This window comes from Zingiber officinale, chromosome 8A (genome assembly GCF_018446385.1).
Source record: "Zingiber officinale cultivar Zhangliang chromosome 8A, Zo_v1.1, whole genome shotgun sequence".
Lineage (NCBI taxonomy): Eukaryota > Viridiplantae > Streptophyta > Magnoliopsida > Zingiberales > Zingiberaceae > Zingiber > Zingiber officinale.
The window spans coordinates 49,694,732-49,765,656 of record NC_056000.1 but is presented as its reverse complement, the minus strand read 5'-3'; the positions used below and the strand labels follow the sequence as shown (position 1 = coordinate 49,765,656).

General features: G+C 38.4%; 6 protein-coding genes across 13 annotated transcripts; 4 read left to right on the top strand and 2 right to left on the bottom strand.

Moving 5' to 3' along the window:
* The first annotated feature begins 25,501 nt into the window (after positions 1-25,501).
* Positions 25,502-31,861, top strand: LOC122008995 (heat shock 70 kDa protein, mitochondrial-like). The gene is made up of 6 exons (XM_042564947.1): positions 25,502-25,657; positions 28,951-29,015; positions 29,104-29,182; positions 29,284-29,850; positions 29,932-30,552; positions 31,106-31,861. The coding sequence occupies exons 1-6, from the start codon at positions 25,580-25,582 to the stop codon at positions 31,721-31,723; spliced, it is 2,028 nt and encodes a 675-aa protein (XP_042420881.1). The 5' UTR covers positions 25,502-25,579; the 3' UTR covers positions 31,724-31,861.
* A 21-nt stretch (positions 31,862-31,882) lies between these two features.
* LOC122008996 (ras-related protein RABA3-like) lies at positions 31,883-33,022 on the bottom strand. The gene is made up of 2 exons (XM_042564948.1): positions 32,591-33,022; positions 31,883-32,487 (listed from the first exon to the last, which is right to left on the bottom strand). Exons 1-2 carry the CDS (start codon positions 32,878-32,880, stop codon positions 32,022-32,024), a joined length of 756 nt encoding a protein of 251 aa, XP_042420882.1. The 5' UTR covers positions 32,881-33,022; the 3' UTR covers positions 31,883-32,021.
* Positions 33,023-33,099: 77 nt separating this feature from the next.
* On the top strand, positions 33,100-34,943 carry LOC122008997 (protein yippee-like At4g27745). 8 transcript variants are annotated; one of them, XM_042564950.1, is made up of 4 exons: positions 33,100-33,330; positions 33,709-33,829; positions 33,958-34,070; positions 34,432-34,943. In XM_042564950.1, the coding sequence occupies exons 2-4, from the start codon at positions 33,718-33,720 to the stop codon at positions 34,657-34,659; spliced, it is 453 nt and encodes a 150-aa protein (XP_042420884.1). In that variant the 5' UTR covers positions 33,100-33,330; positions 33,709-33,717; the 3' UTR covers positions 34,660-34,943. The 8 variants fall into 8 exon arrangements, 7 of the variants coding, with proteins under 7 accessions (XP_042420884.1, XP_042420885.1, XP_042420883.1 ...); XR_006119443.1 differs by lacking the exon at positions 33,100-33,330 and adding an exon at positions 33,352-33,529 and having other exon boundaries at positions 33,900-34,070; XM_042564949.1 differs by lacking the exon at positions 33,100-33,330 and adding an exon at positions 33,364-33,529.
* An 8,444-nt stretch (positions 34,944-43,387) lies between these two features.
* Positions 43,388-45,104, top strand: LOC122011553 (histone-lysine N-methyltransferase ATXR6-like). The gene is made up of 5 exons (XM_042567939.1): positions 43,388-43,652; positions 43,738-44,039; positions 44,239-44,339; positions 44,424-44,636; positions 44,710-45,104. Exons 1-5 carry the CDS (start codon positions 43,400-43,402, stop codon positions 44,867-44,869), a joined length of 1,029 nt encoding a protein of 342 aa, XP_042423873.1. The 5' UTR covers positions 43,388-43,399; the 3' UTR covers positions 44,870-45,104.
* Positions 45,105-46,302: 1,198 nt separating this feature from the next.
* LOC122008994 (heat stress transcription factor B-2b-like) lies at positions 46,303-47,710 on the top strand. Its single transcript, XM_042564946.1, has 2 exons — positions 46,303-46,694; positions 46,781-47,710. The coding sequence occupies exons 1-2, from the start codon at positions 46,416-46,418 to the stop codon at positions 47,552-47,554; spliced, it is 1,053 nt and encodes a 350-aa protein (XP_042420880.1). The 5' UTR covers positions 46,303-46,415; the 3' UTR covers positions 47,555-47,710.
* A 742-nt stretch (positions 47,711-48,452) lies between these two features.
* On the bottom strand, positions 48,453-68,063 carry LOC122008992 (nucleolar protein 10-like). Its single transcript, XM_042564945.1, has 17 exons — positions 67,954-68,063; positions 67,565-67,843; positions 67,281-67,379; positions 60,554-60,645; positions 60,216-60,316; positions 58,911-59,001; positions 58,359-58,417; positions 58,131-58,251; positions 57,983-58,051; positions 57,813-57,865; positions 57,478-57,586; positions 55,881-56,051; positions 55,630-55,788; positions 53,499-53,591; positions 53,235-53,417; positions 49,972-50,186; positions 48,453-49,139 (listed from the first exon to the last, which is right to left on the bottom strand). The coding sequence occupies exons 2-17, from the start codon at positions 67,698-67,700 to the stop codon at positions 48,734-48,736; spliced, it is 2,157 nt and encodes a 718-aa protein (XP_042420879.1). The 5' UTR covers positions 67,701-67,843; positions 67,954-68,063; the 3' UTR covers positions 48,453-48,733.
* Between the last annotated feature and the right edge of the window lie 2,862 nt (positions 68,064-70,925).

Below are 70,925 nucleotides of genomic sequence, written 5' to 3'. Positions count from 1 at the left end.
GCTATTATCACAATAAATTGTGATGATCTTGGGCAAACCAGGAATCACATCTAAGTCCATTAGAAAATTCCTGAGCTATACAGCTTCTTTGGCTGCCTCAGAGGCTACCACATACTCAGCTTCCATGGTTGAGCCCGAGACGCATTTCTGCTTAACACTCCTCCATGCAATGGCTCCACCTCCTAGAGTGAACACATAGCCTGACGTAGACTTACTATTGTCCCTATCTGATTGGAAGTCTGAATCCGTGTAACCCACAGGGAGCAAATCGTCTGCTTAGTGGACTAGCATATAATCTCTAGTCCTTCTCAGGTACTTTAAAATATGCTTCACAGCAGTCCAATGTCTTTATCTAAGATTACTCTGATATCTGCTAACCATGCCCACGGTAAAACAAATATCAGGTCTCGTACACAGCATTGCATACATAAGGCTTCCTACAGCCGAAGCATAAGGAACCGCCTTCATGTCCTCTATCTCCTTTGATGTCTTCGGAGACATATCTTTAGATAAGGCTACTCCATGCCTAAAAGGTAAGAAACCTTTCTTGGAGTTTTGCATGCGAAAACGAGCAAGGATTGTATCTATATATAAAGCTTGGGATAGGCACAACATTCTTTTCTTGCGATCCCTTATAACTTTGATCCCAAGAATGTGTGCACATTCTCCTAAGTCCTTCATATCAAATTGTTTGGACAACCATACCCTTACGTCTGATAATACCTTGACATTGTTGTCAATTAACAAAATATCATCTATGTATAGTACAGGAAATACCACCACGTTTCCGTTACACTTCTTGTATACACAAGACTCATCCGGACACTGAATAAATCCATATGATTGGATTACTTCATTAAACCGGATGTTCCAAGATCTTGAAGCTTGCTTCAGTCCATAAATGGACCGATTGAGATTGCACACTAGATACTCTTTGTCCTTTTCAATGAACCCTTCTGATTACTTCATATGGATATTTTCTTCAAGACTTCCATTAAGGAAAGCTATCAAGACTTCCATATGGATCTTTCCAAGTCGTCCGCCCCCGCATCTGATCCCTCCGCGTCCGCTCACACGACGTCGAGCGTGCACCGTACCATTAAGGCCACTCTGCATCTTCCTACCGAGGATTACCTCGCGGATTCGGATCGGCCCATGGCCCCTGAGCACATGATCGCCATCCGGGGGCCGCTCGTCGAGGTATGGGTGGATGCCCAAGCCCGCGTCGCCGTAATGCCTGCCGGCCTGCTAGCTAACAGCACATGAGGCATGTCACCGCCGTAAGTCTTCTGTCCACTCAAACTTCTTTGTATCGCCCCCCCCCCCCTCATTCGGCATTAAAAAGCTCCTTTTTTTTGTTAGCGATGGGTGGAAGACGTAGCGGTTGCCGCTCGTCTGGCGCTGCTGGAAGATGAGCTGAAGCATCTCAAGCCTTCTGATGAGTCGTCCTCTTCTCAGGGCCCTTCATATGTCGAGCTGCAAAAGGTGCTGGCCAAGACCAAGGAGCAGCTAGAGGCCGAGCGGAAGAAGACAACCGACCAGGCATACATGCTAGACCAGCTTGAAAAGCAGGTCAAAACTTATGACCGCAAGATAGAACTCGCAACCACTCGGAAGAATACCGCTATCGCCGATTTGGAAGCGAAGAATGTGGAGGCCCGCGCCCTGGAATAGCGAGTAAAGGAGTTGGCAGATCTGTTGGACCGCGAAAAGAAGGATCGTTCGGTCGAGGTGGTGGCTCTCAAGGATGAGCTGAAGACCCTGTAGGAGGCCCTCGAGGCCTCTCGCTCTACTCTCAAGGAGTATCAAGAGGCTGAGCCAAGCCAGTTTGTCGTACTGAGACAGAAGTACATTCGCTCGGCTGAGTTTGTTCAGAAGGTGTGCGATCGGCTCGTCCTGGCATTCGAGTTGGCCATCACTACCACTGCGGACCACCTGAAAGCCCAAGGTCACTTGTAGGAGTCCTTTGTCATCCCCGCCCGAGAGCATGCAGCGCTTCTTACCACCATACCGAAGAGCGTTTTTGATTATCTCGAATGAAGTGTCTTTTGTATTTTTGTATTTCTGTCGCTTGGTCAGCCAACTTTTGTTTCAAATGCCACTTTTGATTGCAACTTTTGTTCTGTTAGCTTGTTTTCCCCTGGTTGTCATTAATAACCTTATGGCCCTAGCGGAGTCTATGCCCAAATGCTTCTACTCGCTGGTCCCTTCTGGGATTTAGGATAGTCGCTTGTCTGCCATTAAGTGTCGGGCTTTAATGTTGCCGCATTGCGGCCTTCCGAGCGGAGCGTTTATGGTTGCCGCTTCGACCCTAGAGTTTAACGTCGTCGCTCGACGGTCTTCAGGCCGGGGGGTCTATAGTCACCGGTTCGACTCTAGAGTTTAACATCGCCGCTCGACGGTCTTCAGGTCGGGGGGTTTATAATCGTCGGTTCGACTCTAGAGTTTAACGTCACCGCTTGATGGTCTTCAGGCCGGGGGTTTATAGTCGCCGATTCGACTCTAGAGTTTAACGTCGCCGCTCGACGGTCTTCCGACCGGGGGATTTATAGTCGCCGGTTCGACTCTAGAGTTTAACGTCGCCGCTCGACGGTCTTCAGGCCGTGGGGTTTATAGTCGCTAGTTCGACTCTAGAGTTTAACGTCGCCGCTCGACGATTTTCCGACCGGGGGGTTTATAGTCGCCAGTTCGACTCTAGAGTTTAACATCGCCGCTCGACGATCTTCAGGTCGAGGCGTTTATAGTCGCCGGTTCGACTCTAGAGTTTAACATGGCCGCTCAACGGTCTTCAGGCCGGGGGGTTTATAGTCGCCGGTTCGACTCTAGAGTTTAACGTTGCCGCTCGACGGTCTTCCGACCGGGGGGTTTATAGTCGCTGGTTCGACTCTAGAGTTTAACGTCGCCGCTCGACGGTCTTCAGGCCGAGGGGTTTATAGTCGCCGGTTTGACTCTAGAGTTTAACGTCGCCGCTCGACGATCTTCCGACCGGGGGGTTTATAGTCGCCGGTTCAACTCTAGTGTTTAACGTCGCCGCTCGACGGTCTTCCGACCGGGGGGTTTATAGTTGTCGGTTCAACTCTAGGGTTTAACGTCGTCGCTCGACGGTCTTCAGGCCGGGGGGTTTATAGTCGCTGGTTCGACTCTAGAATTTAACGTCGCCGCTCGACGGTCTTCAGGGAGTTGTGTCGTTCGGCACCAAATGCTCATATCCTTTGTTTTTTTAATTTTTACTCCTGTAGCCAAAGGATACAGACGAACGGAGCATACATGAAATAAATTACATTGGCGCACCTTTTACCCCGCTCAGTACGGCTGGAGGTGGTTTGCGCTCCATGGTCGTTCTAACCGCCGTCCATCCTCATCTTCCAGATAGTATGCACCCGATCGGAGCTTCTCGACGACTCTGAAGGGCCCCGCCCAAGGAGCTTCCATCTTGCTCACATCGCCGACCGGCTTCACCTTCTTCTATACTAGGTCGCCGACCTGGAATGCTCTGGGAATTACACGCCTGTTGTAATTCTGCTTCATTCTTTGCCTGTATGCCATCAGCCGGACGGCTGCTTTAGCTCGTGCTTCGTCAACTAGGTCCAACTCCAGCTGTCTCCGCTCGGCGTTGTCCCCATCATAGTTCTGGACCCAATCGGACTCGACTCCGACCTCGACTGGGACGACCGCCTCGCCCCAGTATACCAAATGGAACGGTGTTACCCCCGTTCCCTCCTTTGGGATTATGCGAATGGCCCATAGCACGCCGGGCAGCTCGTCCACCCATCTTCCTCCCATGTGATCGAGCCGAACCCGAAGCATTCGTAGGATCTCCCGGTTGGCTACTTCGGCTTGACCATTGCTCTGAGGATACGCCACGGAAGTGAAGTGTTGTTCGATGTCGTACCCCTTGCACCATTCTCCTAGCTGCTGACCAACGAACTGCTGCCCGTTATCAGAAATGAGCCAAGCAGGAATGCCAAACCGACAGATTATATGCTGCCAGATGAACTTCTTGACCATCTTCTCGGTTATCTTGGCCAGTGGTTCGGCTTCGACCCACTTGGAGAAATAGTCGACCGCCACCAATAAAAACCTCCGCTGCCCGGTCGCCATAGGGAAAGGTCCTACTATATCTATACCCCACTGGTCGAACGGGCAGAACACAGCAGACGCCTTCATCCTCTCCATTGGCCTATGGGAGAAGTTATGGAACTTCTGACAGGAAAGACAGGTGGCGACGGTCCGAGCGGCGTCTTCTTGTAGAGTTGGCTAGAAGTATCCGGCCAGTAGGATCTTCCTAGCCAACGATCGCCCGTCCGGATGACCTCCGCAAGATCCTTGATGTACTTCCTAGAGAATATATTCTGCGTCTTCCGAGCTGACACACTTCAGCAGCGGACGGGAGAACGCCTTTTTGTAAAGCTGGTCCCCAATGAGTGTGAACCGGTCGGCTCTCCTCCTCAGTAGCTGGGCTTCCTCCCGATTGGACGACGTGGCTTCCGAGTGTAAAAATTCCATTATGGCTGTTCTCCAATCGCTTGGGAATGTGAGGCCTTCCATCCGGTCGATGTGCGCCTCCAAGGACACCTGCTCAATTGGCTGTTGGATGATGATCGGCGATATTGAGCTAGCGAGCTTGGCTAATTCGTCTGCTGACTGGTTCTCGGCTCGGGGGATCTTCTGTATGACAACCTCGATGAAGTTAGTCCTGAGCTTTTCAAAGGCCTCCGCGTAGAGCCGAAGCCTTGCGTTGTTTATCTCGAAGGACCCTGAGAGTTGTTGGGCGGCCAATTGGGAGTCAGAGTATAGTATCACCCGGCGGGCTCCCACATGCCACGCAGTCTGTAGGCCGGCTATGAGGGCCTCATATTCCGTCTCATTATTTGTTGCCCGGTAATCCAGACAGACGGATAGATGCATCCGCTCTTCTTGAGGAGAAAGCAGTAAAATACCGATTCCGCTGCCGAGCCGAGTGGATGACCTGTCCACAAATACTTTCCACGAAACTTCGGGCTCAGGATTGTGTACCTCAGTTACAAAATCTGCCAAGGACTACACCTTAATCGCTGAACGGGCTTGATACTGGATGTCGAATTCACTGAGCTCCGTCGTCCATTTGATGAGCTGCCCGTACGCCTCTGGATTCAGGAGCACTCTTCCCAACGGGCTATTTGTCATAACGATGATCATATGCGCCAAGAAATATGGGTGGAGTCTACGAGCGGCGAGGACTAAAGCGAACGAAAGCTTCTCGAGGTCAGTGTAGTGAGACTCGACATCTTTTAAAATGTGGCTCAGGAAATACACGGGCTGCTCCTCTTCGCTTCCTTTCACCATCGCCGAGCCGACAGCATGCTCGGTGGAGGACAGGTATATACGGAGCGGTTCGCCTATGCTCGGCTTAGCCAGCACAGGTAAAGAATTCAGATACATCTTCAGCTCCTCGAACGCCTGATCGCACTCTTCGTCCCATTGGAATTTTGTAGCTCTTCGCAGGATCTTGAAGAAAGGGAGGCTTCGGTCGGCCGTTCTAGAGATGAATCGCGATAGAGCCGTTATCCGACCGGTAAGACGTTGCACTTCCCTCAGATTTCTGGGGGGTGGCATATCTTGCAGTGCTTTAACCTTGCTAGGGTTCGCCTCGAGACCCCGCTCGGTGACAATGTATCCCAGAAAATGTCCGCCTTTTGCTCCGAACAAACACTTTTTTGGATTCAGCTTGACTCCATACTTCCTTAGTGTTTGGAAGGTTTCCTCTATATCCTTGCAAAGATCTGCCGCTCGGAGTGATTTGATGAGTATATCATCTACGTAGACCTCCAAGTTGCGCCTAATCTGCCCCCGGAACACTTTGTTCATCAGCCGCTGATATGTTGCGCCAGCATTCTTTAGCTCGAACGACATCACGTTGTAACAGTAAGTGCCGTCCGCGATGACGAAACTGACTTTCTCTTGGTCTTCTCGGGCGAGCGACACCTGGTGGTAACCCTGATAGGCATCCAGCAAGCATATTAGCTCGCACCCCACGGTAGAGTCTACTAGTTGGTCGATCCAGGGTAAAGGGTAGAAATCCTTCGGGCATGCCTTGTTTAGGTCCCGGAAGTCGATGCAGACCCTCCATTTGTTGCCCGGCTTGGAGACTAGTACCACATTTGCAAGCCAGCTCGGGAACTGCACTTCCCGTATGTGGTCAACCTCCAGTAGCTTCTCTACTTCCGCTCGAATGATGACATTCTGTTCAGCACTGAAGTCCCTCTTCCTTTGCTTCACCTGCTGGGTGTCCGGTCAGACATGAAGCTCGTGCTGCACTATGCTCGGCGAGACTCCCGGTAGCTCGTGAGTTGACCAAGCAAAGACGTCGCAGTTTTGTTGAAGACATTTGATCAGCTCTTCCTTCTGGCTCGCCTCCAGGTCAGACGCTATAAAAGTCGTGGCCTTCGGTCGTGCAAGGTGGATTTGTACCTCCTCTTTTTCTTCATAAACTAGAGAGGGTGGTTTTTCGGTTATAGCGTTTACCTCAACTCGTGGTACTTTCCGAGCACATCTAGCTTCGGCTCAGACCATTTCTATATAGCACCGCCGGGCTGCCAGCTGGTCTCCTCGGACCTCCCCTACTTGGTCTTCCACTGGGAACTTGATTTTCTGGCAGAAGGTGGAGACGACCGTTCGGAACTCGTTGAGAGCCGGTCGCCCCAAGATCACATTGTACGCAGAGGGAGCGTTGACTACGATGAGGTTAGCAGTCCGCGTTCTTCTGAGTGGCTCCTCTCCCAGCGAGATAGTCAGCTGGACCTGTCCGACTGGCAAAACTTCATTACCGGTGAACCCGTAGAGGGGGGTTGTCATCGGCAGCAACTCGGCTCGGTCGATTTACAATTGGTCAAAGGCCTTCTAGAAGATTATGTTGACCGAGCTGCTTGTATCAATAAAGATGTGGTGAATAGTGTAGTTAGCTATTACCGCTCGGATGATGAGGGTCTCATCATGCGGGACTTCAACTTCCTCGAGGTCCCTAGGCCCAAAGTTGATCTCGGGCCCGTTCGCCCGCTCCTGACTGCAGCCAACCGCATGGATCGTGAGCTGCCTTGCATGCGCCTTCCTTGCCCTGTTGGAGTCACCTTCGATTGGTCCACCAGCGATGATGTTGATTTCTCCTCGGGACGCATTGCTTCTATTCTCTTCCTCCCGAGCAGATGGCCTGGGTGTTGGTTAGTCCTAAGAAAATCGTGCCGGTTCCACTGTACAAAATTTTTTTGTACAAGTGTCGAATCTTTCCTTAAATAACCTATTGTGTTCTTTAGAAGTTAAATTAGGAATCGCAGACGGAACTTAACATCATTGATTCCAAATTTAACTTATCTGTTCTTAATGGTTTAGATTTGAATCGCAAGCGGAACTTAACACTATTGATTCAAATCTACCTAAGTTATTAATTCCATAAATATTAATTTCCAAAATTGGCTTCCAGGACTGCATGGCGAGGCACATGACCTTCTTGGATATGGGAGCAACCACCACCGCCTAGGCAAAGCCTTTTAAGAAAAACTAATATTTATTTTCTTAAATAACTCTAGGTTAACCAAAAAGAATAATCGAATCACAAATTCGAAAAAGAAGAAAACACAAACTCGAAAAAACTATTTCGAAAACTCTAGAATCATATGCCTCTTGTGTTTGGTATTTTCATAAATAACTATACAAAGAAAACTAGTATGATGCGGAAAACAATTACTAGTTATACCTTTCTTTGTAAGCAAAATAACCTCTTGATCTTCTACCATATTCCTCTTCTTATCTCGGACGTTGTGTGGGCAACGATCTTCCGAGACAAGAACCACCAAGCTCCTTCTTCTTCAAGCTAGATTCGGCCACCAAGAATTCTCCATGAGAAGTAGAGGTCCGACCACCACCACCAAGCTCCAAGGGATGAAAGAAACAAAAAAAAAACTTTCTCTTCTTCTTCTCCTAGCTAGAACCGGCCACCATCAAGAGCTCCAAGAGGGGTTGCCGCCGGCCACAAGAAGAAGAGAAGAGGGAGAAGCTAGGGCCGGCCACCAAGGAGGAAAAGAGAGGAGAAGAATAATAGAGTCGTTCACCCATGAAGGCACCTCTACCCCCTCTTTTATAATCCTTGATCTTGGCAAATAAGGAAATTTTAATAAAAACTTCCTTAATTCTTTTGCTATGAAAAAGAAAAACTATTATAATTAAAAATAATTTTCTTCTTTTAATAATAATGGATGGTCACCACAAACTATAAACAAGAAGAGTTTTAATTAATTAAAACTTCCTAATTTGTCTCCAGAAATTTATAAAAATTTCTCCAATAATTTTAATCCCTTCATGATTGGTTAGTAAAAAGGAAATTTTATAAATTAAAATCTTTCTTTTAAACATGTGGATAAAAAGAAAGTTATCTCTAAAAAATTAAAATATCTTTTAATCTACAAATAAGGAAAGATATCAAATCTTTTCTTAATCTTTTGTAGAAACTTATAAAAGAGAATATTTAATTTTTAAACTCTCTTTTAAATCATGAACATGGTTAAAAAGGAAAGTTTTCTCAAAAATAAAAATCTACCTTTCAATCTACAAATAAGGAAAGATTTCAAATCTTTTCTTAATCTTTTGTAGAAAGCTATAAAAGGAAAGATTTAAATTTTAAACTCTCTTTTAAAAACATGATATCCACATAAGAAATAATTTTAATTAAAAATAAATTCCCTTTTAATATGGCCGGCCAATCAAGCTTGGGCTCCAAGCTATGGTCGGTCAATTAACTTGGCTCAACCTTTGGTTCTTGGCCGGCCCTAGCTTGGGTTCCAAGATAGCTTGGCCGGCCACCAAAGAGTGGGTAAGAAGGTGGGTATGTGGTGGATATAAATCTCTATATACAAGAGGCTACGATAGGGACCGAGAGGAGGAATTGGTTTTGGTCTCCCGATGAAATTAAGCATCCCGTGTTCGCCCCGAACACACAACTTAATTCCATCAATAATAATTCATTCCACTAAAAAACTATTATTGAACTACCGCACTAATCCCAAATTACATTTTTGGGCTCCTTCTTATTATGAGTGTGTTAGTGTCCCTGTGTTTAAGATGTCGAATGTCCACTGATTAAGTGAGTTACTGACAACTCATTTAATTAATATCTTAGTCCAAGAGTAGTACCACTCAACCTTATCGTCATGTCGGACTAAATCCACCTGCAGGGTTTAACATGACAATCTTTATGAGCTCCTCTTGGGGGCATTATCAACCTAGATTACTAAGGACACAGTTTCCTTCTATAATCAACAACACACACTATAAGTGATATCATTTCCCAACTTATCAGGCTTATTGATTTATCGAACTAAATCTCACCCATTGATAAATTAAAGAAATAAATATCAAATATATGTGCTTGTTATTATATTAGGATTAAGAGCACACACTTCCATAATAACTAAGGTCTAGTTCTTTTATCAAGTCAGTATAAAAAGAACTTACCTAAAATGGTCCTACTCAATACACTTAGAGTGTACTAGTGTAATCTATTAGTCAAGATAAACTAATACCTAATTACACTACGACTATTCCAATGGTTTGTTCCTTTCCATCTTAGTCGTGAGCTACTGTTTATAATTTATAAAGAACTGATAACACGATCTTCTGTGTGTGACACCACACACTATGTTATCTACAATATAAATTAATTGAACATCTACATTTGGTATATATAAATGTATACACTTGACCAATGTGATTCTTATTTCTAGATAAATGTTTATACCAAAAGCTAGGCTTTTAGTATACATCCTAACAATCTCCCACTTATACTAAAAGACTATGCTGCCATAAATGTTGCACATCTGATTCCCAACCCTTCAACATGCCCATTAAAAGCTCTTGCCTTAAGGACCTTAGTGAAAGGATCTATAGGTCATCACCTGATTCAATCTAGGCGGCAACAACTTCTCCTCGTTTACACGATTTCTTGTATTGGGTGGTACTTGCACTCTATTGTGTTTACTTGCCTTATGGACTCATGGTTTCTTTGAATTTGCTACTGTACCACTATTATTACAATAAATTGTAATAATCTTTGGACAAACTAGAAATCATATCTAAGTCCATATTGAGGTTACTGAGTCATTCAGCTTCTATGACTGCCTCAGAGGCTGCCACTTACTCAGCTTCTATGGTTGAGTCCGAAAAAATACTTTTGTTTATCACTCTTCCATAGTTATGACTTTACCTCCTAAAGTAAACATAAAACCCCAAGATCGACTTACTATTGTCCCTATATAATTGGAGGTTAAAATTCGTGCAACCCACAGGGACCAAATTATCTGCCTTGTAAGCTAGCATATAATCTCAAGTGCCTCTAAGGTACTTCAATATATGCTTTACCACAGTCCATTGTCCTTATTCAGGGTTACTTTGATATCTGCTAACTATGCCCTTGGTAAAACAAATTCTTGATCTCATGCATAGCATACATTAGGCTTCCGACAGCCGAAACATAAGGAACTGCCTTCATTTACTTTATCTCCTTTGATGTCTTCGGAGACATCTCTTTAGATAAAGCTACTCCATACTGAAAAGGTAAGAAACCTTTCTTGGAGTTTTGCATGCTTAAAACGAGCAAGGATTGTATGAAGCTCGAGATAGGCACAACATTCTTTTCTTGCAATCCCTTATGTCTTTGATCCCAAGAATGTGTGCACATTCTCCTAAGTTCTTCATATCGAATTGTTTGGACAACCATACCCTTACTTCCGACAACACTTTGATATTATTTCCAACTACCAAAAATGTCATCTACGTATAGTACAAGAAATACCACCACGTTTCCATCACACTTCTTGTATACACAAAACTCATTCGGTTATAAAATAAATTCATAGGTCTGGATTACTTTATTAAACCGGATGTACCAAGATCTTGGAGCTTTACTTCAGTCCATAGACTGATTGAGCTTACACACAAGATGCTCTTTGCTCTTTGCAATGAATCTTTCTGGTTGCTTTATATAGATGTTTTCTTCAAGACTTCCGTTAAGGAAAAATATCTTGACATCCTAAATCTCATAATCCATATGAGCAACAATAGATAAAGAAATCCGGATAGACTTAAAGAATGGCTACCGGTAAAAGGTTTCCCTTTTTCAACAAGCCTTGCTTTGGAAGTATACACCTTCTTGTTTGTCCTTCCTTTTCTATTGTAGACCTAATTTTTTACCCAATGGTTTTTACACCATTTGGTGATTTTATAAGCTTCCAGACTCTATTAGAATACATTATTCTAATTCTGTATTCTTTGTAAAGATGTGCATCTTTATCTTGGAGTGCTTTGTCATATGTCCGGAGAACAGGTTCATGTCCTCCAAGGATCGAGTCCAAAGACTCTTCCAAAACATGAATCTTTTTAGGTTGCCTAACAACCCTCACACTACGACATGGTACTTTCTGCAATTGTGTATCATTTGTGGTACGTGTTGCAGTTTCTTGTGATATTTCATCTTGTACAGTTGGTATTAGGTTAGACGTGTCCTTTAATTTCCTTAAGAATAGTTTTTACTCATGGGCTTGTGGTTTATAGTATAGTCCTTTTCTAAAATCGAGCATTGGTGCCAACAATGACCTTCCGATTTTAAAAACTACAAACCTCTTTTCGTTTTTCTAGGATAACTCATAAACAAGTAAACTCATGTCCAATTTTCAGTGTCTCTCGTGTGTTAGACCACCCAAATCCGAATATGCTTCAGACTTAGGCTTACGCCCATTCTGTAATTCTGTGGGAGTAGAGAGTTCTGACTTAGAAGGTACTATGTTCACTTCTGTTTCTAGTGTATATCCTTAAAACGAATTTGGTAATAACTCATCATCGATCTAATTATTCCATAAGAGCCTTATACCTTCTTTCTACTACACCATTCTGTTGGTATGTACTAGGTGCAGTTAGTTGGGATTGAATCCTAACTTCTGATAAGTGACTCCTAAACTCTCCTAAGAGGCACTTGTTACTACGATTTCACCGTAGTATCTTGATACTTTTACTTTGACGTTACTCCACATCAGCCTAGTATTCTTTGAACTAATCAAAGCACTTAGACTTGTGGCGAGTCAAGTAAATGTATCCTTATCTCGAATAGTCAGTCTATAAAAGAGACGAAATATTCGAAACATCTTCTTGCCTGGATAGTCAAAGATCTACACAAATCAGAATGAACCAATTCCAACATATCTTTGGCTCTATACCCTTTTAAAGCTTCTTGATTATTTTTCCTTCCAAGTAAGACTCGCAGGTTGGAAAAATTTCCACTACCAATGAACTCAAGAGTTCATTGGTTATTATCCTTTGAATCCTACTCAAGTTAATATAACCTAGCCTTGGATGCCAAAAATATGATTGGTTCATTTCCGAAGGTTACTTTCTCTTAAAGTTAGAAAATGTGTTATTAATCTCCATTTATTGCATCGTGGGAGTTATTGGATTATAAATTGTCAACTAACGTACCAGAACAGATAACTTCCCTATTTTTCTTGATAACAAGTTTGTTATCAAAATAGACAGAATATCTATTCTTTAATAGTTTTGAAATTGAAATGAGACTCTTTCTAAACTTAGTACGTAAAGACAATTTCTAATAATCCATATTTTATTCCTATCAAAGGATAAACATCTCCCACTGCAACAGCTGCTACTTTTACAGCAGTGCCCATGTGGACGGTGATTTATATAGTTGTCGGATTTCCTGGAACCCCTGCAATGAATTGCAGACATAATCAGTGGTTTCTGTATCTACACACCAGGTACTGGTAGATAACACCACTAAATATGTTTCAACAACTAATAAAATACACCGTTATTGTTCTCAGTTTTGTGAAGACAGTCTACCTTAATGTCCAAGTTTTCCAATCATTACAATTGGGACTACTAAGTCTATTCTATAGTATAACAGCTAGGGGATTGACTAACATTTGTAAACCTAAGAATCACAAAATTATTTGGTCAAGACCAACATTTCAAAATCTCCGTGAGTTTTGTATGCCACGTTAATGTGGACGTATACAAATTCTAAAAAAAAGATTTTATCCATTAATTTTATTATCTTGTCAACCTATGACAAATAAAATTAATAGTTGATCTATCTTTGATCAAATATTTGGTCAAGACTCTAAATTTAAAATAATATTGATTCCTCTAACAATACTATTTAAATTTACCAACACCTCAAAACACCGTGAATTTTGCATGCCACGTTAGTGTGGACGTATACAAAATCATTATTTGTAAGAGGAGGGTTTTACCCATTAACTATCTTGTCAACCTAACTTTATGACAAATAAAATTATCTCAAATACCGTTAATTTTGTATGCCACGTTAGTGTGGACGTATACAAAATCAATCATTTGTAAGAGGGATTTTAACCCATTAATTTTATTATCTTGTCACCCTAGTTTTATGACAAATTAATAGTTGGTTTCCTTTTTGTCACACAAGTGATAGCAGTGACTCCGTTGGGTAGGATACTATTAAATGTGTCTAAGTGTATACCATTACTTGATACTAAGTCCATTAAATAGAATTGTGCCCCTTCAGTTGGAGAAGATCATATACATCCTAAATAACTTCCTATAATCATCCATTAAGGAAGTTTGATCTAGTGATCCGCAAACAAACTCATCCGTTGTGGAGGGAGGCACTCAGAGCCAACACGCAAGCTTGTTGCATCACTTACAAACCAGTAATGGAGACCGTGGGATTAATATACTAATCCCTCTCCCACTTAGTTATTTAAGGTGAGTAATTTTAACCTATGCTAGCATATAACACATGCATACACACACATCACAGTAAATAAAAGTAATAAACATGGAAATTAATTTTCCAACTATTATGGCATTTTCATCACTGTCCTCCGTGTGCTCCAACCCTAGCTGCTGCAATCTTTAGCCACCGCCATCGGGTCGAGTTGTCACATCTATCTTGCATCTTATTCCGCTACGCCTCTGGTCCTCCGATAGCACCACGCCTCGCAAGGATACGGTCCGCAACAAATATATAATTTTATATACATCAATCCTATATTCCATAAAGGAATGTACATATATTCTAGATCGAACAAAAAATGTAAAATCCTAATAACTAATACAGCTCCTGCTGTATTTAGTTTTATAATCATGCACACACAATTAAATGCCCTTGACATGTCCAAGGGTCCAATCACACACAATAAAAATATGTCATAATAGTTGGAGCCTGCAACCACAAAGTTAGCACATCCTACTATTATCCTGCCTAAATTATGTATGACATGTGCATAACCTAATTTGAAAACCAAACACACAGAGGCAAACCCTAGCTCTAATACCAATTGTTGGTTAGTCCTAAGAAAATCGTACCGGTTCCACTGTACAAATATTTTTTGTACAAGTGTCGAACCTTTCCTTAAATAACCTATTGTGTTCTTTAGAAGTTAAATTAGGAATCGCAGACGGAACTTAACATCATTGATTCCAAATTTAACTTATCTGTTTTTAATGGTTTAGATTTGAATCGCAAGCGGAACTTAACACTATTGATTCAAATCTACCTAAGTTATTAATTCCATAAATATTAATTTCCAAAATTGGCTTCCAGGACTGCATGGCGAGACACATGACCTTCTTGGATATGGGAGCAACCACCACCACCTAGGCAAAGCCTTTTAAGGAAAGCTAATATTTATTTCCTTAAATAACTCTAAGTTAACCAAAAAGAACAATCGAATCACAAATTTGAAAAAGAAGAAAACACAAACTCGAAAAAACTATTTCGAAAACTCTAGAATCATATGCCTCTTGTGTTTGGTATTTCCATAAATAACTGTACAAAGAAAACTAGTATGATGCGGAAAATAATTACTAGTTATACCTTTCTTTGTAAGCAAAATAACCTCTTGATCTTCTACCATATTCCTCTTCTTATCTCGGACGTTGTGTGGGCAACGATCTTCCGAGACAAGAACCACCAAGCTCCTTCTTCTTCAAGCTAGATTCGGCCACCAAGAATTCTCCATGAGAAGTAGAGGTCCGGCCACCACCACCAAGCTCCAAGGGATGCAAGAAACAAAAAAAAAAACTTTCTCTCCTTCTTCTCCTAGCTAGAACCGGCCACCATCAAGAGCTCCAAGAGGGGTTGCCGCTGGCCACAAGAAGAAGAGAAGAGGGAGAAGCTAGGGCCGGCCACCAAGGAGGAAAAGAGAGGAGAAGAATAATAGAGTCGTTCACCCATGAAGGCACCTCTACCCCCTCTTTTATAATCCTTAGTCTTGGCAAATAAGAAAATTTTAATAAAAACTTCCTTAATTTTTTTGCCATGAAAAAGAAAAATTATTATAATTAAAAACAATTTTCTTCTTTTAATAATAATGGTCGGCCACCACAAGCTATAAACAAGGAGAGTTTTAATTAATTAAAACTTCCTAATTTGTCTCCAGAAATTTATAAAAATTTCTCCAATAATTTTAATCCCTTCATGATTGGTTAGTAAAAAGGAAATTTTATAAATTAAAATCTTTCTTTTAAACATGTGGATAAAAAGAAAGTTATCTCTAAAAAATTAAAATATCTTTTAATCTACAAATAAGGAAAGATTCAAATCTTTTCTTAATCTTTTGTAGAAACTTATAAAAGAGAATATTTAATTTTTAAATTCTCTTTTAAATCATGAACATGGTTAAAAAGGAAAGTTTTCTCAAAAATAAAAATCTACCTTTCAATCTACAAATAAGGAAAGATTTCAAATCTTTTCTTAATCTTTTGTAGAAAGCTATAAAAGAAAAGATTTAAATTTTAAACTCTCTTTTAAAAACATGATATCCACATAAGAAATAATTTTAATTAAAAATAAATTCCCTTTTAATATGGCCAGCCAATCAAGCTTGGGCTCCAAGCTATGGTCGGCCAATTAACTTGGCTCAACCTTTGGGTCTTGGCCGGCCCTAGCTTGGGTTCCAAGCTAGCTTGGCCGGCCACCAAAGAGTGGGTAAGAAGGTGGGTATGTGGTGGGTATAAATCTCTACATACAAGAGGCTACGATAGGGACCGAGAGGAGGAATTGGTTTTGGTCTCCCGATGAAATTAAGCATCTCGTGTTTGCCCCGAACACACAACTTAATTCCATCAATAATAATTCATTCCACTAAAGAACTATTATTGAACTACCGCACTAATCCCAAATTACATTTTTGGGCTCCTTCTTATTATGAGTGTGTTAGTGTCCCTGTGTTTAAGATGTCGAATGTCCACTGATTAAGTGAGTTACTGACAACTCATTTAATTAATATCTTAGTCCAAGAGTAGTACCACTCAACCTTATCGTCATGTCGGACTAAATCCACCTGCAGGGTTTAACATGACAATCTTTATGAGCTCCTCTTGGGGACATTATCAACCTAGATTACTAGGACACAGTTTCCTTCTATAATCAACAACACACACTATAAGTGATATCATTTTCCAACTTATCGGGCTTATTGATTTATCGAACTAAATCTCACTCATTGATAAATTAAAGAAATAAATATCAAATATATGTGCTTGTTATTATATTAGGATTAAGAGCACACACTTCCATAATAACTAAGGTCTAGTTCTTTTATCAAGTCAGTATAAAAAGAACTTACCTAAAATGGTCCTACTCAATACACTTAGAGTGTACTAGTGTAATCTATTAGTCAAGATAAACTAATACAAAATTACACTACGACTATTTCAATGGTTTATTCCTTTCCATCTTAGTCGTGAGCTACTATTTATAATTTATAAAGAACTGATAACACGATCTTCTGTGTGTGACACCACACACTATGTTATCTACAATATAAATTAATTGAACATCTACATTTGGTATATATAAATGTAGACACTTGACTAATATGATTCTTATTTCTAGATAAATGTTTATACCAAAAGCTAGGCTTTTAGTATACATCCTAACACTGGGACGCTCATGCGATGCCCGAGGTTGAGTCCTGGGCTGCTGATGGCGTTGCTGCTCGGAGGATTCTCTTTCTACACTCCGACCAGGGCTCTGGTGTCCGTGTCGCCAGTTCGGCAAAGGTGGTCGGCGGCGATAGTTCCTCGGCGTAGGATGAGCAATTGGGGGGAGGCTCCGACAATCGCGCATGTTGTGGATTGCTGACTGATGGAGCGAACAAAACATGGGAGTCCATACCTTCCCTTTTGGCTTAGGCCGATCGGCCGCTACTTGTTGAACGGCGTGTGGCCTTGCTTGCTGATGAGGTCGGGCTACTTCCGCCTGAGGTCCTCTAGGCGGATGGTAGTTAGTGGGAGGCTTCCGCTCGGCTGAGGTCGGTGGCTCAGATGGTGCTTCTTTCCTTCTGGTTGTCTGGGCTTCCTCTACGTTGATATATTCATTGTGTTTGTGCAGCATATGGTCGTAGTCGCGAGGCGGCTTTCTGATGAGCGAGCGGAAGAAATCACCGTCCATAAGCCCATGTGTGAACGCGTTCATCATAGTTTCTGAAGTGACCGTTGGGATGTCCATGGCTACCTGGTTGAAGCGCTGGATGTAGGCTCGGAGTGGCTCCTTCGAACCTTGTTTGATGGCGAACAGATTGACGTTGGTCTTCTGGTAGCGCCTGCTGCTAGTGAAATGATGGAGGAAGGCCGTTCGGAAATCTCTAAAGCTCTTAATTGACCCGTCCGACAACCTTCGGAACCAGCGTTGAGCCGAACCGGACAATGTAGTAAGGAAAACCCTGCATTTGACTCTGTCGGTGTATTGGTGAAGAGTGGCAGCGTTATCGAACTTACCGAGATGGTTGTCTGGATCGGTTACACCACTATACTCCCCGATCGATATTGGAGCATAATGTTTCGGGAGAGGGTCTTGCAAGATCGCCTCCGAGAACTGACGATTAACCCACTCAGGGGATGACTCCGCGCGCGGTGCCTTCCCCTTTCTGGCGTCCCGTACGGGTGCTTCATCGGACGATCCCTGGTTGGCTAGGGCCAATTCCGACGGCGTCTGGAACAATGCTCGATGGAATGGAATAGGGGCGGCCGGCGCATCTCCTGGCGTGCCGGTCTGCCCCTTGTTCTGAGCCCAGGTAGAATATTGTTCCGGTCGATCCTCCATTGCCGCTCGGCCTCCAGAAACCGAGGTGGCCTGCTGCGCTATCCTCTCGGCTTGGGCCTTCTGCTGTTGCTCCACCATCTTTGCGGCTCGTGCCTAAATGAGTGTCTCTAGCTCCTCGGGAGAGAGCGTTACCATGAGTTGGCGTCTAGGTTCTTCCATCTCCTCGGCTAGGATTCAGGTGCGTTCCCACAGACGGCGCCAATTTGATCCTGTCCGAGCATTGAGTCGACAGATACTGGGGGCGTGGCGCTCTCCGCTATCTCCAACTGATGATGTGGATCTTTGGCAAACCTGCAAAGAAGTCAAGCCGGGAAGGGATTCCCGGCGACGACCCTCCAACGCTCAAATCAGGCAACGAAGGAGAAATGAGGCAGAGTAACTGTGGCTACAGTGATGAGAATTCTGCATACCTCCGTCGAAGTTTGGGGTCCTTATATAGGACCCTGGGAGGCGCGGGCATGCTTATCGATGCGTGCATGCTTCCCCAAACATACCTCCAAATAAGTGTGTCAGAAAAGCATGTCTGACACCCTTCCGCAATCGTCCGAGCATATCCCTGACGTGACGGTGGAAACTTCCACCGTACGATACTCTGTCCAGTCCGGCCGCCGACCATGCTGCTTGTCGGCGGCAGGCGTCTCGAGGATGATGTTTACCAGCTGTCCCTTTCGTCCTTTTGCATCTCTTATCTGTTCCAGGGCCAGGCGGTCTTGCTGCTCGGCGCTCCTAGCACTCGGGTACGTGTATGTATTGGACCGGGCGGGAAGATCCTCAGTCCTGTGCTCGAAGGGGATCACACCTCAATGATCTGTGCTTCGACCGAGCGGCCTGTCCGCTCGGCCCATAAGCTCCTTTACCTTAAGCGTCGGAAGCTCGACCTGTGGTCGAGCTATATTCCGATTGGCCTGGAGGACATCCGGCCGACCGGTCAGATGTTCTGTCTGCTCGGTAGGACCTTGGGGCCGCCCAAATTGACCTTTGACCTCCACATGTCGTTGACCGCCGCTGACGTGGGTGTCCCGTCCTTACCACCGGATCATAAATAATATATTTACTAAACATAAATATTACTAACTCTAATTTCCTTAAACACTCAAGTAAAACTTCTTATATCTAACAAAGATAATCAGAAGATGACAGACTAAGACTTTGAAATTTAACGTACCCAAATCCTAGTACAAATTAAGGGGAGTGTTAAATTAAATGCGAATAATAACTTAAGGGGGAGGACATTTGAAAACTATCTTTTAAACGTATCGTCTTTTCAAAAAAATTTTGTGCTATCTTTTTAAATCTATTAAAACTTACTTAAATCTCTGTTTAATGTCTTGTGTTTAAAGTTTTCAAAGAATATGGTGGAAAAATTATCTTGAAAAATGTTTTAAAAATACTTGCATCATCTGAGAAATTTATTTTCAAAATCATATTTCAAAATTTATTTTGAAAATTACTTTAAAAACTTTTTTGAAAGTTACCTTGAAATGTTCTGCGAAAACATTTTGAAAATTATTTTGAAAAATAGCTTTAAAATATTTTGAAAAGTTATTCTATTTAGAAATTACTTTTGAAATGTTTGGAAAAATAATTGCAAAATTCTCATAAAAATTATTCTTGCAATTTTTTTTTAAAAAAACATTAAACATTTCAAAATATTTTTCCTGGTAATTTATTTCCAAATATTTTTTGCAAAATTAGTATATAATATCATTTGAATACTATTGTATAAATTATTTTTGAAACATTTAATCCTCCCTAAAATAAACCTTAGTCTTTACTTTTATAAAGTTTTTTTAAAACATTACTTGTAAAATTTTCTTTGAAAAGATAAGTACTTTCTAGTTAAAATAGTTGGTTTTCAAACACTCATTTTTAAAATTATTTAAATTACTTAACATCATTGTTTGAAACCTTGTTTGAAAAACTAAGTTTGCAAAGTACTTTTTGCTAAACCTTTATTATTTATGCTTCATGTATTTAATATAAAGGTCTTCGATCAGGAGCTTCAAAATAACAACTGGTACAACTTTCACTCTTGCTCGATGCTCCAAAAAAAAGCTCCTACGATGCTGTAAAGCTCCTCCGACAGCCAGCGATCAAGACTTTTTTTTTTTTGTTGTCGGTAACATTGTTTTTAGTTCTATTGTACTTAACCTATGTAATCATTCGAACTATTAGTGGATTGTTCAACGAAAGCACTATATGAGTGTGGGCCTTAGAGTAAGAGTCGTCGAATGCTCCGAACCAAATAAAACTACTTGTGTTAGCGTTGCCTTTTATTCTTCCACAACGTATTTCGATTTAATTCGCTTTTGATTTTTGACAATCGCTATTCACCCCCCCCCCTCACTAGCATCTTTCCGATCCTACATGTTGTACACAGCCCTTTGTGATCCAAGTATGATATCCAGATACTTAGATCTAGTTGTAAATTTTTCTAGTAGTTGTTTTAGTAAAAAAACTTGTTGCTTAAGATAGATTGTATCTCATTGGAACCTTCAGAAACAAGTGTGGACTCGTGGCTTGATTCGGATTCGGACTCGTCTTCTGATTTGCTTTCCAATTTTAGTCCATACGCCATCAGTGCGAGGTAGTTGGTGTGCCTTGGTTCTTCTCTGTCTGATTTCTCCGTGGACGATTCATCCCAAGTTGCTTTGAGGGTTTTTTTTTCTTGAGATTTAGACAGTCATTCTTGTAATGTCCCTTCTTGTTACATCCAAAGCACGTGACATTGGTCTTGTTGTTGTTGGAATTTGAAGTGGAGTTGATCTTTTGTAGGTCCTTTTTGGTGAAGTTATTATTTCTCTTGGTGAACATCTTTCTTACCAGGTTCACCAGGTATTCTTCATCGTCTGAGTCTGGGTCAGACTCAACTTTATGTTCTGGTTTAGTTCTAGATTTTTCTTTAATGTTCCTACAATAAGAGTAATACCTTTTTCAAATTTGGTGTTAGTCAGTTCATGTAGGTCTAATTCACAGAAAAGTTCATCTAATTTTAGTTTATAAAATTAGATAAATTCCTCGAGATTTTGTAGGCATCCACAATGGATGCCCACAATGCATTTTGAGGGAAGGCGTTTAGGTCATACCTTATCAGGTCTCGGTTTTCCATCTGATGGCTGATTGTGTGGAGCCCGTTGAAAATGTCTTTTATCCTCACGTGCAACTGACTGGTGGATTCTCCTTCCTACAATTTGATGTTAAATAATTTATTTAAGAGTAAGTCTATTTTTGTTACCTTTGAGTCATTGGGTCCCTCATGTAGTTCTATATGAGCTTATCTCATAGTTCCTTTGCGTTTTCGTGTGGGCCGACGCGATTCAGTTATTCCTTCATTAGTCTGCATTGGATTGTGTTGAGGGCCTTAAAGTTAATCTGAGCCTTTTTCTTCATCTCTGAATTCTAATTTTCTGGGTCCATTGGAATTCCGGTGTTGTGGTTTACTAGCGCCTTGTATCCCTTGGTGACGTTGAACCATTGGTCGAAGTTACGTTGGTCTTCAAATACACTTCCATCCGCTTCTTCTAAAATGAGAAATCGTTCCCGTTGAATAGGGGTGGACAAACAGTGTTGTATCCTTCGTTTTGAGCCATTTATCACTAAAATAAAAAACTAGAGTAAGGTACCAAGACTTGGTCTTGGATTAGTAGAGTTTAAGAAAATAAAAAATTATATCGAGGAACTAGAGTGATGTTGCACCAATTTCAGGTAAAAACTGAACAAGAAAGAGTTATTTGAAGAGGTAAACTTTTACCAATTCAAATAGACTACGAAGAACTGAAATCCAAAGAATATAAAACAATTCTCTTTGCCTTAATTGGTGGTTGCACCAATTCAGAGCAGAACTTGACTCTGATACCACTTGTTAGATCAAATCGCACGTGAGAAAGGGGGGGTGAATCATGTGGTTTTGAAAAACTTATCTTTTTATTTTAAAAAAAAAACAAAGTACGCAGTGGAAAAGAAGTAGACAAAAATGAAAGAAATACGAACACAAGGATTTTTTTTACTTATTTTCGAGTTTTCGATGACACCTACTCCAAGACCCAGGTCCAGCAGACCTATCGATGGGTAATCTACTAAAATACCTCTTCCGGTATCTCGGGAAGAAGGAATCGAGTACAAAGAAAGTTGGAACAAGTGCAACATACTGCACTTGTCCTTTTGCAATTATTAAGTATATGAATGAAAGTTTACCATACACTTTTTCGAAGATAGCCGGCTTGAGCTCGGTGTTTGGGCAGCTTCTTAGCGGTAGACGAGTGTAGCAGCAGAGTTGTAGCAGGAAGTAGGAGCGTTCAGAAGTTCAATCGAAAGCGCAGATATTCATATGAGTGAGTTATTTTATGGCTTGGACTAGCACTCCTTTTGAGCATGGAAGGCGCCTTCAAAGGCCTTGAAGGCACCTCCAATGTGGCAAGTCTGATCCCGAACAGTCCGGTCCTTATCTTTGATGAAATCTGAACTTTATCTTATGGAAGGCGCCTTCCATGCACCAAAGGCGCCCTCTATGAACAGTGCCAAGGCGCCTTCCAATACTTGAAGGCGTCTTTCATCCCTTAGAAGGCACCTCGGGTACTGTTCACCCGAGGTTTTTTGTTCTCTTTTTGCCTTGCAAAACGTGTTAGTCCAATAAATCAAATAATAACCTACAAGACAAGTGTTAACGTAATAATACTGAGTAGTAATTAGGTCATGTCTCTCCAAGATCAGGATATAGTCAAGATCTCAGTTTAGGGATCTAAAATGGACCGATACTGGACCGACGTCTACTGTCCCTCAACTGGGACGCATCTTCACCAAGTCACTCTCCTCCAGTGACTTACATTTACTTACCAGCTTGCAGTCGGTTGACTAGCCTCATGACCCACCAAGTCTTCATGCCAGTTGTCAGGTCCGCAGACTCAACTGGACTTCTGCCGGTTGTCAGATCCCGCCAACCCAATCAGACTTTTCGCCTGATATCAAGTCATCTCGTTGACCTATCTGGGCTTCTCACTAGCTATCCGGTTCCGTAGACCGAGTTAGATTTTAGCATGGTGTCAGATCCTGCAAACCTATCAACTCCTACACACTTGGTAAAGTACTAAGATCACAAAGACATCTAATTTAACTCACTTATCATTTATCAAAACCTAAGTTAGACATTTAGTGTAAACTGCACCAACAGGTCAAGTAGACCGGGAGCAGAAAAACCTAGTAGGTCGGTTGGACCAAGGGGCAGCAAAACCTAGTGGGTCGAGGATTGAACGTCTGATCGAGGGGGCCCCTTTGGTCATTGATTTGAGGAGAGATTATTGGGGTTGTAAGGTTGCAAAAAAAGTCACACACTGAGAAAGATCATGAGTTTATAAGAGAAAAATATCTCTATTGGTATGAGACCTTTTGAGTAGAGCCCAAAAATAAAACCATAAGAGTTTAAGCTCAGAGTGAACAATATTATACCATTGTGGTTGTAGAGATATTTAAATTCTGTTGACCCTAACAAACTCGTATGATTGCATCTCTTTCGTTGACTGGGTATTGCCCCATGGGCAGATCTAGTTGAACATAGACACTAACATCACTTTCAACTCTTTGATACCTGGCGAGATGTTCTTCATCATGGTTTAAAATCTGTGCATTAGTTGGAGAATGCTTCTCCTATCATATACAACTAATGAGAAACGACTAATATGCAAGATACAAATTGATGAACATCCAAATAAATACAAATACACAAACAAAATATAATCTCAATAATAGTCCAAGAATTCAACAAAATTAATTAATTAATTAATTAATTAATTATATATTTTGTTACTTTATTCAAACTATCTTAATTTTAATTGTATTAAAAAAACATCAATATATAAGTTTTTTTTTTTTTTTTTTTTTTTTTGTCAGATTGGCCCCCAAGATTATGGTATAACGGCATGATATCTAAGTTATTACCTAGGTACCCATGGTTCGAGCCTCAATTATAATAAATTTACAGGAATTTTTTTTCCAAATGGGGCACGCAAGTAAAGGATGCTGGGCTACCTATTGCGAGCACTTCCTGATTTATCCTGATGGCCGATGGAAACTTCTGTGGGACCGGACTGATCACCCAGGCTCGACGTTGCCCAACTTAATTTTTTTTTTTTTTTTTTTTTTTTTGCCAGATTGAAAAACTACTGATCTCATTTATACCATCTAAAACAATCTCATATATGTTGCAAATGATTGATTATAATGAAAAGTTGACGATACATGCAAATCATACATTGATACACACTCTAAGGTTGTAATTTCACAAACCTCATTTCATTGTTTATAGGCGTGTTTTCATATGAAAAATAATAAACCATGAGATATAAACTATGCTAAAATCTCTTTAGGGAAATACAATACTTCATTCATCTTCAACTTATATTCTGACAAGCATAATAGCAAGTGAAAAATCCTTCAGAATGTCTAGACATTGAAGAGCAACAATATGCACTTTGACTTGGCTCTTTATCAGTGTAATGGACACCTATAGTATTTATATTAAATTATCAAATATTTTGAAAAATCGAACAACAACTCAATATAAATCGAGCCATGAGCTAAGGTTTCAGATTTTAAATTGATTCATGTTTTACATCCCAAACTTAATATCGAAATGAATATTATGATGTGAGAAACAAAAACTCTCAATCAATTTTGAGATTGTACGATTACATCAGTAGAGTATGATGTTTTTTGACAAGAAATAACTGTCGAGTTTAGATTATGACAGAAAGAGATAAAACTTATCGATTATTTGAGTTTTTAATATTTTATTGGGTAAAAAAAATAATTAGCTAAAAAATTATAATAGGTTAAAGATCAAAAAAAGTTTATCCAAAACAGCCCAATACATATTACTAACTAACTAAAAAACAAAGTCTGGAGCCCACCCCAGTATATCAAAGAATTAATTGCTCATCGTCTGACGATTATTATCGTTGTTGTATTACTTGAGCTTTATTCTAGTCTGCACCCTCCTAATTATGTCAGTTCCAGACAAGCTCTACTCTATTGGTTTTTGTCGTAGACGACTCTTAAAGCGACTTTTCAATGTTGCCTAATATATGCAAAATTAATTATGATAATAATTACGTGGAATCTTTTAAGTGTTTCAAATTGGGTGGTAACATTTATTATTTATATATTTCTAGAGAAATAACATTTAAGCAAAGTTGAACTTTGGCCACTACATGATTATTATCAAACGCAACTAACAGCATCACGGAGTAAAATGATAAGTTTGAGGGGTAAAATGATAAGTTTATGATTTCATTGGGAGCTACTTTGAATATGTTAAAACTATAAGAATTGAAATAAAATATATTCTAACTTTTTGGGGCCGACCGCGAAGAATGGAGTCCATATCTGCTATTTAAGCATCGAGTGAACCCTAAACCCCTTTCTAGTTCTCGACTGGTTTCTCCTCGGACGCGGGGACCCATGGCTGCTTCTCTGATTCTTCGAGCTGTGAGGCGCCGCAATCCGTCGACGCCCTTCCTCTCCTCCCGCCTCGGATCCGTACGCTCTCTTTTGATTATTGGATGGTTGCTTCCGAATATCCTGTTTTTTTGTGAGAAAAGTGTTTTCTCGGCATATGTTTGGGAGTCAGACAACGGGTTCTTCTTTTGTCTTTGTGTTATTTTAGGAGCATATGATCTATTCATTTGGTTTAGGTATGAAATGAAAAACCAAGCAAACAAAATTTATTCGTTAATGTTAAAGTTCAAGCCTTTGTTCCTTGTTCTGGTGGATTATGAAACAGTTAGTTGGGGAGAGAACTAGCTGTATAGTACAAATTGACGAAGGGGAACAACAAAACAGAAGGCGCCAGTTCTGTGTGGTAATGCAGGTATATTGGTTTAGAATATAATGGAGGCAAGAGTTTGTTGGCAGATTGGGGTGTATGATTTCAGATGTAATAGAGACAAGAAGAGCTTGGAGTGCAGTAGTAAACAATGTTGGGCATAATATTTCATAGAAAGTTGTAAAGAAAATGAGATAGATGTAAAGAAAATTAATAGCTAATAAATGCAATACCTTTGTCACAACTATGATCATATAATGCTTTAAGTTATATAGGACGCTCTAAACTTAAATGAAGATCCACAAACACCATACGTTGCTATGAAAATTCACCCTGATGAGAAAATAGGTAAAATTAGTGTCAACTCGTAGTGTTAAGTGCAGCATACTGTTGGGATCATAAGTGCCTTTGTTACCATTGAATGAGGTTGAAGACTACCCTAGCGCTGCTTGTTAGATCTCACTGTTTCAAACTATACACTTGTAGATAAAATTTGATGCCTCAATTGATAAATAATCATCACCACAAATCAATATGATGGATCTTGATAGAATAGTACTAACACTAGAAAAAAAATAACATAACATAATATAAGCCTATGCCCACCAAAAAAATTCAAGTCTATATGATATGAGAGCAAAAGCATAATAAAAATCAAGCAAACTTGTAGCCCACCTTGTACAAGAGGCCCTTCAAAAAACTTTCTAGACTACTCTCCTAACAAAGTGAAACTTCACCTCACTTCATTGAAACAAAAAAATTCTCCTTGAAAAGAAAATACTCCCTCTACAAGCCTCTCAACTTCCTATAGCCTCCAAACACACCTTATGACATCTCCCAGGCTCTAGAACGCTCCACTACTAGGAAATTCATAGATGAATTTTCAACCATTATATTACTATTTAAAAAAAAACATATTTAGGGTGTATTTGGCACAATTGAGCTACTCGGGCAAAACATTTAGTATTGAATCAATCCTAATAATCCAACTTTCTGAAATATTGGTCTGCCACTTATTTAGTACTTCGAAGTGATCTTTTTCTCTAGATCTTCTAGAGTAGTCTCGCTCTTCTCGGCTTGCTCTACAGTTGCACACATTAAAGTGATTTGATCTACATACTTGGTTCCACCTTAGTTGATCTTGTGTGCAATTGACTTAGCTGATAATGTTATTTGACCATTGATGAAGATCCTTTGGATCCCTTTATCTCCAGATAACTTTGCAACCTCTATAAGAAACTCCTTTATTCTGAACAAACCAAACAATGTAATTCCATAGATGAATAGCAATGATCTTTTTTTATGCAACAAAAAGTAATATCAGAGATATTACTTATATATATCTAAGCTTATAACTAGAATATTGTTTGTGATAGATTCATGAATCAGAAAGAATCCAAAAGTAAGATTAATACAGAAGTTAGCAAGGGTGTGCACCGCTAAAGGAAGAAAAGGGAAGAGCCTACCTCATAAAATCTAAAAGACAACATATCCTCTTTCTCCAAATGTTTTGAATTTTTTCATGAAATTAGTTTGCGAATTGAGGTCATTATATAGAAACCTTAGTAAGCCTGTTATTTTTTAAAATAAATAAATAAATATAACTAGGAATTCTTAGAATCTTAAGAAATTATATAGGGATTTTAGGGCTTAACTGAGTGGTTAAAAAGTTGGTCTAATGAATTTACTTTTAGTATTTTATTTTACTTTTGATTAGGCAAACAACACAAAGCAAGAAACACACAAATTTATGTAAAAAATCCTAAATGGGTAAAAAACCATAGGCAAAAGAGAAGAATTTATTATGTTGAAATTTGCAGCTTACATCATCACATAACCATGAGCCTCCAATTGCATCGTGTAACCTCAATCCCTCCACCACCACAAATACTCAAAAAAGAAAAAAAAAACATAATTAAAGTTGCACACATACATCACAAATTTGGGTATAAACTCTGATGAAAATATATGCTCATTTGATATAGGCTTGTTTATGAGTTTAAATCAATAAGAACTCAACAGCATTAAAAGTGAATTTAAATGAAATTGGGATACTAAATGTATAGGATGTCTAAATGTCCACCATGTGAAGTGACAAAAGCATGAAAAATTTGAAGCTGAAATATATACATGAGCGGTAACTAGCTAGTCAAAATTACACCTACACTTATAAATTGCCAAATCTTTTCATGATCTAAAAGTTAAATAATTCTTGTTAGTATTTTTCTGACATGCATGCAAATATGAAAAAAAAACAACAACAACAACAACAATGTCTTACTTATCCCACTAGATTGGGTCAACTATGCAAATATGAAAAACGAAACATTAAAATGTATCGTATATAAATATGGCAAAATACTTACATTTATAAAACTATGAAATAGCATATTTACCATTATTAAAATTACAGTTGATCTTTCTAAAATCTATAAATCGCTTATAAGTTATAAATGCGCCATCAATTTGAATTAAACTATGATGTTTGGTTAAATTATATGCCTGAAATGCTCTCATAGTCTCATATTAGTCTTGCTGACCATTTACTTTTCCCATTTCATGTTCCTTTTTTATTTCCTTTTGCTCATATTTTTGTGTTAAAATGTCATTTCAAAAATTTGAGATATAATATAATATAATATATTCTTTACAAAATTAGTAAAAGATTATATTCGGTGGCACTTCATATAATATAAAGAAGGGCATTGTACAATTATAACCAGGATGTTCAATTTGAAGAGAGATACTGTCCAATGGTCTATGTGCAAAATCTAATATTTTAATTATCATTGTAACAATGTGACAGCTATGCAGTTTTCAAGGATAGATATTCAGTTTTTCATATTGAATGTTTCCAGGATAAATGAAAACATGTTGATGATATAAGTCTTAACTATACTTTGCAAATGATAGATGTTTCAAGCAGTGACTAACATGAAGGTCTTTAAGCTAGATGTTGCAAAATAGTCTTTATATATATATATTTATTTATTTATTATTTCTGCAGTCATCCAGGAGCAATGGCATACCATCTCTGGGCCACAAGTGGGCTAGCTTGTTCAGACCTTTCAGGCATCAATTTAATGTCTACTTCAATAATGTCATATATTGCATGATGCTATTCTTTCCTTCTTTTCACTAATGTCAATTTTTAATATAGCTCAAAGCCTGCTGGCAATGATATAATTGGAATTGATTTGGGAACTACAAACTCTTGTGTTGCAGTTATGGAGGGGAAGGTTACACTTTATCCATCTTTTTTATAGTTTCTGCTTTATTTGATCATTTTAAGTTTCTTAAGTTTATGGCAAAGTTATTATCTCGACGCATTCTTATACAGAATGCTAAAGTCATAGAGAATTCTGAAGGAGCTCGGACCACACCATCAGTTGTGGCTTTTAATCAGAAGGGAGAACTAATTGTTGGAACTCCAGCAAAACGTCAAGCAGTCACCAATCCTACAAACACACTTTTTGGAACCAAGCGTCTGATAGGCCGGCGGTTTGATGATCCTCAGACACAGAAAGAAATGAAGATGGTCCCTTTCAAGATTGTGAAGGCACCCAATGGGGATGCATGGGTGGAAGCTAATGGTCAACAGTATTCTCCCAGCCAGATTGGTGCATTTGTTTTGACAAAGATGAAAGAAACTGCTGAATCTTATCTTGGGAAGTCTGTTTCGAAGGCTGTTATTACTGTTCCTGCATACTTCAATGATGCTCAACGTCAAGCTACAAAAGATGCAGGGAGAATTGCTGGGCTCGACGTGCAAAGAATTATTAATGAACCAACAGCAGCTGCCCTCGCCTATGGGCTGAACAACAAAGAAGGCCTTATTGCAGTCTTCGATCTTGGAGGTGGAACATTTGATGTTTCAATCTTAGAGATATCTAATGGTGTATTTGAGGTATAAGCATTTTTACCTTCAAAGTTGGTGCTTCCTTTTGTCTTTTATTGATTTCTTAGCATTCACAATTTTGTTTTGAAGGTCAAAGCAACAAACGGTGACACTTTCTTAGGTGGTGAGGATTTTGACAATGAGCTAGTTGAATTCTTGGTTGATGAATTCAAGAGATCTGATGCAATAGATCTTTCAAAGGACAGGTTGGCTCTACAGAGGCTTCGAGAAGCAGCTGAGAAGGCTAAGATTGAATTGTCATCAACATCCCAGACAGATATAAATCTTCCATTCATAACTGCCGATGCTTCTGGAGCAAAGCATATGAATATCACTCTGACAAGATCAAAATTTGAGACTTTGGTAAATAATTTAATTGAAAGAACTAGAAATCCCTGTAAAAATTGTTTGAAGGATGCCAACATAAGCAACAAGGATGTGGATGAGGTTCTTTTGGTTGGAGGAATGACTAGAGTTCCAAAAGTACAGGAAATAGTTTTTGAAATCTTTGGAAAGAGCCCTAGTAAGGGAGTAAATCCAGATGAAGCTGTTGCTATGGGAGCTGCCATACAGGGTGGTATTCTTCGTGGAGATGTCAAGGAGCTGCTCCTCTTGGATGTCACGCCCTTGTCGCTGGGTATTGAGACACTTGGCGGTATCTTTACCAGATTGATTAACAGAAACACAACTATTCCCACAAAGAAGAGCCAGGTAATGATTAGATGCTGTTTACTAGTTCATTTGAAATAGCAAAGTTGCATAAGGTTATAGTTTAGAGAAAAGGACAAATAAAGGCTGTTCATATTTCTATTGCATGATGCAACAGTCTATTCAGATTATAGTATAGAGTAGGATACTCTCACCATGAATTTCCATTGAGTTAATCAGTCACGAGCATCCAATTAGACGAGATTCTTGTATAACCCAGTCCATCCACTTTGCATGTATTTCTAGTCAGCTGAACAAAATAAAGTACACTACAGGAAATGCACATAAAAATTTGATAGCATAACGTTTGGCCTAGGTGTTGAATTGAGAGGTACAGGTTTTCTCTGGTCAATTACATTAATAGATTGAAATGTTTTCTAGAGCATTGGAACGACACTGATGCGGTGGTTTAGAATCAGTGTATTTCTTTGGTGAAGGATGGTGATAATTTTTGTCTGCATGATTGTGCATTGTCCGATTGTCATCTGCGTCCTACAAAAACAGTTTCATATTACTTCAGTATATAAACTAAATTTTGGGGATTTTTTTCCCTCAGGTATTCTCTACTGCAGCTGACAATCAGACACAGGTCGGTGTCCGTGTGCTTCAAGGTGAGCGCGAAATGGCAGCAGATAACAAGCTCCTGGGTGAGTTTGAGCTCGTAGGCATCCCACCTGCTGCAAGAGGCATGCCACAGATTGAGGTGGCATTTGATATTGATGCCAACGGAATCGTGACTGTTTCCGCCAAAGACAAGGCCACCGGCAAGGAACAGCAGATCACTATTCGCTCATCCAGTGGGCTTTCCGAGGATGAGATTGAGAAGATGGTGAAGGAGGCCGAGTTGCATGCTCAACGGGACCAGGAGAGGAAAGCTTTGATTGATATCAAGAACAGCGCTGACACAACAATATACAGTATCGAGAAGAGCTTGAGCGAGTACAGGGATAAAATTCCAGCCGAGGTGGCTACAGAGATCGAGTCTGCAGTAGCTGATTTAAGGAAAGAGATGGCTGGGGATAACGTCGACAGCATCAAGGCCAAGCTCGACGCTGCAAACAAGGCAGTCTCTAAGATCGGGCAACACATGCAAGGAAGCTCTGGTGGTTCCTCCGGAGGATCTCAAGGCGGCGACCAGGCTCCCGAGGCAGACCACGAAGAGGTCAAGAAGTAGAGAATTCCTTGATACGCCAGTTCTAAGAATTTCGCGTCATCGTTCTCTTGTGTAATAAGAATTATGTTTGCAAAACATCAAAAATGTTCTTTTTTGGATCATGAACAAATCCAACGGACTCTATTTAGATTTGCAGCATGAGAGGATTTCTCACAATAATTGATCGGTGCTGAATTTATTTCTTTATGGGAATTGATAATATTTTTAAAAGTGAAGGAGGTAAAATAACAAAAAACCAGTAACCCCATGCCTTAACTATCCTGCAAACCTTTGGAACCAACTCCATACGCCGGCCTGCTCAACTCGAGCAGCCGCATTGCGTTCCTGTTCTCATGGCACTCGTCTCCATCATCGACACCTCCACCCTCGTCCCCTTCAAGCTCACCACATGCCCGGCGTCCGCGCCGCCGTCGACGGCATTGTTCCTCCTCGCTTCCAGCGCCTTCCTCGACACCACTCCGTGGATCTCCTCGAGGAGCCGCAGGAAGGCGGCCTCCACGTTGTCGCCGGTGAAGGCCGACGCCTCCGAGAAATAGAGCCCCTGCTCCTCGGCGAACTCCACGGCATCGGCAGCGGCCACCGCCCTCTTGTCGGCCAGGTCGGACTTGTTGCCGATCAGCATCACCGCGATGGAGCTGTCCGCGTTGTCGCGCAGCTCATCCACCCATCGCGCCACGTGGTCGAACGTCGCCCTCTTGGTGATGTCGTACACCAGCATCGCCCCGAGCGCGCCGCGGTAGTACGCGCTCGTGATCGCTCGGTACCTGCCCACCAAGGCACCAACAGCTTCCGTTTCAGGTATGGCGCATAGATCTTTTCACAGATTCCCATCTCTCTTTCGAGTCATGAAATGCAAGCTCAGCTTACCTCTCCTGGCCAGCAGTGTCCCAGATTTGTGCCTTGATGCGTTTCTTGTTGAGCGTGATGGTTCGAGTCTGGAATTCGACTCCAATGGTGGACTTGGAATCGAAGTAGAACTCATCCTTGGTGAACCTGCCGAGCAGCTGCGTCTTCCCGACCGCCGAGTCGCCGATCACCACAATCTTAAACACGTAATCGATCTCCTCCGCCTTCTCGGCTTCCCACTCCTCCTCCATCATCGATCCTTCTCTCAATCCTTGTCTAGGGTCGGAAGACAAAGACCCGTATGTAGGCATATATAGAGATTCGATGCCCTTAAGATGGAAGAAGGCTTCATAATTACATTGTTTAATTAACACAAAATTAGTACTGATGACTCCACTTCCCTTCCTTTTGTATATTGATTATGAGACAGGCGTGATTGCAAAGGAGAGACGCCATTCACTACTATTATGAAAACAGATGGGTGGGTGACCCTGCGACAATCATTTTGTCCTTGCTGATAAATTGCTTTTGTTCAACCTATTAATAAAATAAAGGGGAAAAGGATGACCTGCTCTGCGGTCTGCGCCTAATCTCTGGACTTAAGGCCCACGGCTTTGAAAATTTGGCGATTAAGACGGGCAATTGAGGAGGAGAAGACCGCAGAGTGAAAAAAAGTTACTGCGGACGGTGAGCTCTGTCGCTCTCCCTGATAGCTGCCATTCTGATGCACAGTGATAAGGCTCACGGCCACCGACAAATTGGTAATCCTGCGCAGTACAATGAATTATAATGTTTATTTATTTTCCCTTTTTAAAGTTTAAGTTTTTCAGTATTTAACAAATTTATAGTTTAAAATTAATTTTAATAAAATTTCGATCTTCTCATAGAGAGAGAACAAGATTTCTCTCTTCCCACCCTTCCGACGCCCAGCGATCTCCAGTCTCCCTTTCGTTCGAGCAGGTGAAAAGAACAAATCCAAACTTCACGCAAGGAATCGATGAGTTTTTATAGCCGACGCTCTTCGTTTTCGTTGCTTTTTGTTGACAAAAGAGAGATTTTTGGATGAAAGTTTTTTTCCTTATTGATTTTTTTTTCTTAATTTTAGGAATTAACAACAGTATCTGTCGCTTTCATTGCAGAAGCCATCAATGTCCTGTTCTTTCTTCCTCGCCTTTCCAAGTTCCAGCCATCGTTTGTTCTTTATCCCCTTTCCTCCAAATCCTTGCCCCTCGCCTTCATTTCCTTGTAGAGGGCTTTTAGGTCAGTTTAGATTGTCTAATCTTTGGGGTTTTAAGTTTTTAGGGATCTTAAGCTTTGCTTATCCGTGTAGGTTCTCCCGAAAAAGTGTTAACTTTCTTGTTTTTTTTTCTCGATTCGGGGCAATCAAGAAAGGTGCCGGGAGCGATTCATGGCGAGTTTGGCTGGGCCTCGAGTATACAGCTGCAGTAATTGCCGAAATGAGGTTTGCCTTCACGACGATGTCATATCGAAAGCTTTCCAGGTGAAGCTCTTTATAGAAATTTGAAGAATTTGGGTAGAAAAAATTGTTTCTTATTAATCTGAATGTCATTTTGTTAAGCCAATAGCTTTCTTTTTTCTGAAGTGATTGCAACCTCCCAAATTTTTTTTTTCTCAAAACTCTCTTCCGCAACGACAGAAATTGCTCCGTATTAGTCAGCCCTAATGTTAAATCCATGGATTTCTATGAGATTTTGATGATTCCATGCTATTCTGATCTACTATTTTATGCTTGAGTAAGCCATTGTGGACAATATAAGATACATCTAGTAGGTCAAATTCTATGATTCTTCGCCACGAATCATCTTGTGATATTTTGTGTGCAATGATTCAAATCTGGCTAGGGGAGAAACGGACGTGCATTTCTATTTTCTCATGCCATGAACATAGTTGTTGGGCCAAAGGAAGATAGGCAGCTGACCACAGGACTGCATACAGTTGCTGATATCTATTGCCGTGATTGTCGTGAGGTGTTGGGTTGGAAGTATGAAAGAGCTTATGAAGAGACACAAAGATACAAGGAAGGGAAGTTCATATTTGAGAAGTCAAAGATTGTGAAGGAGAATTGGTAGCAAACGTGAGGATGGTCACCGAGTAATCCTCACGATAGAAGCTATCTTTCTGTTTGGCATGGCTGTCTGTGTGATCTGAATTATGAACAGAACAATCGGTTTCTGTATATATGATTGCTTCTAGTCATATTCCTTCCAATTGTGCATCTGTGTTCACTGCTTCTGTAAAGTTTGCCAATTGGCAAATGTTCATCTATGAAAATGCACTCATCTCGTAGATGTTGGTCCCGAAGTCATGTAAACAGTTGTTTTTTAGTTTGGACACCTATATGTGTCTTCATTTCTTTTTCTCTTTTTAAAAATGTCTTCTAATTGTTGCAACTTATGTTCTACTGGTTTTTATCATCATATAGTTAATGCTCAAATGAATGGAAGAACAAAAAGTCCTTCTAGTAATGCAGCATAAAATTTATCTAATTGTATGGTTATTATGTTTAATACTAACAGGGTTGAAAATAAAATGCTTAGAAAGTGAGTTGTTTTTTCTTCGGTTGGTTTCATTGATCTGCTTATTGGAACTTGAAATCGAGTAAATCCTTTGAGCAGCAATTTTCGTGTACAGCTCTTTCTTATAAGTTGTCAGTCTCATTCTTTTTCACGTCTGCATTATTCTCTGTCACAAATTCTGAATGACTATTGTGTATGTAGAGTACATTTCTACTGTTTTCTTGATAATAGAAGCTGTTATGTAGATAGTTGCAAATTGTAGTGTCTAAGTCATGTCACCATTTTCATCTTTTTCACACCCTCGTTCGCCATTAATCACACAGAATGTCATGTTGTTCTCAAGCTGCAGCAGAAAATTTAGGCGGTATTTTGTGAAACTTCACCCACATGAATACATGATATAAATTGAAAAATTCATGAATCCAAGTTGAATAAAAAGCCAAGACATTCATGTGGGTATATATTTAGACTTCGGTATCTTGCTTGGCAGTGTAAATGAGGTTTCTTAAGAGAGTATTTTATTGCCTGATGGGGTTACAACTGTACCTTTTCAAGCTTGTATAAAAATTTGTTCGTCTGCAAGTTTATTAGTGCTCACGATTGCCATGATAGTTGTTTGATCTAGCATTGGAAAGTCACCTTCAAATCTTTACTTGGTTAATTCTATCTGCTTCAAATGTGTTCCCTTGCTTAATGTCCCACTGTTCCTATTTTTTTCTTTGACTAGAAGGTGTCTCTACACTATATTTGATGGGAGACAATATCTCGTTTTCTTTTGGCTGAAAGATTCCTTGGTCTAACTCGCTTACCACTAAACTAATCAACTGTTGGTATTGTTCCTATTTAATAATCGATCAGACTACATTCTACGACTTGTATGAGTAAATTTCTTTATGCCCATGATGAGTTCACCATGGGAATACTGTACAGTTGCTCATTAAAAATCAGAGATCAAATATTCTTATGGAAATTACTCCCTTTGCATATTCGTCAAGTGTCGACTTTGTGAGCATTCAACTCTTCCCAGATCTTGCATAGCCAGGAGTCAGAACTCTGAATACAATGTGTCTCTCATGTATTATTTATGGTAAAGGAAATGATTTTTTTTTTGGTTTGTACAAATATGTAAATCATGTGTATGAGATCATGGTAACTATTAAGAGACTACACATGTAGTTTTTCCATGATAGCTTCTTTGGTATTATGTATATCAATTTTTCTGATGAAATGAATATTGAGCAATGTGATTTACAGAGAGTTTCCTTAAACGACAGAAAGAAACTGAATCACCCTGTCAATAAATCTTTTTCTTTGTTGTATCTTCATCTTCCTTCTCTCTGAAGTCATTGGTGAAATTGCCTTGAATTATTCCTGGTGTAAATGTCTTTACAGGTGCCTAACATTTCTTCCAGGCAAGATAGTATTTCTATTCGACAATCTAGTGGCTTCTACATCTATCGAAGCAGTTTATATGGAAAAGATCATCTATGTTCTTTGTGTTGTCTGCATAAAGCACTCGGTGATAATTGAGATATCTCTGGTTGGATTGGTTTTTACAATTGTTGAAGTCATCAATGCTTTAAACAACATGATTAAGATTTACTGTTAGTGTTTCTGGGCCAGTTAATCCTTCTTTTACCAGAATATTCTTCGTATTGATTCGTATCCAATCATTTTAGACTTTCCACTGGCCAATTTCACTCTCTTTACTTTTCTCAATCATTCCCTCAACTAGTTTGATAATCTTGCTACCTAGTTTCTCTAGGTATTGATTTTTACCGTTCCATGATTCGGTGCCAGTTGCTCTACCAATCGAATTTGATGAAATGTATTTGGTTTGTGGAAGCAGAAATTATAACTGAGAACACTGTAAATGAGATTGATGCTGATTTTCTTTTGTCTCATCATGTGATGTGTTTGTACAAAAAACGTCAGAATTTACTTAAATAGGTTTCCTCAATTGCTTCATCACGGTTGGAGACATCCATGACTGTACAAATCCTTTCATTACAGTTTGAATTCGATATTTCAATGATCTTGCATAATGGTGCAGTCAATTTTCCACTTTAAAGTGCTCCAGTGCAGAAATTAGAAAAGGCCCATGATTCAACACAAATAACATTTCCCCATTTCCAACAAGCTCCAAAATGATTATATATTATTGTGTTATCTCTTGATGATTTTTTTGCTGTCTATTCTGTTTTTCAATCCATGAGATTCAGGAGGAATGAAAATTATTACGGAGCTTCTTATGTTAATCGATTTCAGTAGAAATCACTTCTCATCCATACACAATTCCCTCTTGCCTGTTTTTCAATTGGTCCCCAAGACTTGGTGTGATATATGTTATCTTGCTTTCTTTAGTTCTGGGGATTTGAAGGCTTGGTTTGGTTGCTTTATTTTTGGAATTTTAATCTAATAGAGCCTTGAACTGCATGTATAGTTTGTTGGTGAATTAGACATGTCATGTTAGAAAAAATATATTTTATTAATCTAGCAACAATTTTTCGAGTATTAGGCAGTGTTGTGTTTGTTCGTCAGGTTATTGCAGACATGATGGATTTGCTATAAAAGGTGATTATAAGGTGGTGTTATGCTCACTCATTGGTAAGGGCACACAGTGGATGTCAAACAACTTTGATTTGTGAGGTGGTGCACACCATGCTTAGCCATGGTTTGTTGGTGTGCACACCAACAAGGCCACGGTTCACTAAGTCATGCCTACCGGAGCAGAACTGGGCCAAGGCTCTTGTAGATGCTCATGTCACTTGTCATTATGTGTTGATGCACAGATGTCTGATGAAGCTCGAGAATGAGAGGCAGTGGTAGCTTGTGAGAGAATGCTTGTCAAGGTGAAGCTCGAGAATGTGTTGGGAGGTTAGGGAGGTGCATGTGATGCTGAACTTCCCGGTGTGTGGTGCTTACAATCTTGGCTACACTGTGAACGAAGCTAGTGCACCACCACATTAAGGCGACAACAGTGTTGAAGAAGATGCAGGTGTGTGTATTGTATGGCAAATCAGTGGCAGGCGCTAACTTTGGGTGATTGGGTAAGGTTAGAGGTTGATGCAGGAGGTAACGGTAGAAAGTGCATAACTTTTGATTTGGGTTAAACCACAGGAGCTACAATTATTCAAATCGAGGCTCATTCAAATATATACAGTTGGTTATCAGGTAAAACCCGTAACGGTCCAGTCCTAGGCCTAAAAAATGTCGTTTAAGGTATTTCGGAGGCTCCGAACATTTTTATCATTGTTTACAATTATTTTCATCTTTTTATATCTTAGGGTTTTGGGGTTATTTAAATAATTGTTTAGTTGGTGTTAGAATAAGTTTTTGGATGAATAATATTTTTCGGTCATGTCGTTTATTTTCTTTTTTCTCATTTCCAAGGATTCTTCTGAATCAATAAGTTTTAGAAGATTATTTTTGATGTTCGTATTCAAACCAACGGAATCAATATAGTTCACAGGATAATTGTTATCTTGTCATGCGTTAGAGGTGGGTTGGATCGAGCAAATTTCGGTTGGATCGAGCAAATTCTGTTTTTTAAAAACTAATTCAAATGTCATTGCTGGGATGCTTATTTTAGTCTGTAAATAAATTTTTTAATTTACAAACTATACCCGGTGTCTCAAAACCGTTTGGCTATATTATGTGCAAGTAATACCATAATGATCTTGAACAAATCTTGTAGAGAATATTGGTGAGAAGGTTTCAACATGATCAATTCCTTCCTTCAGTGTGAATTGCTCTGCCACTAGTCTTTCCTCAAAATATTCAGTATTTCCCTTAGCATCCTTTTTGGTCTTGTAGACCGCTTTCCAACCGATAGGGTTGATGTGCGGGAGCTGTACAAGGTCTCAAACACTGACCTGTGCTATTGGATCATCTCATCCTTCATTTAATTTGAATCATTGCTTCCTTATAGTTGATGTGGCCAACAACTTAACATAGAATGTGATCATCAAACATTTCTGGTTGCTACAGTGTGTCTCCTTCCTTTTTCGTTAGAAACCAATTGCAGATTGGAAGGATCAACATTTGAATTTGGTACTTTAAATAAAACTTTAGTTTGACAATTAAATAATTCAAATCCTGAGCAAATCAAAACTTAGGTCTGAAAATTAACTAATTTGATTACAAACTTTGTTCTGAAGCAAGTAGTTTGGTTCAACTTTTTTTTTTTTTTTGAAAGTATTTAATGATGGAGAACTTTAGCATTCCAATATATTTTACTTATCAAATCATCAACTCTAAGTTTGGGAACCTCTCCAATGATGACCCAAGTCTTGTTTTGCCACTGCACTTCTGTGTGGCCACCTTCTAAATCAGGTTACTGGTCAGACATCAATGGTTGGCTGCACTAGATAGATCACTAGTGATGGATGCAGCTGTAGGTGTAGTGGCTGTGGCTGCTACAGTCTGCAATGGGCATGGGCCACTGAATTTGTCTCTCGATAAACCACAGTACTAAATCTGTACATGGAGGCTTTGATGCCACAGGTTGAAAAACTTCCTACCCAATATAGACCATCTAAAGTCTAGAGCTAGATAAATCATCAAAATAAAAAACATACCTTGTTCTCCATGGCTTGGGTCTTACTCTCTCTTCTCTCCTTTGATAGCCTTTTATGGGTCAAGTACACGACGGCTTAACACTTTGGGTTCAGATTATTAAGTTTGATTGAATTAAATCAAAATCGGATTATTAATGGTAGTCCACAATCAGGAAAATTCCAAGAAAACACACTAAAAATGGTGCTAACCAATGTCAGTTTGATAAGAGTTTTGTTCAAAATTATAGTATTTTAAACTTGGATTTTGAAAATTTATCCTTTTTCTTCATTCACAGACCTCTAAACCTTGGCCATTCTGAATAAAGCATGAAAAAGAAAGTCATTTATGCATATGGAACAATCTAGTTCAGCTGAAAAGTTATGGTTTTGGTGACTGATACGGATATATCTTGATAGCAAAGTAGTAATTAGGAGGGGAAGGAGGGGCAATTTCATCATTCCATTATTTAGAGCTTAATGCTATGTTTACTCTAGAGTGTGGATGAGGAAAAGAAAGGAATCAACGATAGAAAGTTATCTTTGGAGGAAGAGAAAAGAAAGGGTGAAGAAATCTTTTCCTTTGCACACTTGTTTACCTTGATAGAGGAAGGTGAATACTTGTGATGTAATTTTATAAATAAAAAAAATACATGCGTCATTTTTTTGGTACATAGTGTAATTTTGTGAGTTAAAAATGCTACATGCGTCATTTTTTTTTGTATATGATGTAATTTTGCGAATGCAAAAGGGGTACATGCGTTATTTTTTTTTCCATCCGCTGCTTTCCGTCCGATTTTGAGGTGATCGATTTTGGCTCCCAAATTATCCGCTGATGGATTGCGTTACTTTTCCTTCGGAAAATTTTAATGAAGTAAACGATGGAAACTTTTCCACTGTGGAAACTTTTTTTTAATTTTTACTTTCCACTCTCCCAAATAAACAGAGCCTAAGAGAGGGGAAGAGGTACTGTGCGAGGGGGGTTCGTGTTTTTTGCTTCGCCGCCGCCACCGCTGACCGGCCTTGACGCTCCTCTCCTCCTCTCGTCGTAGCCGCCAGGAGTAGGGGGGAGGGGAGAGCTTTGTTCTTCCTCACGACGCCGCCACCAGACAGACTCAGCGTCACCCTCCTAGCCGCATGAGCCCACCAACCGACACCGACAGCCGCCCCTTCTCCTCTTCACACCACCGCTGCTGCGCAGAACTACATGAGGACATCGTCATCCCTTCTTTTCTCTCCTGCCACTAGGTTGCCACTAATGAGTGCTCGTCGTCTCCCTCATTGCTCACCGCTCGCTTCGTGGTCGCCTCACATCTGGACGTTGACACCGGACGTTGGCTCCGCCTCCCTCATCCCTTGACGCACGTCGCTGATCCCTCACGTGAATATCACCTCTTTTACTCCATCTTTAGTTGGCCGACCCTTCTATCCGGCATCCACAATTGCCTGTCGGTAGCCTCCTCTCCGCTGTTCACGGTTGGATGACAACACCACCTCCCCCTCGGTGCGCCAGCAGTCCACGTGTCCCCTTTTTCCTCTCGGCACACCAGCAGCCTGTGCATCGAGGCCTGCACCCCTGTTGTCAGAGCTGACCACATAACACTGTCGACTCTCGGGGTTCTTGGTTGTTATTGTTATTCTCAGCCTTCCTGCTGTTATGCAGTTCCGGCCTTCGCGCCGATCTGACTTGTGCACTGTGTTCCAACCTATGCGTTGATCCCGTCTATATGTCATGTCTTGCCCTGTGTGTCGTTGTCTTGTTTCGGCCTTCGTGCCCTTTTTTATCCCGACCTATGTGTCTATATTCTATCCTGACCTGTGTGTTGATGTTGTATCCCGGCTTGCGTGCCGATGTCATAGCTCGGTCTGCGTGCCGAGGTCGCATCCGGTTTCCCGTTGCTGCTTCCGACTCCACACCGCATCCGGCTCCTCATCATTAGATCCAGCTCTCCAACTTGATCAGAGTCATCTACTCTTCCGGATTACGACAATTTGACCAGCGTCCCATCCGAGGGCGCCCTTTGGGCTAGGGTATGTTTTCCATACTCGCCCCTCATTTATCTCATTATTATATTATTAGTCTATTACTCATACGTTGGATCCACCTCGAGTCTCGGGGTACCAGGGATCGGGAGGACTTGGTCGCTGGCTGCAGGTAACGTTGATCAGATGACTTCTGAAGACTTGGTCAACATAAAGGTCATCTCAGCATACCCTCCCCCCTTTCAGGATGTCGTAATTCGGTCAACATTCTCGCTATCTTATCCGACGATCCATCTGACTAAGATTTTGAACAAGATCAGTGACCAAGCAACTAGTGATGCTAGTATTCACTTAATGAACAAAGATAGGAAACCTGAGTGGTTCCACTGCCACTCAGCCATTCTTAGGAAACAAAGCAAATATTTTTCATCTTTCCTGTCCAATGACAATCCTAACAATCCAAATCTCGAGTCAAATAATTGCATTGAATTTCATTGCAAAAAGTATCATGAGAAGTATAGTTGCCTTTTGTGATCTGTTAAAGAGCTGATAGAAGTGATTGGGAGGAAAAGCTTTGGATGCTATTGGATATGGTTGTGTGGTTCTTGCAGCACCATCCAGAGTCCAGTTCTTGAAAACATGGCTCCTTCCCTTATATTAGGAATCTGAATCCTAAACTTGATTTGTCGGTTGGTCATCTTCAAAATTAATCGGTGTAAACTGATGTCAATTAAAAAAAAAAAACTTTCCTAGAAGTTATAATTAAAATTAGATTTGTACCTTGCAGAGAACCAGAGTCAAAATATTTTGCTAATATTCGCATCTTTTGTGTTTTGTTTATAGACGCAGCTAGTTGAATCACTGGAACAGTTCAGACTTGATGAATTGAAGGAAGTGGAGAATGATAGTGGTTGTCATGCTCTCAAACTTAGTTGTCCATCTTCATCATTTTACATATTAAACAGATCTTATTCACATTGTTTATTCTCTTTAATATCTTATTATTAGGGGTGAATAAAAGTTCGATTAAATCGAATAAATTGATTAAATGGACCGAATTTAAAAAATCAGTCAGATTTATTTAAAAAAATGATTAATTCGGTTCGGATTCGATTTTGAATTTTTTTATTCGATTAAACTGAATTGATCGAATAGATCGAATTTTTGAACCAAATCGATTTTTTACACCATAAGTTTTTGACCGAATCAAATTTTATTAAGTTAAACTAAATTTTTAGAAAAAATTAGTTTATTCAATTTGTTCGATTCGTCTTATTTGATTTTATTAAAAATTCGATTCGATTCGATTCGGTTCGATTTTTGATAAAAATCGATTCCATTTGTTTGAAAAAAAAAAAATTTGGCTCCATTCTCTGTATTTTCTAGAATGCTTTATTGTTTTAATTGCAATATATCTGAATATATATGTTTTTGTAATAAATTACGACTAAAAATAATTTTAGTGGAATTTTATTTAGGAATCTAGTTAAATAAAGAAAAAATAAAATTAATATATGTTTGATATTTGAATTTTTAAATATATTTTAGTTTTTTTTTAAATGGTTAATTGGTTATAATACGTAAGGTCTTTATGGGTTCCTACTGTAAGATTCCTTCTCTATTGCTGGGAAAAAACAATAATTTGGCGCCAAATTTCGAGCTGTTGCCGGGAGTGTGCGCGCCAAAACAAATCGTCCCCGCGCGCTTTTATAGATCCACTTCTTTGCTCCGTCTTCATTCTTCGGTCGCTTCGCATGGCTCCCAAAACCCCATTCAGGAGGCGAACCCGCGCTTCCCCCCTCCGCTCCCCTCCGGCCGACGCCAAGGCGTATCGCTACGACGCCACCGTATGCGAGGAATGCCACTCTGGCGACGACGACGACGAGCTCCTCCTCTGCGACAAATGCGATCGAGGGTTCCACACCTTCTGCCTCCGCCCTATTCTCGCCTGCGTCCCGAAGGGTCTCTGGTTCTGCCCCTTGTGCGCCGCCGACAAAAAACCGAAGCGTGAGTCCTTTCCTGATTCCCCCTTTTCTATTCCCCCAACGCTGCATTTCATTGCGCTCAATTCATCTGCCGATTTTGATTGCAGAGTTCCCTCTGATACAGACCAAGATCGTCGATTTCTTCCGGATACAGTGGTCTTTGGAACCGGATGATCTTGGGTCCAGGAAGAGAAAGAAGCGATCAGGAGGGTTGGCGGTGGCGAAGAAAAAGAGAAAGCTTCTACCTTTCAACCCTAGTGAGGATCCAGGCCGGAGGCTGGAGCAGATGGCATCCTTGGCCACTGCTTTGACGGCCACTGGCGCCGTGTTCAGCAACGAGCTCACTTACCGCCCTGGAATGGCTCCCAGGTTGGCGAATTGCGCTTGCTATGAGAAAGGAGGGATGCAGGTAAAGGATTCCTTGGATTCTTTCTGATCTCAATCACATAGATTATGAATTCAAACTCAATACAAGATTGAGTTTTTACAATTCACATTTGATTAATTCATAGCTCCAGATCAACTATGAACAGTCACTTTGAGTGATGAAATCTAAGTTGCAATCTTTCTTTCAATTATGTTAAAGTGATGGATGATGATAAATGCAGGTGTTGTCCAAGGAAGACACTGAAACTTTGAACCTTTGTAAGAAAATGATGGAGAATGGAGAATGTCCTCCTCTGATGGTGGTTTATGATCCTCTTGAAGGGTTAGCATCTTCCATATATTGTGTCTTTGTTTGCAATCCGTGAATGTGTCACCCTTAATTTTACATCGTCATTGCCTACAACAGATTCACAGTGGAGGCTGATAGGTTCATCAGAGACCTAACCATTGTGACTGAATATGTTGGCGATGTTGATTACCTGAAGAATAGAGAACATGATGATGGTGATAGCATGATGACATTGCTTTCAGCAAATGATCCTTCAAAGAGCCTTGTAATATGCCCTGATCAGCTAAGCAACATTGCTCGGTTCATCAATGGCATCAACAACCACACAAGGTGATTTAACTTGCATTGAATCCAACAAATTTCTCTTTTGCATGCTCAGCAACTAATACTCATTGTAAAGCAGGGATGGAAAGAAGAAACAGAATCTCAAATGTGTTCGGTTCAGCATGAATGGTGAATCTCGTGTTCTCCTGATTGCAAACCGAGATATAACAAAGGGCGAGCGGTTGTATTATGACTACAATGGCAGTGAACAAGAATACCCAACTGAGCATTTTGTGTAAAATTCAGTTTCCCCTTAGCTGAAGCTGCACTATTCAAGTAATCAGAGATGAAGAGAACTGAAAGATCTGTGCTGCATACTTCTCAATTTTGGAGGCAATTGGACAAAGCAATGCTATTATTAAAGCCTTTTGCAAGGATTGTAGCATTGAATTCTCACCAAAATGTTCTTACATCATAGCAAATGCAATCGAAGTGTTTAATTTAATTCTTGGCAAAAAAATATGTTCTTAAATTCATTATCTTAGCACTTGGTGAATCTGGATGTTAATCTTTCTGGCTTCCTCTTATCCACCTACAAAATAACTAACAACATTGAACATTAAGCTTTTTGCATAACAATTCTTCCCAAAGCATAGTTGCAACCAACAGATAAATAGTAATCAGGGAAGCTTATCGTTTTAGAGAATAAGACTACTTGCTCTTGCTTAATTAGTAATAAAATACTAAGAAACAAAGAAGGAATGAGTCTTAAAAAGAATTAAAACATCCTTATAATTAAAAAGTTTTATAATTACATTTAATGCTTGCACCATTGATATAGAGTGATGACATATTTGAAGCACTATTAACAAAAATAAAGTTTTAAAATAATATAATTCGACCCAAATATATAAATGGGTTAGCTAGAATTTATATATTTGTAAATAACTTATTTTAAAATTAATAACTTAAATTTTAATTTAAATAAAAATAACAATGACCATAAATTGCATCTCTATATTTAGATTTAAAATTTAAATAGAAAACCGTAATTTTAGATAAAAGTATTACATTAATATTTTAAAGTTATTTAATCTATTTGGAAGTTTAGTTGACCACGAGTTTATACCTCAAGTGTAAAATTAATATTAATATTAATAGTTATATACTAATATGAATAAAATAGTTATATATTAATATTTATTAAAATAATTATTTTTGAATTGTTTGATCATTTTTAAAATATGAATAAAATTTAATGGCTTCATAAGTGTCTCCATATGTTTAAATTTGAAATTTTAATAAAAAAATAATTATATAGTAATTTTAGATCAAAACTACTACATAACTGTTGTTTATATTTTTTAAATTTATAACTTAATTTTTTTTTTATTTTTAATAACTTTTTATTTTTATGATTTAAATAGAAATTCAAAATTTAAGACAGAATGTATCTCCCATGTTAATTTTTGATAATACTTTAATATTTTTTTAGAATTTATAATTCATCTAATAAGAATGTTAAGTTAATTTGATAATATTTATAACAGAATAATTTAGACGTACTGTTTCAGGAAAAAAATATATTTATTTAATATTTAAAATAAAAGATTGCTCCTTCCTTCCTTCTGTGTTTTTTTTTTGGCCAAAAATAAAATATAGAGTATTCAGGAGAAAAAAAAAAAAAGGAAAATCTACAATTAGATTTCAGAATTTCGTCAATATTAAAGAAGACTCGAAAATTCTAGATGCTTCCGTCCCGTTCTTTCCCTTTCCTCTGCTCGTATCTCTTTCTTCCAGAGGGATCGAGAACTTCCTCGTTGGCACTCCGTCGAGCGGTCGGCGATGGCGACTACGAACACCGTGCTTCCGACAGACGACAAGGCCGCCGATGTGGCGGAGTTTGTTCCCCTTGGCGCGGAGGGGCAAAGGACGCTTCCCACGCCGTTCCTGACGAAGACGTATCAACTGGTGGACGATCCGTCGGTGGACGACATGATCTCGTGGAACGATGAAGGGTCGACGTTCGTCGTGTGGCAGCCGGCGGAGTTCGCGAGGGATCTACTTCCGAAGTACTTCAAGCACAACAATTTCTCCAGCTTCGTCCGCCAGCTCAACACCTATGTCAGTGGCTCCCGATCGCAACGCTCGATCTTTTGCTGCTTTTGTATTCCTGAATTTTTAGCGTTTGTTGGGCGATTTTTTGATAGGGTTTTCGGAAGACTGTGCCGGATCGATGGGAGTTCGCCAATGATTGCTTCCGCAGAGGCGAAAAGCGCCTCCTATGTGACATTCACCGCCGGAAAATTGCCCCATCTGCGCCGACCGCTATGGCGCCGCTCCCAGTTGCTATTCCGTTAAACCGACCGGAGACTCCGGAGAACTCGGCGGAGGAGCAGGCCATCTGGTCGAGCTCCTCCCCTGGGCCGCCGTCCACACCGCCTACGGTGACACCTGGACCCAGCGGTTCGGCTGAACTGGTGGGGGAGAACGAACGGCTCAGGAAAGAAAACTCCCGGCTTTGCCGCGAGCTCGCCAAGATGAAGAGATTGTGCAACCACATCGCTGCCCTTGTGTCCAAGCACACGGACGAGGGCGTCGGCAGAGAGGCGGAAGCTCTGCCCTCGACGCTACTGGAGCTGATGCCGGCGACGCGGGTGGACGGGGAAGAGGAAGACTCCGTCGAGGCCGACGCCTCGGCGGAGTTAGAAGCGGAGGTGATGGTGGAGGAGGCGACGAGCACTGCGCCGTGGCTGGGGCTGCGGCCGAGGCTCTTCGGGATGACGATCGGAGGGAAGCGGGAACGCGAGGACGACAAGAACAAGTGCGAGCCTCAGACAACGCAGGTCAAGCGGGAGCCGAAGGAGGAAAGTTCGCCGGAGCACCACCAGCAGTCCTGGGTGGTGTACTGCCCACGGCCGATACGGAGAGTGTGTAATGGGTCGGGTGGCGTCGGAGAAGGAGACAGCGGAGGGAGCACGTGACGAGTCTGGATCGCTCACGTGCGTACTAGTGGCTCGTTAGAATCTCTTAGATGTCTCCTTGTTATAATACCCCCTTTCTAAACTCTAATTTAATTAGTTTAGAAAAAAAAATGTAATATTGTTGTCGTCCATCCATATGAATCAATTTAGATCTAATTGTATGCAGCATATATATATATATATATATATATATATATATATATATATATATATATTATGTGGCAAGTGGTTCAGTATGATCGGTTTTGTTCAGCAATAGTAGCGCGGGGTGAGAGAATCTGTTGAGTTTTTGCATCCATTAAAAATTGATCCTAAATTTATCTGTGTTAATACTATTGCATGGACTCAGTCTGTTGGATACATTTTCATTTTTTGTTTCTTTCTAAGAGGGAAAGATGTGTGTTTAGGGGCGGAGAGTGAGGCATGTATCTGAGCCTGAGAGAACTATAGATGTACAGTCAGTCGGAATGATCTAGTGAGCATTTTTCATGAGGTTATACGCTGGAGATATGTGAGGGCTACCACTGAAGGTGATCTTAACAGGAATTGTCTTTTGACTTGCTGAGCTTAGTCATTTATTTATCAAGAGCTTATACACAGTAGAGAATCGATGGTAGCTAGTTCAATTGAAGCAAGGATTGATAGAATAGAGCAGCAGTCAGATTCAAGTTGGATCATTTGAATTTAGATTGGACAAATGGGAGGATAATCCACTGGTATTTTCTTTCTTTTACTATTCACACTCGCAATATATAAAATTAATAAAAAATTCAATAATCAATCATCAGTTATCAATTAAAAAGCCACCATTATCTCTATTCTAAAATAGCTTATACATCAGTTCTATCAATGAAAAAGCCACCATTATCTCTATTCTAAAATAGCTTATACAGCATGATGGAAATAAAGAGCAGCAAACTTCATTGAAAGGAACACTACCAACACATAAAATTAGCATAGTTGTTCTAGATTTCAAAGTCTTAATCAATCAAAATTTACTGAAATAACACAAGGAACTTAATAGGATTACATTTGTATTTGCTCATAAATAAGTTACAATTGTATTCCTCTTCCTCTTCCTAAGGAAACAAAGCGCCTCACAAGTCAGCACTTTGACAAATCTCCAATGTTAAACGAGGGTAGAAGGCTTCGTATATATTTTGATTTTGAATAGTCTCATCACCGCCTACCCCTTCCTCTTCCCCTTCCTCGGCCTCTTCCTCCGCCCCTTCCTCCATGCCTTCGTCCTCCACCCCTTCCTCGACTGCTACTACCTCCCCGACCCATAGCATAGAACTCTGATTTACTCGGTTTTAGGCCCAGGGCACGGACGCCCCTTTTTTTCCCTTCTTCTTCTTCTTCATCATCATCAGATTCCTCAAATTTATGTTTCTTTGAGCTTCTGGGCATGAATGAGACCTCTCGCGATCCACCTGGCCCAAATTTCACGTTATTGGATGCACTATCTGCTTGTTCCTTCTCAAGAGCAGAAACCCTCTCCTCGAGAGGAAGAGCATCCTCCTTAGCTAGAGAGACGCTGCCTAAAAATGCTTCTGCATGGCGTTCATCCTTTACCTCGTACAATCTGAGAGAAAGCAATATGTTAGACTGTATTAAACTACACAGAAGAGAATTTAGTATAGTCTTTATAGAAACACCAGGCGTGGTGATGTCACATGCAAAAGCCTAACTAAATGGACGAAAATCTAAAGCAACATTAAAATTAAGGGCAGTCAGCCCAGATTTCTTTTTCCAAAAAAAGAAAGAAATCTAAAAAATAAAAAAAGGCCCAAAAAACATGATTGTTGTCATCTTTTTTTACTGTTTTTGGAAAACAACAATTTTTTCTTTTACACAATGAACATCAATCCTTACCCATAAAAAGTGGAACAAGAATAATATTCTTTGTTTAGATTCTCCATTATACGTGTAGAAACTCATTGTGTATGCATGAAGTTTTGCATAAATAATAAATCCCACACTAAATCAGACTTAAACAAGTGTGGATATGCAGAGCAGATCCTCTGGTCCAGGATCTTCTGGACCAGGGGAGGCCCTGCAAGCTCATTGGTGGGGAGAGCTGGACCCCGCCTGTTTAACAGGTGGGGTATAATCCACCCCACCAATGAATGGGCAGGGGTCCAGGACCTGGACCCCTGCTCGTGGATATGGTACACAATACAATTTCCCTTGGCAAAATGCATCAGAAAGTGAGGAATGATCGAACAAAAGAAGTCATGATTTTAAATAGAGTAGAATGTGCTAAATAGGTTTAGGAACGGTTATTAGGGAGAGGTTAAAACTTAAAAGATCATAAAAGATTTTCAAATTATGGCACATATTACCTATTCACATTTTATACACAATTAAAACAATCAAATAAAATATACTTCACGGACAGCAGAATGAGAACACACCTCACGCTTTTTGATTTGCCAACTTCTTTCTGGTGTTTGTCAGGTACATCTCCTGACAACTGAGATGATCCTGAAGCATCAGAATGACCAGACTCATTCTCTTCATGATCCTCGTCCACACGGTCAAAGTGTTCCTCAATCAGCAGAGGCCGTTTCTTAGCACTTTGAGGATTAAGCGATAGAAACTCAGGTGACAGTTCGTCCACCTCAAAGTCCTATGTCATACAAACCAACACAGGTAAACAAATAGAAATAATATGCATGGATAAAGCAACGTGCCAAAAAAAACCAAAAACAACATAACAGAAATGTATAACTAGATATCATACTGGCTTAAAAGCTAAAATGGCTCTTACTTTGCGAAAAACATTTGACAAAACAATGGTACACTCACCATTATGGAACTCAATTTTCAAGGAGTTCACACTAACAATGTTAGATTATCATCAAAATATAACTAACAAGGAACAAAATTTCTAAAATGGCTCTTACTTTACAAAAAACATTTAACAAAAAAATGGTATACTCACCATTATGGAACTCAATTTTCAAGGAGTTCACACTAACAATGTTAAATTATCATCAAAATATAACTAACAAGGAACAAAATTTCTACTATGATCATCAAGTTTGTCCCAACTCATTAACCATCTAGCACTATGCCAGACTATTGCTATGTTCAAACAATTAAATATCTTTTAATAATATTGCCCATGTTTTATAATTTGTTCCACATTGGTCAGCACAGTTGAAAATTTATCATTTCAACTGCAAACCGGGATGCAAAGCAAGCTTGAGCTGCCACGACTGTAACAACCGCAAATTAGCTTTCCCACAAGGTTTCCACAAGTGACATGAGGCTTCCATAAGAGCTTGAATTTTGCTATTTTGTAACAAGGTTTTCACTACCTCTTCCCCTCTTCCTTCCCTTTTGGATCTTCTTCCTCTTCTCGTCTTCCTTCTCCTCCCAATTCCTTCTTATTGATGCTACCACCACTGTATGTTGACACGCCTAGCACAACACTAGTTGCCAGCCCAGGATTGAAACTCCAGCTTGATATGATATTTCAAATCTTGATATTAACTAATGTTTCTTTTGCCTGCGTGCCTTCACTCCAACAAAACCAACTCCTCTACCTATTGAATCTATTGGTCATCATTGAACAAATCCATTTCATCTTAAATCTAGTTTCACACATTTTATTCTATTAGATCTACATCCAATTGCTCTTAAATATTAGTAACTTTAGCATCTTTTATAGTAAACTTTGTGTGTGTCATACCACAATTGTTTTATAAATGATTTTTAAACCTAAAGATAGATGATGATCACATAAGTCTATAAACTCCCTCCCATTTCTTATATCCATCGAAATTTTAGACTTGCTGCTACCTACAACCTTCAGTTTCTATAGTTTTTCTCAAATTAAACTGCAAATTTAATATATTTACAATCACCTCAATTGATATTAATATTGTTTGCAAAAAATATGCAACAAGGAGGTTTTTATCTTCAAAAAAAAAAATTGTGAGCTCACTTCATACTAATACTAAGAGGTTGAGAGTTAGTGCGAACCCTTAAAATAAACCTACATTTATAAGAAAGCACTATTGTACCTGTATCATGAGGATTAATAACTACATTATCATAATACCATTACGCCCAGAATCTTAAGGACTGATAACTACATTATCATGCATATTTTTATCACATGAATTTAATTACTACATTCCAATTTTATCACTAAAATCCATGACAACAGTTATTTAGGATTTTACCATGGGTTTTCTTAGTTGATGAAAGTCATATGCATATCCATTTTTTCTTCTTCTATTTTTTCATTAATTGTCTTACTAAATAATATCAATGATTGAGCTTCTAAATGTGAAACCAACCTAATTATCAAAGATATTCCTTTTCTCTTCTTCTCCATTCAATTACTCTTTTCTAAAGTACTATAACTCCTCAAATTGTCCCTTTTATAATTAATCAACATTATAAATTGCTTATTCTTATAAATAGGCACTCAGACACTTTTCCTCTATTCCTATAACATCTTTTTAATTTTCAAAATTTTATTATAACTTAGTCAACTAAATCATACATTGATCTCCCTATATTCTTCCAAACTTCAAAAAGAATATTATTTGGAGCTATGCTTTTACCCACATTCACTTTTAAAAAATTTATTTATAATCATTTTTTGTAACATTTACCATAATTCTAAATCTTGAACTAAATCATCTACAGAACGCACTGATAGTTTATAAAGCTAAATTTATCAATTTTCCTTAATTTCTTTATCATCAATAAAAAACAATGGATTTTTCAACTTTTAAGCATATTACAGTAGTGCACCGGGCTGCCTTTTAAGCATATTACAGTATTTAAATTTCTACAAGCACCTCCACCATGATGTTATCCTTAAAATAAATCACAAAACTTGAATACAGTTGTTCATGCCATGCAAGCCTTTATAAAGATTATGCAAACAATATTTACCTCTACTACAAAAGGAGTTTCATCATTGTTAACCATGAATGAAATGGAACAAGTAGAACATCTTAAAACTTAAGACTCAGCATGGTAGAGCTTACAAGCTTTGCATGCATTAACACCTAGACAACTCAATTTAGGAAATCAAATTGAAGTAAATAAACTAGTTCAACAAAACAGATAATCAATTCTCAACTTTTATTTTAGTTTATATAATTGTATTATTTCTACTCTTAAATTTTTTAGCAAGCCTAGTCTATTTTGCATCAATTGTACAAGACTGTAATTGTTAAAGCCTATAAAAGATTCCTCCCTCATGTCCAATATTTTTCATCATTCAATAAATTTTTTTTCTCTCCACTTACTCCTTTGTTGTGGGATCACCAATGCAATCCCATTAGATCGCATACTGAAGTACACAATTCTTGGCCGGGATATGTCAAAGATAATAATAACAAAACTCAATAGAAAACAATATAACTCATGAACAATTTAATTCAGATCGAACTGACACTAGTATAGCAAACCTAGTCAAACCAGCATGTGGTCAGAACATATTGATTTCCACTATTGAGCCAATCCAATTTTAAAAGCTTAGAAATATTCATATAAATAAGGACATTTTTATCTTTATGCTTGTGGAGGGAAGTTAAAATCTGTACTTCCTAACTATCAGACATTATATTGCAAAAAAGTATCATATTTAACTGAAAATTGATGGTCATATCACACCAACTAAGAAATGTTTCCAGTTGTTGGATTGTACCTTATCCTCAAAAATTGCTGCAAAACGTGTATCTCTCAGGATCTCAGTGTTTAATCCCTTATTCTTCTTTGATTTTTTCTTTGCTCCAATATCATCTATTTCGGCCATTCCTTCTTCTTCTTCTTCTTCTTGGTGCAGACGAGCCGCTAGAAGCCTGTTTACTTTAGGTAACCTTTTCTGTATCTGCAACACACCAAAACATTCAGGAGTTTATGTAATTTATGTTGAGTATAGAATAAAAAGCCAATCAAAAAGAGAAGATACCGTGATGCGGGAAGCTTGCTTGGCTTCCATCTTTTCTTTCTTCTGCTGTTCTCTGTATTCCTCATATGCAAATGGATCAACCAAATTCTTGGCCTACATAGCCAAAATCTCAGTGACAATAAGAATCAGAAAATTGAAACCACAAGTAACTAATATAAATAGATTTTTTTTATTTTTGCAGGAACTAGTCCTGCAAGATTTGGATAACAACTTTGAATCAGCAAAAAATATTGAATGGCTAGCAGGTCATTTGTCTACCACAGCCACTTGCAAAACTAATAGAATAATAAACAAGCTACATGATGTTTTTGCTTATTAAGGTAATCAAATCAAACCAGTATTCTACACGATGTTTTTGCTTATTAAGGTAATCAAATCAATCGGTATAGCTCTGTCATTAAATTCCACCAAAACACAAAGCAGGTATCACAAACTGGCACGACACCCATATTTTTTAAAAATTTAAACCCAACCCCAAATAATGGATCAAGTACACCCAGCTATTCTACCAAATATGATAATTTTGGGAGCCTAACTTAGATGTACAGTATGTAATACCCTCAAATGTATATAAAAAATCCCAACCTGACTTGTGTATATATTGCTACACGAAAGATAGTTCTCAAACCCGACTTGTGTATAAAAAATCCAACCCCATTCTCAGCCCTACATGAAAAGTAGTAGCTATCTACCAAGACACTGAAAATAATCTTCTTGGAAAAATCTCCATGACTTAGAAATCAAGACACAAGTATTTTAGTCTTAGGAACTCGTTGGCACGCAGGGAAGTGGACACTCGCCAAATCATTGGAACTGACTTAAGTTTGAATGTAAACAGTGAAGATGAATAAAATGCACATCAGAAAGGCTCCATGTTCATGGTCACAACTCATGAGACCAAGGTTTAAAATTTCGACCCGTGTCGAGGTTTTAGTTCTGGACCGGAACGATACATTTCTGTACCATATCGTGTCGTGCCAATATAGTTTCGGTATTTTCTAAATATAAAATATATTAATTAAAAAATAAAATATTCAACATAAATATTTAAAAAATAAACAATATAAAAAATCTTTAAAAAAAAAAAGAAAAGATATGAAAATAGATAAATAAATAAATAAAAATTTTATTATAATTTTTAAATTAAAATAAATGAAATATAAAATTAATTAGATAATTTTATTAGGGTTTAATAAACCTTTTTAGATTATCTCTATCATAATTAGGAGTTGATTAAAATAATTAACCTAAATTTAATTTTAAAAAAAAATTGAAATCTGACACCACTCGCGAGCTCGCGCGACTTTGGCGCTGCCACAGAGTTGCACAACCCCTCAACCATGACCGCGAGGATCGTGTGACTCCTCTAGCCGTAGTGGTCCCTTTGCAGCGGCTGCAAGGTCGCGTGATGCCTCCGTGGAGGCAGCGGAAGGGTTATGCGACCCTCCGCTGATGTTGTGGGGTCAAGCAACCCCTCTGCTGCAGCCACGGGGTCACGCAACATGTCGCAGCTGTTGCAGGTATGGTGCCGAGGTTGTGCCGATGCCGGTGTCGATCACCGAGCGGAACGAGATGTTTCGCCCGTTTCGACCGTCTCGGCACGACACTTTAAACCATGCATGAGGCCAAGTTATAATTCAGTATATTGAAAACTGCACAAAAACCTTCCTTGCCTTGTTGCATCTCCACAAAAATAAAAAAAAAAATGATATTAAAAATCTGACGCAAAAACTGATAACGTGCTTGATACTTATACCATCTAACTGTGTGCCAATGAGCAAATTCAGGCTTGACAAGACCAAAAAAAAATAACAGAATCATAATCATATTTGTTGGTGATTATATTCAAATGTAACATGAAGGTCCAAAGCATCTGACCAACACTACTATATTATAGAGTTGATTATACTAATGTCTACCACTTTATGAGATCTAATAACGAACAGGTTGGTCATAAAAAGAAAGATATGTAATTGCTATGTGTTGTTTTGATTTAAATGCGAAAATACAAGAAAATCTTAGCCACAGAAAAAAAAAACTATGTTCGCATTCTCAATATGCATAAAGTTGTATGATGAGTCAAAGCCATCAAGTAGAGTTGAAATGCTGAAGGTCAGAAAAGTATCATTACCTTTTTATATAGCCTATAATCAATAAAGAAGCCATGCATATAGGCTCTGAGGAGATTAGTGCCAACCAAATTGGTAAGTTTCAAACGTTCAACCTCTTCTTTAGTTAAAAATTTGAAATCATCATAAATGGTGGTTTGTGAAGCTTCCTCCATCTCTTCCTACATTCACAGTGCATAACAAAATGATTTCAGAATAATAACATAGCAAGAATTCAAATGCCTGGAAAAAGAACGAGAAAAGATCAAAGTACCGTAAAGTTTTCCAGGTAGGAACACCATTTCGGAGCAGGGCCAAAAGCAGGTATAAAGTAAGCAGGTATCTGGCCGTTGTCTAAAGCCAGTAACATCAAACCACTCTCACGGAAAACACATATATCATTGATAGTTCCAGAATTTGGTTCAATGCTGGTCATGTTCTCCCCCTGTAAAAGAGGACAGATACACAAATATCAGGTTTTCTATTGAATTGTCTTAACAGTCATCTCATAAGATGGAGAAAACCAAGTTCTTGATTCATTAGCATCATCCATTAGTATCCAACAAAGCCTTACCTCTTCATATATGTTGCTCAGGGTGTAATATGAGCTGATTAGCATATGTGAAATATGAAAGCAGCAATCAGTATCAAATTCATATAGAAGTACGGGAAGCTTTCAAAAGAATACGAACAAGTTGAAGTAAACTACTTCCACAAAACCCAGACAACAAACTCCAACAAAATATTTATTTAAAAGAAAAAAATAAGTGAATCTGAAATGTCAAAACAATTAGTTTAAGATCAACATAGTGTGATGCATATTTTATCGTTTTGTAGATCTTTAATGATAATGGGTCCAAGGAAGTACAATAAGAACGACGACAAAGAATCAAGACTCCAAGTATTTGTAGCTCTCGGATAAATGGATTTCATTTCAAAATTGCTAGTAATAGTAGATTATGTTTAGGTCAATTTTAATTGTGTTATGTTTAGTTTGCTTAGGATTCCTTTTACCCTTCAAGTTTGCAGCTCTAATTGATTTAACTTGTCTAAAGCCTATCATTCATCTTTCAAGAAGCTCGTACCATCTTAATATATTCTCTACTGGAAGCTACACCAAACAGCTAGTGCGCTTGGATACTAAACATTTTACATTTACATTTTTTTACAAATAACTGTGCACATTGTCTCAGCATCCCCATGTCAAATACACCATTTTTAAAGGAAAAAAGCCTTCTAAAGTGATCAATTCGCTAGCCCATTGTGTTCACTTCATTATTAACTTTTCACGATTTAAAAAGGAAATATAAGATTGGTATAACCGGCCAACATCATGTTAGTGAGAAACAAAAAACTACATAATTAGCTTCTCACTACTTTAACACCCAATTGTTGCTCTCTTAATATTATCTACTTCAAGTTATCCTTTTTAAATAAATCCATTACATCAAAAAACCTCTTCTGCATGTTCTGGATAATAAGATTTACAAGAGAAGTCCAATCTCATGCAATTTAAGGGTTCATCACTAGTAATTCATACAGCAAAAGCTACACATGAGAACCTTGGGAAATGAAGGAATTCCCATAACAATAAGTTCATGTGTGCTATGTTCTAATCCAGAGACAAAACTACATTTAGTATCTAGGGTTCATAAACTATGCATACATGATTGTTAATATGCACAGATTTATAATCTGCAAATCCAAAAGACTTTTGACATTCTTGAGAGCAAAGAAATATCAAACATACAGGATGGTACATCTTCATAGTTAACTATGTTTATATGTTGTATTTGTCAAGGTAAACAAAGTCAAATATCCAGGAAATGCTAAATAAGCAATTTGTTTCTTTCTAGAAGAATCAATCTCACCGTGTTGGGATCCCATATCCGAACAATACGACTGTCTGCACTAATCACTTTTGATTCAGCTGAATTGAGAGTCTGGTGCCACTTAATGTCCAATATCGGACTACCATACCTGTAAAGTAATGAAAAGATCACCAGTCAATATCTTCACAAACAGAAAGGCAAGACATGCATATCTCATTGAGAGAACTTGCATGTGTTAGCAGCCTATTTACATGAATGTACATATAGTGTCCATCTGCATCTGTCATATGCAGAATATATTCATTACTATATATGCAAATGAGATTGCTAGCATCCATAAACAACTGGCTATTGGGTTATTTTTGAGCGCTCACATGTGATCTTTGATGCGTATTGGATCAGTCATACGCAGATCATAAATAGAAATCTGCATTTTGAAGATGGACATAACAAAATCAGTAGGCCTTCAAAAGATTCAGAAGAACAATAACAGCAGAAGCTAAGTATTCCCAAAGGCTAAACATAAATCACATTTAGAATTTACCTTGCCAGCGCTGCTACCAACAGCCATCAGATACCCCTGGGCATCATCAAACTGTAATGCTGTGACTTCCTGGATATAGCAGACCATGATGAACAATAATAAAAAATATATATAATTGACAGCATTATACAGTTAGAAAGTATAGTACATGGTCAATATCACCAGAAGGAGCAACAGCATTAATTCTACCAACAGAAGATTTCTGCCTCAAATCAAAGCATTCTACAGCACCATCCTCACCTCCACAAGCAATAAGACCATGAACTGTGCTGAATGTTAGCAAAAAAGAGAAGGGAAAACATTTTATACATAAACCAACACATAAATAATGAAACAAGAACAAAAATACCAGCGAAAATTCCATAAAATAGTTTACCTTCGAGAAACTACATTTAAGGCTGGTGATTGACTATTGAGAGATGATAAGAAGCGCCCCTGCCAAGTAGAAATATTACTGTCTTTTTGGCATATAGATGAACATACAACTAAGGACAACTATGCAACTATGGATGACATAACAAATAAATTTAAAAAAAAAAAAAGCAATATGCAATTGTACTTAAATTTCAACCTCCCGTGAGACATATAAATCAGATATCTTTGCATTTAATAAGTTATAAATGAAAGTTGTACAAGAGCATGATGCACATATATGTGCATTTCTATATTTCAAACAATAAAAAAAAAGACAGCCCGGTGCACGAAGCTCCCGCTATGCGGGGTCCCGGGGAAGGATCCATTCTATGCAGCCTTGCTTGCTTTTTGCAAGAGATTGTTTCCAGGATTCGAACCCGTGACCTTTTGGTCACAAAGCAACAACTTTACCGTTGTGCCAAGGCTCCCCTTCCTATATTTCAAACAATAATTCATTAAAATTAAATTTCTTTATAAATGTCCAAGATTCATAAATGAACAGTTTGTAACAAACCTGCTCCAGATTAATTCTATATAAATCTGGAGATGAAGCAGCGCACAACAAGTCACAGGACCAGCAATCATAAGTAATATCTCTCCCCATCCTGGAAAACAGGAAGGCAAGTAATAAAAACGCTTTGTACAATACATTCAGAATGCCTAAGTAAATGACTATTTGAAAAAAAAAAAATATCTGTTGGAGAATTGGAGGCTGTTTGAGGAGGCAGTAAGAGTGGCTAAACATATGACTAACAAGCACATCTAAAATGTAATAGTTTTAATCAGTAATTACTATGTTATAATATATTTAAAATTTTCTTCAAGCATTTCATACACATATCCATTAAGCTATTTCTAAATTTGATTGAGTTTTCCATTTACCAAGTCATTCTATATATCATTGTATCAAACAAAGAATTTTCCTACAAATAGAGCGAGATGGAGTCATGCTTCTTTTCCTAATAATATATTTCCTCGTGCAACTTTAATCCATATAATACAGGCATATGAGGTTACACTGAAATAGGAAAACCTTCTTATTTCTCTCATTTTTAACATAAGTGTTCATAGTTCAAATACCAGAGGCGTGTAAGGTTAGTCCACATAATACATATATGAGGTTATACTTAATTAGGAAAATATTCCTATCTCTCTCGTTCTTAAGCCTAAATGTACATAGATTTTATGTCTACAAGATTAGTTAAGTTCAGGAAGAATACCAAAGCAAGATGTTATGTTTTTACCTACATTTTGCAGCAAATGGCACAAAACCAAGTAACATCAACCACCAAAAAGATAAATGAGTAAATGACGTATGAAATCAAGCAATATTAACCTCAATGTAGATTATGCCGAAAATTATAACAACAACATTAATGTATGAAAAAATTTTCCCAAGTATATCAAACTAAGAAAAATAAGTAAATGACATCAGAAATCAAATATGCTAACCTCAATGTCAGTTGCACCAGAAAACATATCAACATTAAGTATGACAATTTTTTAAAGTATATCAATCTCCAAGAAGATAAATTAGTAAATAGCATATGAAATTAAGTAATATTAACCTCAACCTAGATTACACTAGAAAACATATTAACATCATTAATGTATGAAAAAAATTCCAAGTAAATGGAACATATGTTTCTAACCAAATTAAATATAGGCAAGTATCAAGGTGATTCTGACGTCCAATAAGATGAATAACATAAATATTAACACATGAAGTACACAGACATCCAATCTAGGATAATTGTTGTCTGGAAAGAAATTGAAGATTATTATCTTGAAAAGGACAGACTAATGTACGTATACATACCTAGGAATCCTTAAGCTGTAGTGACTTCCGTACTTTGCATGCAGGCATACAGAGCGATCAGCACAAAGAAATGCAATTTTTGAATAATCATCAGCTAGAATCTGTCCAAGAGAACTTTAGTATAAACAGAAATAGGATGAATCATAAACTAAACAACATATCCACCACAGAAAACAATCTAATGGCAGAATGTTGCATCATTGCAAAAGGAGAAAAATAAGATCTCAATATTGCAAAATGAGAAAAAATAAGATCATAATCTTGCACACGTTTATATGGCTTAAATGTTATATTGAGTCTGGAAAACATGTCATATAAAGTTATAAACCATAAAGTACCTGAAAATCAACAATTTCTGACACGAGATGCCGTTCAAACTTCAATGACAATTCCCTCAGCTCAAAAACTTTAACTTGAGGAGGATAGATGCCTGATAACAAAGTTAACAGTGTCTTATAAACTTATAAAAACTCAACCATGAATACAATAAGTCTATTGCAAATCTTAAATTTTTAATCTAAGAATTAAAAGCCAAGGGAGAGAATAAATTATGTGACAAGAATGTTATCAAAAATGATATGATAATCAACCAAAAAAGAACAAGGATCTGTTGTTCATTTATTAACATTGTTAGTAATTAGCATAAATTCTACTCAATAAGTAGATAAAATTCAAGAGTTTTTTTTTATCTCATTTTCTCCTCATTCTCATCATTGATCAAAGCCTAAGTGATTTGTGACTAAGTAAAGAAACTCTTCGATGAGATAGTAAAACAAAACAAGCTAAAACATTGTCCTCCTACATTTACATGATTCAACGTAACTATGTATGTGTTGAAGCTCAGGAGATTAACCCAAGAAATAAAGCTTGCTACTGATCTTGGTGCTATTGCAATCTAAGAATTGAGCTATTTTGTTGTTTACTGTGCATAGGATTAGAGTATCTTTAAAATCAAAACATCCTTAACTTTTTTACAGTGTTGAACGGGAAAAGTGGTCTTCATTTGCACATTAACCATAGCCACTAGAAATTAGAACCACAACTGTAGCAATAAACTCAAATTGTGTTACATAGACCACAGCCACAAGACTCAATCTTGCCCTTCACTTAGTAGACTTTGTACTCTTACCGTTACAACCATTTTCTAGAATGAGTCAAATCATCTTGAATTTAGGTGTTGCCCTTGTTAGAGGCTTTTATATCACAACAATGTTTGGAAGATCAATATAAGTCAAAACACTAAGTAGCATGCTCATGTCAAACTTGAGACACTTTAACATGATTTACTTTATAGTAATCAATTGACTTAAAAGAAGCACTAAGTAAATTATTAATGCATACTTAACCCTTATAAAAGCTTCGCATTAGGATAAATGTGTTGGATTCACTTGCTTTTACCCCTCTCTTCTTCACTAAGCACCACAAAATACACCTCTCCTTGATGTACCGTAAACTCAGTCCTCACTATTAATCTTCAGAACCACATCATAGGATGGACTTTTGTATGATATTACCAACTCCATCATTCAGCTGACCCAGTCACCAAATAAGTTACTAATCTTTATTTAGTTATGATATCAATCAGTTAACCCATCATACATTAACAGAACATTAATGACTTAGTAGTTATCAAATCAGATCATAAAATGGAATAACCCAAGTAGTGTTGACAGCACTTTGTTCATAAGAGGGATCAATTTTACCACATCTTGATAAAAAGTTCATGTAACATGCCATGTGTTGTCCACTTTAACCAATATCTCATGGGCCCATACTGCCAGATTTGGCATCAAAGTGAGAACCTTCCCAAGGTCACCTATCCTAGAAAGAATTGCCACACGCTAAGCATGCTTATCTTGGTTCATATGAAGACCCAAATCAACTGCACCAAAAGACACCTCATTACTGAGAACACATACTTAATCGACCAAATAATATTTTCCCTGTTATCATGTGTGTTGAATACGGTAGCTTAATTATAGGGATTGTAATTGAATAGCTTGATTGTGATTGATTTTAATTAGCAATTGATAGGCATAGTTATAGGGAGTCTTATGTATATAAATATGGGTGTATTTGATAGAAAAGATAATGAGATATATTTTTTTCTCTTCTACATGGTATCAAAGAAGGTTAATCCTACCTAATTTTTTTTACCTCCCGCCACTACCAAAAACCCTAATACTGCTGCGCCACCTGTTACTACGCCACTACCAGCCATCTCCTTTCAGCCTCATCTCATCTACTAAATCTCACGCAATTGAAGTAGGAATTTCTTGATTCAACCCGCTGCTAGATTTCAAGTGTTGTTGGATCGCTGGAGGAGGGAATCAACCGACGATGTTCTAATCTACTACTACTCAGGTTTCTTTCCCTTAATTCCTCCTGCAATGAGGTCTTCAGATTCTAAACCCAACTTGGCTACCACTATTAAATTGAATGGGACCAACTATCTCTTGTGGTCACGTTTGTTTGAACTATTCCCGGGTCTCACAAGAAGAAGGAACATATTCTGTCCAACCCACCTTAAAGATCCAAAATATTCAATTGGATTTCGGACGGCTATTCTGTTATGGCTTGGAAGAGTCCGTGAGCACTAATGTTATGTTCGTGGAAACTGCCAAATAGATGTGGGATGTCATACGAGGCATGTATTCAAATGACAAGAATGTTTCTCGTGCTTTTGAATTATATGAAAAACTATTTGCTCTTCGCCAAGACAACCAGTCTGTTAGTAACTACTTTGCTACTCTTAAGGGGGCTGCTGATGAAATTCTACAATACCATCCTCTCTTGTGATACTCAGACTCGAAAGAATCAGGGAAGAATTCTTGGTCACCAAGTTCCTATCCGATTTAGATTTCACTCTACGATCGATCAGGGATAATTTGCTAGCAAGTGATAACATTCCCACGTTATTGAATGCTCTGGCTCAGGTTTTTTGTGTGACCACGAGTCATTCTGATGTCGGTTCTTCTTCATCTTCCAACACTTCGACTATGGCTACTCGTGGTTCGGAGTCCTCTCGGGGCCGTAATGGTGATCACGATCGGGGTCGCAGATTTGATGCCACCAGAGGTGGTCGTTCATGTGTTCGGGCGAAGTTTGGTAAGCCTAATTGGGCTAATAGTGCTTCTGTCGAACCATCACCAAACGATGATATGATCTCTGTTTCTCATATTGACTATGAGAAATTGTTTTGTTTGTCTACCAGCATTTCTTCTGCCACTGCTACCTCATCCTTTGAAGGTGTGTTTGCTATATCTCCTGATAAGTCTTGGATGTTGGGTTCAGGTGCTTTTGCACATATTACTGGTAACAAATCTATCCTCTCTTCCTCTTTTGTTTCCTCAGCTTTATCTTCTGTCCGTCTAGCCAATAGTACCTATTCTCCAATTACAGGAATAGGTGTTGTCAAACTCACTACAAATATCACTTTTGACAATGTTCTTTTCGCACCTAGTTTACTGTCCATAGGACGACGACTCACAAAAACTCACAACTGTTCTATATTGTTTTATCCATCCTATTGTATTTTTCAAGACCTGCAGACCAAGAGCATGATGAGCGGAGAATATGAGCATGATGGCCTATACTATCTAGATTATGTTACACTTGCATGTTCCTGTTCATTCTCAGCAACTGTTTCTCTTTATTAATGGCATTAAAGTCTAGGTCACCCTTTTTTTCAACCTACTAATTTCACTAGCCCTATGAGTTCGGCAAACATCGCATGTCCTTTTCTTCCAGAGTTGATAAATGTAGTTCTTTTGCTTTTGAATTTGTTCATTGTGATGTTTAGGGACCGAAGAGTTAAGTCTAGCGGGGGCTTTCAGTATCTTATAATTTTTTGTTGACGATTATTCCCGCATGACATGATTATATCTACTAAAAATAGAAGTGAGGTTCATAATGTACTAGAATCATTTTATAATGAATTAAAAACCTAATATTTTGTTGACATGTGCACTCTCTGTACTGATATGCACTTGAGTTCACGCATAAAACTGTTTCTACATTCTATGATTCTCATGGCATAATTCATGAAACGTCTTGCTCATATACTTCCCAACAAAATGGTATTGTTGAACGCAAACACTGTCATATTTTAGATGTAGCTCGCACACTTCTCTATCACATGCATGTCCCTAAGTATTTGTGAGGTGATATTGTTCTCATAGCTTGCTTTCACATAAATAGAATGTCGTCTAATGTGTTACATGGGGATTTCCCATTCTCATGTCTTCATCATGATAAACCTATTTTCTCTATGCCTCCTTGCATATTAGGTTGTGTTTGTTTTGTTCATGATTTTACTCCCGACTTGGATAAATTGTCTCCTCACTCCATAAATGCATCTTGCTTGGATACTCTCGTACACAAAAAAAAAGGATATTGTTTTCTTAATCTACTCACAAAACGGAGTTACACCTATGCTAATGTTGCATTTTTTTAGTCACAATCATACTTTTCCAGCTTCTCTTCCATTATCAATCCCACCATCTCTATCTCCCACTACAAATACTCCGTCTCCCAAACCATTGCAAGTGTATATGAGGTGTTCTATGCCAGAATCTGTCTCATGTCCCACGCCTCCTCTTCTTGCTCCTAATGCTCCTCACCCCTCCAATATTGATCTACCAATTACTTTTCATAAAGGTATTCATTATTGCACTACCCATCTTTTGTCTAACCATATCTCATTTGATTACCTAGGTATGTTTTCCGCACTTTTGTTGTTTCTCTCTCATCTACCGAAGTTCTGACTTCCTACTCTGAGGCTTATCAACACTCTACTTGGCGGACTGCAATGGATGAAAAAATGTCTGCTCTTCTCTCTCGTGGTACTTGGGAGCTAGTAACTGCACCACCGTTCGCTGTTATTGTTGCCTGTTGTTGAGTGTTTACACTAAAGTATAGAGTTGACGATACTATTGATCGATACAAAGTTCGTCTAGTAGCCAAAGGATTACACAAACTTATGGTGTTGACTATTGTAAGTCGTTCTCTCCTACTGCTCGTTTGAATTCTATTAGAGTTCTGTTCTCCTTGGCTGTCAATCAATCTTGGCCAATGTTTTAGCTAGATGTGAAAAACGCATTCCTTTATAACGATTTGCACGAGACCATTTTTATGGAGCAACCTCTAGGGTATATTGCTAGGGGTAGAATGCCTCTATGGTTTGCAGACTTAAAAAGGCTATTTTTCGTCTTGTTTTGATAAATTCAATAATATAATCAAAATTGTAGGCTCCAGGCAGTGTAAATCTTATCATTCTATGTTTGTACAACATAGCACGAATGGGATTATCATTCTTATCGTTTATGTTGATGGGATCCTAATATCTAGCAGTGATATACGTGGGATTGACAAAACTAAGAAGTATTTGCAGAACACTTTGTTATTAAGGATATAGGGCATCCTAAGTATTTCTTAGGAATTGAAATTGCTCACAATAAGTCTGGAGTTTCATTATGCCAACGGAAGTATACTGCAGATTTACTCAAAGAAACTGGATTGCCTGGAACAAAGCCGGTTAATACTTCTATAGATATCAATCCAAGTGTTTGGGATGATACCGGGAAATTCTTTGAGGATAAGGCAAAATATAAATGGCATGTTGGGGACTCATTTACTTAACCGTAATGACCTGACATCTCCTTTGTAGTGGGAATGCTCAGTCATTTTATGGATAAGCCTAAGCAAGTTCACTAGGATGTTGCAATCAGAATTCTCAAATACATCAAGAAATCTCTCAGGAAAGGGTTGTCATTTAAGAAAATTGGGTACCTAAAGATCAAAGCCTATTTTGATGCAACTATGCTGGATTAAAAACTGACAAACAAACCACTTTTGGATATTGCACTTGTAGGGGGAAATCTAGTAACATGGCGAAGTAAGAAACAAACTACCGTTGCTAGGTCAATTGTCGAAGCTGAGTACAGAATCATGGCTCACACTGTAACTGAGATGTTATGGCTAAAAAATTTGCTTGAAGAATTAGGATTCACCTACAATGCTATAATAATCAAGCGGCTATTCACATCACAAGTAACCCAGTTTTTCATGAGCAAACTAAACATATTGAGGTTGACTATCACTTTATTTGCAAGTGTGTAATGAGCCAGAAGATTGCTACTCTATTCACATCGTCATCCAACCAAGTTGCTGATATCTTCACTAAAGCATTAGGAGAAAAACGATTTTCCAAACTTTGTGACAAGCTGGATATGATTGACATATATGTTGAATATGACAGCTTACTTATAGGGATTGTGATTGATTAACTGGATTGTGATTGATTTTAATTAGCAATTGATAGGCATAATTACAGGGAGTCTTATGTATATAAACACTGGTGTATTACGATTCATTCTTCCCTTAGAATTGTTTCCCAAAAGATCAGCCATCCTATAATTGCTTCCCAAAAGGTCAGCCATCCTATAATTGCTTCACAATAAACACGCTTAACTAAGTTCATATGAAGATCCAAGTCAACTCCGCCCAAAGGCAACTTGTTACTGTGAGCACATACGTAATCAATCCAATCATATTTTCCATGCTATGATATGTTTCAATTCATTCTTACCCATACATCTTAAAAGATTGCCAAGAGTCACACCTTACACTTAATCTGACCTATCTTCCCTATCGGTCACCCCCTGCTAGAGTAGGCAATATTAAAAATAACTGAATAACACAATTTGACATCACCCAAATAACAACTATCAGATAAATGCCAAAAGTGATGACACAAATTAACCAATTTATGAAGATAATTTATTATAATTGACACAAATTGACCCTCATCAGACCAGATTGTTACAAAATTAGAGTTAGTCATGACAAAAAAAAACTGCTGCTAATACAGGAGCGAAAGAAAAACAGAATGTACATGAACAGGTTTATATGACTACATATGAACACGCTAATGAATGTTTTCTTATATGCATTTTGAGACATAAATATGTACAGATACACACATGTAAATGAAATTAAAATAACAAATTAAGCTTGCTTTTCTACAAACAATCACCATGAGATAAAATTGAGTAATTAAGTTACCTGAAGCAATCACGTAGTCACCATCAGGAGACGCCTTTATTCTAGTAGTTGCAGTTTCAAATCTCAACTCCTGAATCAAATCCACCCTCTGCAGATAATCTGGCCATTGATTTGTAAAGACATATTTAATGAAACATATTTTTAAAATTATAAAAAAAATTACTGTTAAAAAACACAAAGAGTAAAATGTTTAACAGATCAATGAGCAAGATATATTCTCGGGCAATTCAACATTTGGATAACGATGAAACGCAAAAGGAGAAAGGTGATATCACAAAACAAACCTTGGTCTTTGCGGAGGGCCCTAAGCTTCTTGGGAGGAAGCCAACTGGCTTCTGAACGATGACCCGAGAGGCAGTAGAGCTTCACACCATTGATGGATGTCGACTTGATTCCTCCCGCACCTCCTTTGGTGGCCATATTTGGAAGCCGGCGCGAGGCGGCAATCGAACAGACTTTGTGCAACGACGAACTAGGAGACAACGGAGGCGACGGCAAACGAGGCGCGAGGCGACGATAAACCGATCGAATAATTAGATTGGGAATTAGGGTTGAGGGTTCACCTGCAAGGCCAAGCGGCATCGATGAAGCGATGGAAATTAGATTTATTTATTTATTTAAAGCATGGCGTGGCGTGGCATGGTATGGCATGGCATGTAGATTCGGATTTAACCGGTTCGGATGTCGCCGGCGGTGAGCGTAGGTGAGGAACGGCGGCCGGGGGAGTTGCTGATCCTGTTCGAGTGCGGGGAAGGAAATTTAGGGTTTTAGACCTAACCTTTTAATTTAAAATTTAAAAAGAGAGAGAGCAAGATATTTTTAATTTATAAAAAAATAATTAATTTTAAACCAATTAAATCTAAAAGGCATTGAATGGGGCTCCTGTAGCTCCTTCACTAACACATCAACATAACATCGAAAATAAAATCTTACAGGTATTTTCACTATAAAAAAAAAACTCAACAAATCTGTTATTAGTCTCACACTTCTCATAAATTCTCACTCTTTTAGGGTATCTCAGTATTCAGAGCTCTTCGAGAGGTCTCGTAATATCATATCAATGTCGTGTAAAAAAAATACAATATCTCTTTGCTATCAAAAAAAAAAAAAAAAAAAAAATCTTTCAATAAAATACTGTCAGCTATAATATAATTCTGTAATTTATCTTTCTTTATATAATATAAGAACAGAAAATTATCTAGAATTAAAAAAAAATAAAATAAAAAATCATTAAAAAAATTTAAGAAATCACTCACGGTCAAAAATGAAGAAGAGGGAGGGAGTTCTCTCACCTATATGCCACGTCAAAAGAGCATTACTGATGCTCTTATTGTTTTTATTTTTTTAACAAAAACCAAAAAAATATATTTTAATTGAAAAAAAATAATTAAGGAGCAGCATCCCTATTCTATGGAAAAATAAGGAGCTCCAAGAGGGATCCCCCTCACCCAATCCTTTTTCTGGAGGAGGAATGTATATGTTAACCAAAGAAATATGGTTGGTCGACTCACGTAAATAATTATAGTTGCATAACTTTTATAAGATATGTTAATTTAACTAATAACTTTTAATGGGTTTACTTATATGTTAGCTTAGGTGAGTTAATTTTTTTTCTTATGGGGCTAAATATGATCCAACGCTTAAAAATAATTGTTATATTTTATTTAAATTTTATTTCATTAACTCTTTTCACATCAAATTTTGCACTAAGATATTAATAATCATCCTCCATTTTGTGTGTAAATATCACAAAAGAGCTTTACAAGCAAACCTCGGGATTCATCTTGATTGTAGAGCACTCTTATGTAAAGGTTAGTTTTATTCGTATTTTATATCATCTTTAAGAGAACGGTTGCTTTTAAAATGGTAGTAAAAAAAGCGACTAGGTTCATCTTATATTTCTTTTACCCTTTATTCAAAATTATATGAAAAGAATTAATTTATAATCACATAGCTAGGAATAGAAAAAAAAATTTAAGGATATATATATACATCATTATCTCTAACAATTTACTTAAGTAATTATGATAAATTTATATTATTGATACTCTAGTTGGTATAGAAGTTCAAATTATAAATATTTTTATAAAAATATAGAACCATCACATCAGCTATCCTCCTAAAATCGGTCCTACGGATATGTAAGAGGTAAATACAAGTACATAGGTCCTACGGATATATAAGGAGGTAAATACAAGTACATAACTGAAAGTGTATGGCCAGGACGCTAACCCTAGATAATGACATCCGAGAATCGAATCCTGGATCTCTCAGCCATGAAACCATGTGTCTCCAGCTATGCTACGCACTAGGGACAATTATAAAGGTTTTTATTTATTTATGCATGATGGATGATTAAGGAGGCAACACCCTTAAGATATGGTGTAATAGTAAGAGGTACAGAGTATGCCTCCCTTCTATATCTTACCACTTACATTAATGGTTAGTAGTCATCCGTGATTTATATCCTCCATATTAATCTAAGGATGAATTGACGAGGACATTGAAAAATGAGTTAATCATCTTTTACCATAATAGTAAAAGGTACGAGTTTGCCCTAAACAATTAATTAAAGTTTAAAATTCACAAAGTATATGCACAATGATGAAGTCAGGAATTATAATCCACCCGATTAAAAAAATCGATTTTTTTTTTAACCATGTGAAATGAGATAAACAAATGATTCATCCATACATTTATAGAATTGCATGATTTTAATTATAAATAACTATGCCAAGGAACGGCAACATCCACACATATCCTTCTTTCAAAAAAAAAATGACAAACTAATCGGCTAGAAATTGCATTCACAGCCAATAAAAAGCATAACACAACTCTAATAAAAATGAAAACAAGTTGGCAAAAGGTATTGCCCTGGGCTAGTATGAACCATGTTAAAAGTTGACAACCTTTCATGCATTAGATTATCCCGAAAAGACTAATAAAAATAAAAACAAAATCAATATGTTTCAAGATGCTGAATGACATCAATTATAGAGAAATACGGTTGGTGAAAAAAAGAAAAATTATTTAGAATAAGGTATCAATTGATAGTAAAATATCTTCTTACTAGAGCCATAATCAATCACAAGAAAGAAACCCAGAGCAGTATAAAGAATAGTTAAAGCCATGATCCAACCACTGATGACATGCTTGATAAATCATTTGGCCAAGTTTCTACCTGCAGTACGCAACATCGATTAGTTAAGGATCCCACAACATAAAACTTATTGATTGTATATTATATGCACAGTATAACCTGACTTAGGTTGTTGTCATCCATAATGCTAGGTAAATAAATTAATATCGAAAACCATAGCATACAAAACAGATCTATTGTTCGGAGGTTTTAGGAATTAACTAAATTTAAGTACATCAAATTAAATTTAATTTATATGGTAAGATGATCTAAACAGATAATCTCATACTATCAATAAGAACTGATTTCTACTAAATGTTGAACGTAGACGAGTGACCAGTCGAGCAAGTGAGTGGACAATCGAGCAGACCGGGAGAGCAGCGGGGCAAGTGACTGACTGGGCGAGTGAGCAGTCAAGCATGCAAAGAGACCAAGCGAGTGAGCGGCTGGACGAGCGAGTCGTAGACCAAGTGACCGAGCGGCCGAGGGAGCAAGTGAACGAGTGG

Bases quoted from the DNA above. Each gene is read 5' to 3' on its own strand.
- LOC122008995 (XM_042564947.1), top strand. From the start codon at position 25,580: ATGGCTGCTTCTCTGATTCTTCGAGCTGTGAGGCGCCGCAATCCGTCG. The intron at 29,851-29,931 runs GTATAAGCATTT...TTTGTTTTGAAG, and splicing joins TATCTAATGGTGTATTTGAG to GTCAAAGCAACAAACGGTGA. The intron at 30,553-31,105 runs GTAATGATTAGA...TTTTTCCCTCAG, and splicing joins TTCCCACAAAGAAGAGCCAG to GTATTCTCTACTGCAGCTGA.
- LOC122008996 (XM_042564948.1), bottom strand. From the start codon at position 32,880: ATGCCTACATACGGGTCTTTGTCTTCCGACCCTAGACAAGGATTGAGA. The intron at 32,488-32,590 runs GTAAGCTGAGCT...CTTGGTGGGCAG, and splicing joins GACACTGCTGGCCAGGAGAG to GTACCGAGCGATCACGAGCG.
- LOC122008997 (XM_042564950.1), top strand. From the start codon at position 33,718: ATGTCCTGTTCTTTCTTCCTCGCCTTTCCAAGTTCCAGCCATCGTTTG. The intron at 33,830-33,957 runs GTCAGTTTAGAT...GGGGCAATCAAG, and splicing joins TCCTTGTAGAGGGCTTTTAG to AAAGGTGCCGGGAGCGATTC. The intron at 34,071-34,431 runs GTGAAGCTCTTT...AAATCTGGCTAG, and splicing joins TCATATCGAAAGCTTTCCAG to GGGAGAAACGGACGTGCATT.
- LOC122011553 (XM_042567939.1), top strand. From the start codon at position 43,400: ATGGCTCCCAAAACCCCATTCAGGAGGCGAACCCGCGCTTCCCCCCTC. The intron at 43,653-43,737 runs GTGAGTCCTTTC...TTTTGATTGCAG, and splicing joins CGCCGACAAAAAACCGAAGC to AGTTCCCTCTGATACAGACC. The intron at 44,040-44,238 runs GTAAAGGATTCC...TGATAAATGCAG, and splicing joins ATGAGAAAGGAGGGATGCAG to GTGTTGTCCAAGGAAGACAC.
- LOC122008994 (XM_042564946.1), top strand. From the start codon at position 46,416: ATGGCGACTACGAACACCGTGCTTCCGACAGACGACAAGGCCGCCGAT. The intron at 46,695-46,780 runs GTCAGTGGCTCC...ATTTTTTGATAG, and splicing joins TCCGCCAGCTCAACACCTAT to GGTTTTCGGAAGACTGTGCC.
- LOC122008992 (XM_042564945.1), bottom strand. From the start codon at position 67,700: ATGGCCACCAAAGGAGGTGCGGGAGGAATCAAGTCGACATCCATCAAT. The intron at 58,052-58,130 runs GTACTATACTTT...TGCTATATCCAG, and splicing joins CTTCTGGTGATATTGACCAT to GAAGTCACAGCATTACAGTT. The intron at 57,587-57,812 runs GTGAGCGCTCAA...ATTACTTTACAG, and splicing joins ATACGCATCAAAGATCACAT to GTATGGTAGTCCGATATTGG.